This window comes from Xiphophorus maculatus, chromosome 8, assembly GCF_002775205.1.
Source record: "Xiphophorus maculatus strain JP 163 A chromosome 8, X_maculatus-5.0-male, whole genome shotgun sequence".
NCBI classification, from domain to species: domain Eukaryota; kingdom Metazoa; phylum Chordata; class Actinopteri; order Cyprinodontiformes; family Poeciliidae; genus Xiphophorus; species Xiphophorus maculatus.
In genome coordinates this window covers 11223736-11295824 of record NC_036450.1, presented here as the reverse complement: position 1 = coordinate 11295824, position 72089 = coordinate 11223736, and the positions used below count along the sequence as shown (strand labels likewise).

General features: G+C 36.0%; 1 protein-coding gene and 1 long non-coding RNA gene across 4 annotated transcripts; both read right to left on the bottom strand.

Moving 5' to 3' along the window:
* Positions 1 to 22549: 22549 nt before the first annotated feature.
* LOC111609453 lies at positions 22550 to 52427 on the bottom strand. Its single transcript, XR_002753128.1, has 3 exons — positions 52269 to 52427; positions 52060 to 52138; positions 22550 to 22598 (listed from the first exon to the last, which is right to left on the bottom strand). It is a non-coding gene; the product is annotated as an uncharacterized LOC111609453 (long non-coding RNA).
* A 1191-nt stretch (positions 52428 to 53618) lies between these two features.
* Positions 53619 to 71730, bottom strand: smad2 (SMAD family member 2). Of its 3 annotated transcripts, none has more exons than XM_005803936.2 (11): positions 71586 to 71730; positions 66502 to 67014; positions 62014 to 62103; positions 60580 to 60773; positions 60247 to 60381; positions 59768 to 59842; positions 59363 to 59416; positions 59035 to 59247; positions 58685 to 58822; positions 58014 to 58158; positions 53619 to 57204 (listed from the first exon to the last, which is right to left on the bottom strand). In XM_005803936.2, exons 2-11 carry the CDS (start codon positions 66756 to 66758, stop codon positions 57081 to 57083), a joined length of 1425 nt encoding a protein of 474 aa, XP_005803993.1. In that variant the 5' UTR covers positions 66759 to 67014; positions 71586 to 71730; the 3' UTR covers positions 53619 to 57080. The 3 variants fall into 3 exon arrangements, with proteins under 3 accessions (XP_005803993.1, XP_023194149.1, XP_005803994.1); XM_023338381.1 differs by having other exon boundaries at positions 59780 to 59842; XM_005803937.2 differs by lacking the exon at positions 62014 to 62103.
* Positions 71731 to 72089: the final 359 nt, after the last annotated feature.

Below are 72089 nucleotides of genomic sequence, written 5' to 3'. Positions count from 1 at the left end.
TGCATTCCACGCATGCAGATTTTGATTTGATTTGATTTGAGTGGTCACAGAAGATGTGATTACTCAAAGTTACAGATGTTACAGCTACATCTTCTGATGTAGCTGTAACATAAGAATGTGAAAAGCTTTAAGGGGAATTATTGCTTATTCAGGTCAATGTGGTCGTTTCCTATGTTGTGTTTTCTGCAACTTGCACACCTTACCAGCATGCAGCCACAAATAATGCATACACAAATTTAGCATAGATTTTTTTCCATATCCACAGTAACCCCTGCAACTGTCTGTTTTCACATCTGCCTTGATGCAAATGGCTGTTTTAATTGTTGCCTGATTAGTGCAAAGTGAGTGTGTTAAGTGAAGAACGTCATGATGAAATGCCACTCAAAAACAAGCTGCAGTCAGAATCAATCAGGGTAATTAATTACCAACATGAACAGCACCATCAGCGTTTCAATAATGTTTACAATCAGACTCTGCGGTTCGCCTTACGTCAGTGTCAGAGAGGAGGCCCAGACTTGAACAGCGTCCTCCAATGTTCTTACACAGCATGAGTAAAATTACTGCTATCTCTTTATTAGTTGTTGTCCCAGGGCAAAACATAATTGTTATTTTTATTTATTTATATTTCTAAAGATAAACTATTTTGGAGCACCCTGCCTAAGGAACAAAGAAAGGTAAAGCAGTGATTTAAACTATTTAGAACCAGTGTTTTAATTAGTTTTGATGAATTTTGTACAAGTGTTATTTGATTAATTCCTCTAGTCTTTATTGCTAATTATTCCGATGTTCTTTTTTGCTGTTTATCTTTCTGACATTTTTATTGTTATTTTAACACTTTTTCTAACTCTAATAAAAATACCAACTGGTGCTGAACATTATGGAGTGTCATTAAAGCAACCTCAATCATGTTTGCCTAATAAATGCATATTTACAGGATACTTTATAAATCATTGCTAACTATAACAGAATAAATATAATTCTTTTAAATCCATGATTATTTTGTGAGGAGTTTTGATTAGATTGATGCAATTACCAAAAACACATGAAAACTTTGTTTTCATGCATTTAATGTAGAGGAAATAAATTCTGATTAGTGTGTTAGAGCAAATCAATGAAAACCCATTTAGTTTCAGTTGCACGATTATTTATTTGGAAGTTCTGTCCATGTCATGGTTCACTTTCTTGTTTTTAACGGAGCATGAAAGCATCCGAGACGGGAGCAGTACTTGCTAACTGTCATCAAGTTCTCCACACTGTTTTTTCATTTAAAAATATTGCAAAAATATTTATATTTCAAAAGGTTTTCACATTCAAAGATAGCACTTTTCAATCTTCCATCATCCTGGAATCAAAGTCATAGTGATTTCTCTCTTTTCCTGCCTTCAACCTTCTTTCCTCTACTCGACCTTCCTGCCTAAACAACCCAACTGTTAACCTCTGGTCCTATGTCTCTCCTCCCATCACAGATACAGTAACTAGTAGGTAATTTCAACTCTTTGCTGTTAAATCAAACACACTTTTTTCATCCTGTTATGTTTGAATGAACATACAGTAACAGGATGAATATAAAAAAATTTAGCAAAAAAACAAAAACATAATTTTAGTCATTATGATAGAGTTAAACACAAAAACACTCACCAGGCGATAACTATGATCAGAAATACCATTGTTTTATTGCTTTTGCATGATTAAAAATTTTGTTATCTTGGTCTGGACTTCAGAATTTAATGTTTTATTTCTGTGTTAAGAAAAGGGAAACTAGCCTTATTTTTCAGATTTTTTTTCTGAACGTTAGCAACTATATTAATGTTATGATAAGTACCAGGTTTTTGTGATGTAAAAAAAAATAATTATGAATCATTTTAAAACCTTCCCAAATATAATGTGATAATTATCCTGTGAAGTTCTACAAAAAACAAACAAATCTGTTAAATGAAAAAAAAAAATAATAATAATAAAAATAATAAATGAATAAAATTATTACCTCGCTGCATCACCATGGACTCATTTTGTTGAAGAATATTTTTACTTTATTTCAGATCGCCTGAGTAAATGGCTGACATCATATATAATGGGTCTAATTAAACTCGATATTTCTTTGAACAACAAAGAAAGTCTGCGTTTTTAACATGGGGTTCTAAACTTTATATCTATTTAATATAGAATTTTTATACATATTAAAATTAAAAACGGCTTGTAAATGCAGTAAAAAATGTTATTTCCAAGTGTGTCATTAACTAATCATGTATTTTCTGAATGTGTTCATTTCCACATTAAGTATGTGTTCTCACACACAGACAGATACACGCACACACATGCTCAGGCAGCACAGGGTTGACAGAACTGGGCAATGAGCTGTCAGAACAGTTTCTCTGCATCACACAGGTCATTGCCTGATCCTCGTCTGTCTTTCGGACCGTCTTTATGCTTATTTCTTTTCCCTTTCCCGCTTCCCCTCCTCTTTCATCTCACCCCCTCGGTCTCATTAAACACAAAATACAATTAAAGTGTGTGCATTGGTGTCACACCCTCGCTATTAACACTTCAACCTAAATGGCATTTGGCATAGAGCTGAATCGCAGTTTACTTCCACTATTAGAGGCCTCACACGAGCAATCACTATCAAGGCACATTAACAGCTAGCTAACTTGACGAAGGACAATGCAGCACAGTTACATTGCTTAAGAGAACTGATATTTTATGATCAAAATATTCACAGCTGCTTTTTGGAGATATAAACCAAACTGTGACAGAAAGTTTTAGATTCCCTTGCCCTGATTTGTGAGGCTCTGTCTACTGCTGACAAATATCCTACTTGTAAAAATAATGATTTTTTTTTTACTTTAATCATGGAATTCCAACATATTCTTAGATGTCAGTCCTGAATGTGGCTGCACAGAAAGGTTTCCAATTTCAGAGACTACTGGTTTAAGCCCTTTCGCTCAACTTAATCAATTAATTAAAAGAAAATATTCAAAATAAAATATACAATTAAAAAAGCAAAATTATTTATATGTTATGACTAACAACTACAATTCCTGCACTTAGCTTTGAGATTTCTCCAACCATAACCTCTCTGACACTACAGCAGTAAATATCTGAAATTTAAATCCTCTTCACAACATTACCTAATTACTCCCAACAACATGGTAGCTGATTAACTTGTAATTGCTGCTCTGAACACAGCATGTCCCTCTCTTCTCGTTAGGGTTATTACTGACTATAATTACCGCTAATGTGCAGAGAATAACACACACTCTCACACACAACCCAAGAAGAACACAAACATCAAAGCAGGGGATGGGGATGGGCAGTATACACAAACACCTGAGCTCACACATGCTCACAAACTCAGACACACCTCACCAGGAGGATACTTAGTTTCTTGGAAACTGTGACTAGAGCACAAAGCAATAACAGTGAAATTTAGGAAACCAAATTCATTTTCACCATGTTGCCTCATTTGAGCAACGACATTCACAGCAGCCAAACTGTGTAATGGTCTTCATATGTCACTTTGTTTCTCACTGGAGTCCCTTCAGACATCAGCAGAGCTCCAAACCCGGATTCGTGTCTATTGCTGACTTCAATGAGTAATGTCTGTACCTTCGCACACATTTGTGATTTTACAGTGCCTACATTTATTTTAGGTAAAACCTAACTAAATAGCCCTTTAACCACAGGGATTCAATCCAACTTCTGATGTCATTGGCTCAGTAAAACATAAAAAATGCAATCAAATCCATTTAGTTTTGTGAGTTCTAGGTGCTTGGATGTCATGGCAAATAAGTTGAGCAATATCCAACATAACTTTTGGATCATTAAAAAACATTTAATTTGACAAAATGTTACTTTAGCCTGCCTGTTGCTGTTGTCCATCTATATTAAGATTTCTTTTTACATAATTTTACAAATCCATGATTAGATGCTACATAGTATTGTGTGCCTTGCTTGGCATAATATTTGAGTTCAGAACAGTCCAGAAGTGGGAAGCTCAGATTCAAATATTAGTGTTTATTTCCCCCCCATTCAAAGCAGGAATAGAGCAATGTATGTGAAATACCAACACAAAGTAGGGCAGAGGTGGAGGAAACGAGTTTTCCAAATTACTTTTAAACAACAAACAGAAAACAAGCACTCAATGTTAATTTTTCTTCATTTTTTTAATGCTGGCAAGGTGAACACATTTTAGCTGTCAATTCAAGAAAAAAAGATTAAAAGTGAATGTTGTTTGTTAATTTTAGATATTCTCCTGAGCAATGCCCCCATAACTTTGTTCTGATTCTGGGGTTGTGTGCACTAGCCATCTTTTGAAGAATTACCTTTTATAAAAAATCTGAAAGGTTTTGTGTGCAATTGAGTTGTATTGCAAGTCAATTTGAGTCAATATATAATGATGTCCTTTTGTCACTCTTCTATTAAAGTCATGTTGCTAAAGTGCAGGACAGATTCTTCCACTATTTTATTCAGGAGTATCAGAGTAAGGGTGGGTTAATGCAAAAGTACACCATTTTATTTGGGCTTTATTCATAAAAATATTTTTCTTCCACTTCACATTGATGGTTTTCATGTAAAATACCGATACAATACACTGAAGTTCGCAATAATAAATTCAATATTTGGATGGCAATTGTTGCCACCGCCCTCCAAAAACAAGCACGTTTTAGTTGTGTTTATGACACACGGAGAAAAACACATTCCTTCTTTGAACCATTCACCCCAATAAATCTCCTGTTAAGAAATGATTACAAAAATGTATTTTCAGTGTTTTAAGTATATCCTTTCATCACAGAGATCATGCGCCAAATTGTTTTGATATCCTGCAGGAAATCAGATAAGTAGTGACATATGTTAGCATTTCCATAAAAGCAACATTTGGAGAATTAACTATCTGCTTGCAAAATCACCAACCATAACATGGAATTAAAGAAAAAAAAAAAGTTCATCCATCCGTTGTCATTTCTGCCCTGATTTCTTACAAACAACACAAATAAATAGAAAGGAAAAAAATAAAAATATATACTCATGTACATGTATTAAAGTTCTTTTTGTTCTGGTTACATAGTGATTTTCGATTTGAAATACCTATAAGGACACTCTGGCACGTCAATTAAATGACAAACATTCAGAATGTGGAAACTTGCAGAATAATGTCAAAATTATTTGAATGCGTAGACCCTCTCACAGAGGGTTTCCGCCTTTGCATCTCCTCTGTGTAAAAAGGCTTTTTGCATGAATTTAAATCCGGCTTAATCGTAATTCTCCAACTAAACTTGCTAGGGAGAAAGCTATGAGCACAAAGCTCCTTTTAAGTTCATAATCACTTTCTCCTTTGGACAGAGATAATGGGACTACTTGTGAGAGATTTAGCCTGCGTCTCTCTCTCTTCCTCTCTCTCACCCTACCTCTCTGCCTCTCTCTATTTCCCCCCAAACACACTATCTCTCTTTCTTCGGACCATTAGTGATATTGCCGGGCCGCAGACCTCTGTGTTAAGTCACTTAATCAAAAGCAATGGGTTGAAAATCTTGTTTGGTCTCTTATGTCTGATTCATTCCTGCAGACAGGAGCAAGGGAGAGACAGAGAGAGGCCCGCGGGAAATGAATAGAGTGAGACAGATACACATAGAGAAGAGAGAGAAACTGAGAAAGTGAGTGCTGATAGTAAAGTGAGATGGTGAGGGAGAATGTGTGAAAAGATGGTCCTATGTGTTATCAGCTAAGTAGCAGCAGAAAGCCCTCTGGGCGATGAACAGGACAGTGTTCCTATAACCACTTCTGACTACTGTGGGTTCTCATGTAAGCGCACGCACCCCGACAGACAAACACACACTCTGTCTAGTAAGGATCTGTTATCTCAGCAGTGCAGTTCTGGTCCAAAGTTTGCCTACATTCATCTGCATGAATTTTAAGTTGTTAAAAAAGCATTTGATCTGTTCTTTATCCAGGGTGGAGTGATTCAACTTACAACTCTGTCTGGATATTTGAATCCTCATGCTATTAGAAATAGTAGATTTTATCTTTGCCAAACTGTGGAAAGGCTATCAGGAAGAATTTTCCTGTCTCCAAATTTAAGTCAAACAAACACCAAGGCTCAGTGTTTCTGACAAAAAAATGCAGATGTCCACAAGGACACGGCAAGTCAACAAATTTTACTGAAGGAAAGTTTCATGGCAATGCAAGACCGATATTGGGTCAAAATAACAAGTGTGCATGGAGGAATCAGGGTGAGACGGAACCAGCATGTTAAGGGCTTTTTTGCTCCCATTGAGACTGGTGCATTGCATTTGAAATGCAGAAACGTGACTATGTGGAAGAGAAAATTTCTGAACTTTATGCCAAATTAAGAGCTAGACTGAAACTTGAACTGCTGTCACTTAGGCAAACATCATGGTGGTTTACGTGAATACTATTTTACAAATACTTAAACTTCCAATCTTCATTTTAGATGGGTGTTTGCACAGAAGTCAATGACTGTATGGCCTGTTTTATTTTAAGTACTTTACACAGGGTAAGGCCATTACTGCCACTTACCCTGCTACGTAAAAGTAGTTTTGTTTTTTTATGCTTTTTTTATTGAACACAAGAAGAACTCTCTGTGAAGGAACAGACCACCAAAAATTATTCCCCAAACAAAGAAGTCAATAATCAGGGAGGTAATAAATAATTTGAATTAACATTAGCTGGTAAGAAGTAGCTTTGTTATTTTAATCAAATAGAAGAAATAACACAATCATTTTAATTCCACGGTAGAGTGCTATAAAACTAGGCCACTAAAAAATACCTATAAGAGATTTTTTTTGGCAATAATATGACAAAAAAACAGCTGAAATTAGTGTACTTACTCTAGAAACTCTTAGAAACTGAGCACTGAACCAAACTTAAAAGAAAACATCTTAATATTACCAGATGATAAATGCATCAATAGTAGAAACAAGAATGTCATAAGAGGCTGTCACAAATACACATTGCAAGCACAGTGCATACAGAGAAAATGATGGGTGATGAAGTGATTCTGTGCTCTATAGGGGGTCATAGGAACCATATGGAGCACTAGGCCCCCCGTCCCCCAATCTTCCTACACAACCAAAACACACACACATACACAAAGACTTTATTTTAATTTATTAATTCAAAGCAGGAAAAAAAAAAGTTTGGTTCCTCAGCGCAACTGTCTAAATTATCAATCACATGTCTAGAGGAGGATGTGCAGCAGAAGGAGGAAACAAGAGAAAATCAGTGCAAATCTATATACAAAAGAGAATCTGTGATATGCTGATAACTATATATCTGTTCAAATGAAAGAGCTAGATATTACATTTTACATTTATTGCTGCAGTAGCAGATGGGAAGGAAGGCAGGACTTTGATTCCCTCGTGCAAATCATCATACCATAAATGCACTCTCAAACATTTATAAAGCTTTTAACATTAATATACTCTGGGACTTTGTCTTAGTTGCAGAAGTTATGAGATTTTCTTCCTTCAAAAGTAGACTGCTGCATAAAGCTGAAGATCAATAAGATGGTTTAAAAGTCATGAGTGAATTGAATTTTCTTAATTATAGTAAAAGTCAAAAAGTATTGTATAGTGAATTACATACAGGACATCAGGGTCAGAGAGTAATCTCTCCCCTCTTAAGACGATCTGTAGTTTTCATTTCCTAATTGAGAAAAAGATGGATTGCAGGATGGGGGGGAAATTGGTGTAACTCTCTTATCTTCAGTGTTTTAATAGCATTTCATTTGATGTTCTTTCCCCCCGCTTCCCATTTTTCTTTGCCCCATATGTATGGATGTTCAAAATCTTTTGGATTTAGGACATTGGATTGTGGGATTGCACAGTTAGCAGGCCTACTTAGCGGAATCAACTCTTTTTAAAAACACCCTGAAAATCCCTTTGAGACCAAACATTTTAAAGCCGTCACTCTCCATCTTACTTTGGAAGTACTATTAGAAAGGAAACTCGCAACAAGAAATGAATCTGCTTCAGATTCCTCACATCAAATGATCCAAAGCATCTGCACACAGAATCACTGCCTGTCAAGTGTATACTTCATTGTGTTACACACATCTCTTAAGAGGTCAAGAGCACTTATTTCGATTAAGATGCAAACACAAGTGCCCTTTTATACACATCCAACACCATCTATCCAATCACTAGCCAAACACCTAATACACCTAATAATTCAGAAACTCAGTTTTGCTGCAGATGTTTTTCAATTCAATTAAAATATACTGAAATACGCCTTTTGATCTCAGTATTGGCTATCAGGCAAACACACCTGATCCTGGTAGCACTTGTAGCCTTATTGTCTGCCACACAATGCTGCTAAAAGCTTACATCATCTGGCCAGCAGAAGGTTTTTAATATGTAAAAGTAATATTACAAGAACAAAGAACCTCTTATGGAGCTGTTTGTTTCTTATTTGTAAATTTTAGAATTTATAATTGATTATCAAGCCGGTGTGCTTATTGCCTGAAAAATATAAATCAAATCGACGTCTTGCATACAACAGTGTTTCCTTTCTTGCTCGAATATTAACCCCTCTTTTTCAGATGCCAAATTAGAACGCCAAAATTCAATCTATAAGTAGATGAACCGATACAACACAAAACATAACATGAAGTGGAAGAAAAAGAATTGGTTTATTTTCTGTTACAAATACACTCTATAAAGTGTTGCGCACATTTGTATTTAACCTCTTTTATATCAATAACCCAAAATACATAAGTTTAAGTTTATTATTTACAACATTCTATTATCTTTTAAAACTTTTAACTGGTTCTAGAACATAATATAAATGAAACGCTAATGTATTTTATTTTTATTCAAATCATAATATGTGCCACATGTGCATTTAACTTTCAAACATTAGTAAATCAAGTTTTTACTGAAAAAAGAGGATGCATTTTGTTCTCAGCATTGGCATTAGCAGCAAAATGACACATCTAAATGTAATACCCGTATTGTGGCTCTCTGCATGAATACATAGCACCACATTTTGCATATGTAAGGTTAAAGTGGCAAAGCTCACCATTCTGTATTCAATCCTTTAAAAAAAGACATTTCCTCTTTTCCCCTGAGTCTGTGGGGGTTGAGGTAATAGATGAGGGGCAAAATGGGATATGCATATCTGTGCACGCATACATCCAGACTTGAGTGTGTGCTGGAAAAATCATTTGCGTGCATATGCATGTCTGCTGCACCTTGTTCATATGAATAGCGTTTTATTTGGGAGACATTTGAAAATTAAATGCTTTTGGTCAGGCAGATTGCTCTACGTCTCTGTCATGTTGCTTTGAATGGGATGTGGCCTTTGATGCATATAAAGACTGACAGGAAATCCACCCCACCTTCCAAACAGACACACACACATTTTCCCTCTTTTTCCCTCCATTTTTCTGTCCTGAGGATCCCTCAACTGTTTTATCTCATGCATCCAACTTGATAAGAAGCACTTTTAAGATATTTCAGAAACATTCCCTTTATCACAGTGCTAGCAACAATTAAAAACACAGCAGAAGATCACAACACACTTACATAGACTAACAATTTGCTAGCTACAGGTATTTTCAGACGTTTCGATTATCAGTTGTAATTGTCACAAAACCAACATGCACAAATATGAATTTCTTGACTTGGGATTGCACAAGCTGTCTTTAAAAATAAGAAAACAACCCTTTGGTCTGGACAGAAGGTAGAGTTACCTTTGGTCCAGACCATGAGTCTGCAACTCGCACATGAGTCGTCAAAAGATTTATATTGGGAGCTCTTACTACAAGAAAAAACACCATTAATTGAATTTCAATCAACATAGAATTGAGCATCTCACTGTTAGAACTGGTCTTTCACTTTCTCTGTGTCATGTGCAATTCTGCATTATGAGTCCTGCACATAATTTACCTTATTATTAACTGTTAATAATTATTTGTGCTGATGCATATTTGTCCTATTAGTCAGTAATGTAAATTTTGTGAGAACCATTTTATATACCTGTTTGGTCTGAGCATTTTTGTCACATTTGCCTCATTATTCAAAGACTTATATTTCTTCATGTCAGTTTTGAAAATCAAGTTTTCAGAAAGTTTCACTTTAGTTCTCTCTCCAAAGACCAAAAGTCTGCTCATACAGACATACACTAAGCAGTTAGGAGTCCTCAAATATCCGGCACACATTTCCTTTACCAAAACCAATTTGTACCGAGTTGGTTTAAGAGCAATATGCAAAACTTCCAGAGTTCCATTAGTGTTTATTTCTGTGTGTGTACATCAGTTATTACTAAACACAATCAGTAATGTCTGGATTTCCTGCTCTGTGACAGTCTGCATCTGCCATACTGGTACATGTCATCTGTCTGCCACATGCCACACAAGCCTTAATTTCCTACCACAAATATCATTCTGAACAGTGGGAAAACATATCTTGGTTACATTAAGAATCTTCACTGATTATGTGTGAACTTTTTTTATATAGCAACTAGTTTGAAGTAGCAAAGTATTGTTTTTTTGAAACTCAACTACATTTTTACTGGATACCTGTAAAAGGCAGAAGAATTTTACCAACTTTGGGATTATTCAAGGGAGTGCAATATTGGATTTCTCTCCATTTTTATAAAAAAGAACTAAGTTGGTATTGATAATGCTAAATTTTATTTATATATTTAATATATTCAAGAATATTTCAAGCATCAAAAGTGTACCTGTGTGAGATTTTAAGAATGATACAGCAGGACTCCGTAATTGCTTGTCTTCATATTTTGTGTTGTATTAGAACATGTACACATTAGGATTGTACTGTCCATGTTTTTAGTAGTATGTGTTTTTCCAAAAAGGTCAGACTATGTTCTTTTTGCTTCAGATGTAAGGACTTTCTGTCTATGACCAGATGAAAGCCACTGAGCAGTAATGGAACCTCTCAGACTAGCCAACCAATTTACAAAGAGCACAAATACACTTTACACAATCACAGGTGCACACTTATACTACATGCATACACACATACGTCCTACAAATATATTTGCATCTAGAGTGCCACAGCAGCTTGCTATGTAAAGTGAGACAATTTGAGTTACAATTTAAATAAGTTCAGTGTTTGTGAGCCCTTGAGAGAGACAAAGGCAGAAAGAATGGCTTAAAGAAAATGCAAATACTGCTACAAATGCAAAAGCAATTTTGCAATCATGAAATGTTTTTCATTTTGGGAGTTTAAATCAAGAATTACTTTGGCACACTGATGTGAACGGAATAAGTTTTGCTTTTGCTAACATATTGAAAATAGCCAGCCTGACTGGAAGAACAAGAAAAGAAACACATTAACCTACAAGATAATGTGTTAAGTAATTTTTAGCCTTTAAAGTATGTCGACTGAACTAAGTAATTTTAAACCCTTTAAATTGAACTCACGATCACCTAACGTGTCACAGACTACTGTCCATGTGGGGTAACTGAGAGAGAGTCAATTTAATGTTCAGAGGAAAGTAATAAGCTGATTAAGAGGAAAAAGCCTTTTTTGATATGTTTCACCTATAAATTAAAACTGCACTGTGTCACTTCAGAAAATTGCATGTAAGCAGCAGCAAGGGTTTAAAAAAACAATGACTCAGAAACAAATGACATATGAATGCATATGGTGACTGTCAAAGCTTACTATAGCTTTCTTAGCCACAGAGTTAGAGAGGCTGGCCTGTAGAAACCTAAGTTATTTTCCTGGCAGTATAATAAATGCCATTGGCGCTACACAGTCACAATACTAATGTAGACCATGTAATAATGATAAAATAAATATACAGTGGGCCGCAGGTGTTCACAGAGGTTGGGGACCAAAACTGCCAGAAAATATCTAAAATCCACAAATACTTCAGAACCCTCTAAACATGATAAAAGCTGACCATTTTAATAATTTAAACCAATATATATATACTTTATTATACATTAATACATACAAAGGAAACTGCAGTGTCTCCACAAGCCATTACGAATGAATTGCAGAGATGTAGATTAAGTTGCTTTGGTCAGGTGAGATCAAATTCTAACTGTTTGATGTCATGCTGTGCATATCGTCCCAACTGAGAAACATGGTGGCGGTGGCACCATGCTGTGAATGTTTTTTAGAAGGGACAAGAAAATTGGTCAGAGTTAAAGAAGATGAAATACAGGCAGGCCTGGATGAAACACTCTCTACTCAGTTTAACTTAATTTAAGTTTTATTGAAAAGAAGAATAAAAACTATCTCCTGGTGTGCAAAACTGGTAGAGACAAAAGTGAAAAGATTTTCAGCTGCAGCTATACAGAAATAAGGTTGAGTAGTATAAATACAAATGGATACCATGCTTTTTAACTTTTTTTAAATTAAATTTTAATATTTATCTTATTTTCACTTCACAAATATCATATAAAATCTTCATGAAATACATAAATGTTTCTGTTGAACACAAAAAGATTTAGTCTTTTGCAAGCCACTGTGAAACTAAAGCGAACTAACCACCATAATTCACAAAAACTGAAGCAAAACGAAAAAGAAAACATCAGGGACTCGCATGAGCAGATGTGCTGATTGAAAATGTTTCAGTAGTTTATTTTCTTACTTTACACGTCATTGCAATCGTACTGATATACATTCAAGGAAACGTTTATGCCGATATAATGTAACAGGTTTATGAGAGACCAGGGAGGGATGAGTAGTCCTGCTCTAAGCAACCTCATGTGCACACACATTATGAATTTAAAACATACTTAATATGTCATCAGTGTTCAAATCTTGAAATATTTGGAAATCTCACTAAAGCTTATTCTGAATCATTATAAAACTTACTGCTATAATTCTGTTATATTGCTCTTTTTCCGGAGAGAACGTTCTTCAAATGATTTAAGGCAAAGTATGGCATGGCTTGTGTTCTTGCTTAGTATTGATTGCTATGTCTGTACACAAGCCAAACAACTCCAACAGTCAGCAGACAGATACCACAGTAGCCGGTGTGAAATTTATATTTAGATGAACTAAATGTCAAAGCTCAAAATCAGAGAAAACCCAGTAGATCATACATCATTTATGGGAAAGGAATGAATGGCTGAATTAGACATTTTCTTAATTTAGGCTGGTTGAACTGTAAAACAGATATTTTGATATTTTAAGGAACAAAGTTTCCTACTGAAATGTGCTCCTTTCCTGTTAGCACAGTTTTTGTCCAATGCATTATAAAGCTGATCTAACTAAGAAAAATCAGTAATTTGTGTGAATGAAGTTATCAGCTGGCTGAAGGCATATTGTTCAAAATAACAACTACAAAGAAAACAGAAGTTACATTTTTAGGACAAAACAATTCCTTTGTAGATTTAGAAATATGTTTCTTATAATTATCATCCTGGAAGACCTGGCGACCATTTTCAGTTTTCTGGCAGAGGCCACTAGATATTTTTTTTCAAAATCTCTTGGCATTTCAAAGGGCTCAAACAGTCAAATACTGTAAAGCTCCAAGGGCTTTTAGAAGACAAATAGCCCCACAGCATCACAGATCCTCCACCAAACCTAAAAGTAGACATCAGATGAATTCATATGTATTTATCATTTATGTCACACTAAACCCATCTTCAGTGTTGTTGTCAAAAGCTTAATCTCATTTAGCCCGTGGTTTATTTAGGGTTAGGGTTAGGTTTATCAAATTAATGCATTCAAAGTGAATTCTAGTTTTCTTTTTTTTTTTATTTATTTGACTTTGAAATTATGTTACTGCAGGCTTTTCGCACCTTAGGTGCGAGTAGGTCTAAAACAGGATGAATATATTCCTATATTCATAAGTAAGAATATATAGTTCAACTTTCTTCTTTTGTACCATTATCTACATGTGTAAGTTCACGCCTATTATTTTGTAAAAGCCAGGGAAAGCATTGGAACAATCACAAAAAGAGTATGAAAAGAACCAAAAGTAAAAAAAAAAAAAATTAATACAAGCTTCCTATTTGGACCATACAAATGCATTCCCATTCTCTAACAATCCAAAGCCATATCTATCCATCCTTCTATCCATCTATCCATCCCCCTGCTATTCAGTGCTGAAGCAATCTTGTAGCAGTCACAACCTTCGTTCTCTGCAAAATTAATTTGACAGGTTTGCATTAAGGCACCTGATCAATACCCACTTAGAGCCGTGAGGGCTAAAGCCAAGAAAAATAACACACCGTCCTCCCTTGTTCTCCCTCTACAGAAGATGAGAAAAAATGAATCTTGGGCATTTTTTTCTCCCCCAACTCGCCCCAAACCCCTACGCACTTGGCTGTCCTAAGCCTTGCTCTCCATCAGGCATAGAACAACACAGTAAACACTCACTCAGACACACAAAAGTACACAAATGAACACAGAGGACAATATACAAACATGCAGCTCTAAGTTTCACAATCACCAGGCTGACCTACTGCCATTGATCGTCTAACGTTAAGTTGACAGAGAGCCTTGAAGGCGTGTGTGTGTGAGTGTGGGGGTGTGTTTTTGTGGGTGCTCCTGTCTGGTTCATGTGATTTTAACCTGGCACTTAAACTGCAAACAGCAACATTGATAGAGTCAAGAGTATGTGCTTGTCAAATTTCAAAATGAGATAGGAGAGAAGTACTATGGGGAGAAAACTGAGTCAAAAACCTAAAATGGCATACATACTAAATACAAACGAAGGGCCAACAAATAAATGTGACAACTTAGAAGTTATTAAAGTCTGAGTGTCATGATCTGACTTCATTAAAATCTAGAATTATCTACTTAACTGTTCAGTCAGTAAGGAGTACCTAGATGAGCTGATATTTGTTCCTTGATAGTGCAAGCTAATGAATTGAACAATTAAGTTGTCCTTTGGTGCTTCTGGGAGAAAAACATCCAAATTAATGCCATTGTTATCTTATTACCATCGGTTAAATTGGCAGCAGAGGGGAGGGGAAAAACATGCAGTTTTATTCACAAATTATAAGTGAGGGTCAAGGGAAAGCACAAGAACTACACCTCCACTTAGTCTTTTCTTTTCCTCTCATCCATCCGTCATGGAGTCTTCCAGTGCTATCCCATCTTATCCAGGCAAAAATCAATATCTGGCCCCTGAGACAGGCCCTCAATAAAAAGCAGAGAGAGAAACATGGGTCGGCCCACAGAGCTAAAGCTTCGACACTCACATCCCGCTTTCAACACAATACAAAGTAAATGAGCTCACTACTTTTTCCTGAACTTCATCTAACCAAACAGCAGAGACCTCCATCCAATGCTTCAGTCCTCAAGGTTGTGTCAGTGCTTAAGCCCTGGCCATCTTTCATTGACATGCACTTTTATACTTGGAAAAATTTGTAAGGCTGCCACTGAGGGGGCAGGTATGACTGTGTGAATGATAACACAGAGTGACAAGAACATCGCATTTCATCATCCAGGGCCTTACAGAGGTGTTCATATCCCTTAAAAGTTTATGGTTTCACATTTTGTTATGTGAAACTACAAATTTAAACTATTTTGAAACATTTTTCCTTATTTGATTGACCCAGAACTTAAAAACTAAATCTCTGCTTACATCAAGAAGGCTCACATGGTTTGAACATCAACAAGTAATGCAAGTGTCAGCACTCTCCCATTTCTAAAGTTCCTTGGAGATATTTAAGATTCAGAGCTTATTTACTAGAATTTCTATAACTTTACCACTTTTCTACCAATACTTTATTCTACCTTGCACTTTGGAACACATGTCTCCAAATAACTTAGTATTAAATCAGACATGTAAATTTCTTTTTCCACTAACTGTGAACTCAAGGGAAAAAAAGAAAGAAAAGAAATCAGAAGCCTTTTTCCTTTACCACTGAACTTTAAAAAGATTCTTGAGCTACTTTCCCGGGATATTAACCAATTTCTTCTTACTTGCTTGTCTCTGTATTTTACTAGAACACTTACAAGTCTGTATGCGCTTCCTTGAGTCCTTCCTGGATAGTTTGTTCATTGGTGATTTACAGTATATGCACCTGCAAACCCGTCTTGTTTTTCTCCTCCTAAAGGTAAAAGCCTGAGTTGGAAAAGAAAAGACAGCAAAGGGATTTTACTCGTGCGAACTGAGGACAGCACACGCTGAGCTGCTGCGGTGCAATTTCGTTGTAGCTCTGCTACTTTCAAGCCTATTCATCCCTCCCTGCTGAGCTCCATTAGAGAAGATGGGCAGGTGAACAAGTGCACATGGAAAAAGAGTTCCTCTAGGCGTTGCTGAGCCAACCCCCCCGCCACCGCTGAGAGCTGTTCTCCTTCACCCTCACATGGTGCACCGGCCTCCTTAGCCAGATGCAGATTGGAACAGACATCAATAAATAATTTAGAGGTCCTGAGACTTTTAAGTAGGAATCTATGCAGTGTGAAGCACTGTTTAATCGAGTAACCTCTGACGCCATATCAATCAAAGTGAGATAAAGCTGCAAACGTTGGCACAAAGAGATGAGAGCAAGATTTTGTCTTCTGCTTTCATTCCACCTTTCTTGCTCTAACATCTTAGCCTACAACTTTTTAGTCATGTTGATAAGACATTTAGTGACAACTGTATTCATCAATTGACCTAGACTTACTGTCTCAACAGAAAAGAAAGAGAAAGTGAGGAAAAAGATAAAAGCTGGATAGAACCTGATTTTGGAAAGATGCAGTCAACAGCGCAAGGCAAATATGGAACTTCATTTAATAGTGCAAGCATTTGAACAAAGCCGAAACTGTGTCAAAGAAATGTCAAATAAAACATTTTACTGATAATTTGCAGGCCCAAGAATGTACTGATAAGATAAAATACAAAAGCGCCCGGTTTACAAAATATGCTGAATCAAAGTTGGCCACAGTTGGAGTGATTTGATCAGCATTTCCTCTTCTCATACAGTATTTGCAGTTGAATTCATGATTCCCAAAATGAAATGTTTTACATTTTGATAGCAATAAGTCCCTTGACAGATCAAACTATGCAACATAAAGTGAAAAAAAAGGTGGAAACAATGTGTTTCTATTATTTGTATGTTTTTTTCATCAGTTGTTTTTCCACACCTGAGCAATTTCCCCGCAAGAGCATACTTGTTAAATTATGACAATATTGGAGGCTTACATGGACAAGCGAATTTAAACATCATGTATACAGACACAAAGAGGAAAGAAAATGGTGTGCCTTCGATCAAACAAACACACACTGCTCAATCCTCTGGTGTCATCAGCAGATGTGTACATACCCTCGTCTCAATACAATACAGATGAGCTAATAGCCTCAGAGGCTCCCAGCCTGCCTCTGATCTCCATAATATCTCCGCACACACACTCTAAGACAGCGAGAAGGGAGTGTGCCTGCACAAATCCCATAATATCTCCATATCTGCCTGTCTGCGGGGAGTCGGCTAGACCTGGTTTACATTCAGCTACATTCAGAAGACAAATATGATCACTTAGAGACACATTCAGAGAGACTTTCATTCGTGTTGGGTGATTACACAAACGGGCACAAACGAGCATCTATATTCAAACGTGTGCACACAGAAATATGTAATATCAATTAGTTCCGAATGTTTTAAAGATTTGAAGAGCTCATTATTATAGATGCATTCCAAAACTTGTGGACTTTTTAATGTACCATATATGACAGAGACTTTATTGTGACTTTTGTCTTGTTGACTTGGGAAAATGTTTGTACCAAATAAAATTTTATATAATTTTTGCTAGGCGATAAGCTAAGAGTTCTCAGATAGATGAAAGGGTTGCAAAGGAGTTAGGTAGAATACCAACTCTGAATACACACTTAAGACCAAATCAGGAGCCCAATCAGGTGTCAGCTAAGAACAGGAATTTGGGAAACAATTCTCCCAGGTTCATCAAAATGGGACAACAGAACTAAAACGGCAATCTTTTTTTGGTCTAATGAGTTTCCATTTCAGGTTAATTTTCAAGATGGCAGGGTAAGAATATGCCGCAAATAACAAGAAAGCATCCATCCGGTGTGTATCACTGGTGATGGTGGTGTAGTACTTTTCTGGTATTTTTCTGGTGCACTTGGATTCATTTATAGTTAGGATTTATATTCTTGCTGAACATGTCCATCTCTTCACGTGCTTCTCTTCTGAGTGTTGATATTGTCTACATTGTGAGTGAAAAATAATACTCAACATGATACAAGAAAGGTGTACCTTTTAAAGTGACTATTGAGTGTATTTTTCATTAAAGTAGCAGGTTTTGTGTGTGTGTGTGTGTGTGTGGGCGTGGGGTTTGTGGGCGTGTGTGTTCATGCATTTGGTCTCTATGTAGCTGCAGTTCAGCATTACACAGCAAGTAAATAACAAACAAAGTGGCTTCCAATTCAGTCTGGGGCTTTGAAAGGATCTGAGGAGATCTGATAATCACCACAGGGATTTGTGTGGGGTGCTTCAGGACTATATTGTATGATCTCTCGTGTTGAGTGGAGGCACCAGAGGGATAGTACGGAGAAGCTTTAGGCAAACCAATTTCTCCCCCACATGGGAAATGCTTGTACACATTTAAACAACAGGGTAATACATATCAACAAACTCATAGTGCTATACAAACAAGGGAGCTACTGCCAAGTGGTAATTTAGTTATACCTAGTAATCTAAAATAAAATTTTTTCTATTCAAATAAAACTGGGAACTTGCGACCTTCCATTACTATGAAACAACAAGGACAATTTATCGAGGTACAAATGTATCCGGTGCAAAGTAATGACATATACATTAAGTATAAATAGCTGAAAAATCACATCCATCCTGACTATGGAGGAAAGCAAATAAGCTGATGCTGAGAGTGCTTGATTGAGGCTAAATAAGACTTCATCTACATTTATATTCAGAAAAGTTTAGCCTCGATTCCGGCGGTCTACTGAGACCAGCTGTTAATGCTAGCACTAATGTTGGATGACATTTTTCCCATAAAACCGTCAAGATTAAACACATTTGAGAAAAACAAACCCAAATATATACTGTTAAGCACCTACTGATGTAAAAAAAACAAACAAAAAAAAAACGTTCCTTTGAGCTATAGAAAATAAATAACACCAATAATAAGCAATGAATGAACATGATTAAAATAGTACAGTTGTCATGGCTTGCTTGATCAAAGCTTGTTCCTTCATTTCCTCCTGACTGATGTGTAAGAGCAAACATTTGTCAGTTAACACACAAAGACAGACAGACCCACCAACAAGCCAAAGGGCATTAACCTCCTATGAAGCACTGTGGTTTGGATCAGGAGTATTGACAGCTTTCACATTAGACACATTGAAATGCATTGCTGCCTCTGTAACAGCACAACGCACACACATCCATAGACCCTGCAGGTCTCAGGCATGCAGCACTAATCAATCTAACGCCACAATCACATTCTTTCCACCTGCTTAAACGTAGAAGAACAGCCAGCAGGGTGGTGCGACTCCTTAGTGCTACCAATCTAATCCTCAGCCTTGATCTTTGACCTTCAGAGATGGTGGTCAAAAGTTCAATAGGATTGGGAAAGAAGAGGGCAAGTGATTTGTTCAGATGGCCAAACAGTCTTCAAAAGAGGGCACTGATGATCAATTAAATACGACTGCAGCTTAGTTAAATGAACATTACATTTTTAGCTTATCAGATAGTTCATTATCCATAAGATATCATCTGAAACAAAAAGCAGAGCTGTAGTAATTGTCATGTGGAAATGAAATAACTCAGTTTTCAATGTTTTTACAAATACAATATTGGTTTAAATAAATTCTAACGTGAAAAGTCAAAAATAGTAAACAGTCCATTTTTCTTGAATTGTGTCACTCGAGGTGAAACCATGTTGAAATAGCTCTGTTATTCTGCTTTTTGGTCATAATGTTTTTGCTTTTTTGATACTGTGCAGCAGGAAGGAGTTTTGCTCTTACTTTTGGACAGTTGCTATGATGCATAATCTTGGAAAGAGATATTTTTTTTACAACTGGGAACAGCTAATTACCATCTCCAAAAATAGAAAAATTGTAACATGACTGAAAAACATATGATGTCAAGGTTGATGGTGAGGATTTTCGTGAGTTAATAAATTTCACGGAGCCAAATTTTAGCATTTCTTTGAGAACAACCATAGCCACCTGATTGAATGAAGTGTCCTACAATAAGCAGACAGCTGATCTGAAAGCAGGACTAACAGCATGATCTGTTGCTCTTACCACTGCTTGTAGAGTGACAACAATCTTAAGGTAATCCTTAACCTAAATGTTGGCATGTCTGTAATTCACAATTTTACATCTTTTCATACATGGGAAATTAAGTATTTCACATACTTTATTTAGAAGATTGTTAAAGAACATTTGTCAACAAACAGAATAATCAACATAGAGAAACAGGTCCGGAAAAAAGTTCTGGCTTTACAAAAGAAAGTATAAAAATATTTAGAATGCTATAAATGTAGCTCTCAAAAGAAAAGATTGGAAATCAGCTCTGATCCCTACATTTGCGATTGTTAATTATACTGAAAGACAAACGGGAGGAAAAATTTGATTATTTTCATGTATTATTATTTTTTTTCTATTCCATTAAAGATTATGTTTTATTCTTTAGCCTATTTCTCCTGGAAGCATGCTTTGATGAAGGACCCCTGCAGACTGTGTTTTCCAGCCACTTACCAGCAGACACGCACATCAACTAGAACATACTCCCTTCAATGAGGGGTGTCTTATGCCATGATAAAAACATCAAAAATCCTCTCCCTTGTCTCTCCTTTTATTGTGTTGTATTAAATCCAGTTCCCAGAGGACCACAGCACAGCATTTCACTCCTCCATGTCCTCCACTGGTACCTCCACACTTCTATGCCTGTGTGACCTGATGTCAGATGGGTAAATGGGGAATTTAAGCAGATCTGTCTAAAAAAGTGTAAAATCTAAAAGTGGTCCCTGGAGTGGGGCTTGTTTGAAATTGAGTACTTATCAACTAGGAGTGTAGGGAAGAAACAAGAAACAACAAAGTAGTGGAGAAAGAAATTGCTAATTTACGTTTATCACTCAAACTGTACATAAACAGCCTTTTCAAACGCAAGCTGCCCTCCCCAAAAAGATGGGTTTTTTTCTCCCATGTTTTCCTCTGATCTTTCACACATATTGTTGCCAAACTTTCTGCAGAACAATTTTTACAACTAGTAAAAACATCATACAGGGTTCGTACACATTTTTATGCAAAACGTCCATCCGTTTCTAAAAGTAGAATTCTTTTTTCTTTTTTTATTTTATAAAAACACAACACTGAAAGAAGGTGCATGTATATTAAAGTATAATGAACTCTTTACTATGAATGCATGGCATATATTGATGTAGACGTTAGGTTTTAAGCATGGAACCTGGACAAACCACACACTGGAAGTGGATGAAACATTTAGGCAATAAGATGGAAATAAATGCAGAAATACAAAGATTTTCTATACCTCCCCATTTCACTTTTCTTACTCATGCCAGACCTGGTAATACTTAAATCAAATTGTACTCTACGCCATATTGTAGAAACTCTGTTTTATATATGGTCCATGCTGGATGATGAGTAAGTTTGTATTTGCTATCATTTACAATATCACTTTAAGTTGATTTCACACAAAAACAGTAAGACAGGATCGGCAAAACAGTGAGTTTAGTATTGAAAACTTGGATATGCAGCCATGAGGAAGGTATGCACACTGAGATGCACACACACAGCCAGCCGTGTGCTACTCAGTGTAATGCTCTACTTGATTATCTCATTGTTGTCTGTAAATACAAGCCCAGATTGAATCAGTCTGTGCTCCATTGTCTCTGAAGCTGGTATGCATTTGCCTGTGCGTAGTGGGGGTGTTGGTAATGAATGGCCAATCTAGTCCATCTAAAGAAAACCTTTTCATCACAGCGCTTCCATAATTACCAGCTCTCTCTGTGAAAACTACGTCGTGCTTCATTACTTTACAGCGCAGTTCAGTCAAGACAGCAGACTGAAAAGATTGGATAAACTGTGCTCTTTGTGCAACTCTTCATTCTATATTGGTGTCATTTATAACAACTGAAAACTAATTTACAAGTACACAGGGCAAAAGACTACATGGCCAAGTGCATTACACATTGCCCAAGTTCATTTTAAACATATCATATATATTGTGCTGTTGATCACAGTCACTTAAAAGGAAACAAAGGGGACTACAAGAATGTAACATTGTACAAGATGTTGATTTTATTTCACTGCATTAAAGTTTGGATTTAACAACCATTTAGTTAATTTCTTTTTAAAATATGAATAAACATTTTGGATAATCAAACATAATTAGGATAGGAAGAACCATGCTTTTATCTAATCACTTTGCTGATCCAAACAACCAGATTATTTTTTATTTTAATACAGTTTTACTAAATGTAAGAGTGAGTCATTTTCCAATTGATGAATATTTAAAGCATAAAAACTAAAATAAATTTTCGGAAAAATGTCAGGAGTCACACACCTCCTTATATGTTAACAATTTCTTCTTGGCTATTGTATGCAATCATCATAATATTCAGCATGCCGAATGTGCCAAGAAGAATTTCATCTTGAATTCACATACCTGCTGGGAGCCATCGGACCAAAGAGACCAGCCTGAGGCACAACGAGTCCTAAAAAAAGAAGGTTGAATGAAATTATAAAAAGGTTGAAGAAATGAACACAGAGCCAAAACTGTAGAAGTTACTAAGCGGCAGGAAAAGAATTTGACGGTGTTCTCCTCGCCAACTCTGTTACATGTATATTGAGTGTGGAATAATAAACACTTCATTACAAAAATATTCAAACCACTGTGACTTATTCATGTGCTGCCACAACCACAAAATGCAGTGTAGTTTACTGAGATTTTATGTAATGGACCACCACATGATGCCCTACTTTGTAGGGCAAGAAAAAGGATACATGGTTGTCAGAATTTTATGCAATTAAAAAGTGTGGTATGCATCTAAATATTACTACCTTTAATCTATAAAATCCAGATTAACCAATTGCCATCAGATGTCAGCTAATGATTAAACAAAGTCCACCTACATGCTATAGACGCAGTGACACATGGCGGTGGCAGCATCATGCTTTCTTTCAGAAGGGCCAGGGAAGCTGGTTAGAGTTTATGTAAAAATTGATAGAGCTAAATGATGGACAATCCTAGATGAAACTCTTAGAGGCTGCTGAAGATGCTAGACTAGACTGAGGGAGAGGGAAACAAATGAAATGGTTTCGCTGAGTCTCATAAGAGACAACAACATAACAATATACAGAGCTTTGAAGGTTTTTAAAGGGCACTGTTCAAAGAATGGTTGTTGTAAACTTGTAAACATAGTAAGACATGGCCTTTCACCTATACTCAATAGCTGGGAAAGGAGAACATTGTTTGGAAAAGCAGCCATAAGATACATGGAGATTTGTAGAGATAAGTTGTTGACATGACAACTATTAGTTGTACACTAAAAATCTGGCCTCTATAAGACATACAGTATGTAGTCATAATTTACAGAAACTCAAAAGACGTTCTGATATTGGTTTGCTACAACTCATGAAGCGGAGTGGTGCTCTGGAAAGATGAGACCAAAACTAAGTCTACTAGCATGAAAAGAGCTCCAGAAGGCAGAAAACTAACACCTAGAGATACAATCCCAATTGTAACAGCATCATGCTGTGGTGATCCTCTTCTTCAGCAGGGATGGGGTAGCTAGTATCTTAAAGAAAAGATAGATTGAGATGGAGGAAAACTCTTAAGACACTGCAAAGGACTTGAGACTGGGGGATTGTTATTCTGGCCCAGTGATACCTGAATCCTTTTCAGAATCTGTTTCAAGACTTAGAAGTTGCTGTTTAGGGAATCTGCAGCTAAAATTGGTATTAATTTTAGGGAGAGTGCATATTTTTATTTGCAAAACATTTTGAAAAGCATGTATCATTTTCATTTCCATTCACAATGGCATTCAAGGTTTTTGTCATACAAAAGTTCAAGGGGTGTGAATAGTTGTTCGAAGGTATTGTATGTTGGTCAGATTTAAAAGTTTGCTCCCTCATTCAAGTGAAAAAATGTTGCAAATCCCATTTCTTTAATAGGCAATGCTTTCAGTTTTATGTCACACAGGGATGCCCATATTTAAATCCACTGTAACATCAGGTATTTTACATTTATTATGATTCCACCTTTGGATGCCATTCAAAAGGCTCAATTTTTATGTTTTTTCATTGGATGAATAAATAAAAAAACCCAGAAAGCACAGTAGTATGAAAGTCAATATTTATTATTTACTTTGCAGTATCAAGGTCAAACTCAAATCTCAGTCTACTAACATATATTCCAGTGTGAGGCCAATAGGGGCTGCGTTGGTGTATTAATATGACTGTAATAGCAGTGATAAGCACATACACAGCCAGCAAGAGGATGACAAATAGCATCCGATACAGAGTGTAATTATGAGTGTTTATATGGGCAGAGACAGTGTCAAAGTGAGTATGATGGATGAAGCCTGGAGCACAGTTAGAGCTGGCTCATAATTAGGCCTTGATGGCATTAGTTGTGTTTCCTGGTGGGCATGTCACAGTCAACATGCCAGAGTTGTTAAAAAGGGACACTTTGACATTTTAGAGCTGGATAATTTGTTTATTCCCTCTAGGTATTCCCATTAGAATAGAAATAAAACAAAGGTTAACACAAAAACCTCAACGTATGTGGTGTAATTTAATCTAAACAAATAGTTTCCTTTTCTGGTCTAAGTAACTTACTTCCAAATAAGCTGGATGTAATTGGGATGCATTTAAAGTATCCCAAAACATCATATTACAGTAAATCACCAACAATCTCTTTGCTAACCTTTTAGAGTATTGTTGTATATGTTCTCCTGCACAGATAATCGTTATCTGAGCTCCCAGCATTTCTCTGAGCTAAGGTAATTATTAAGAAATGTTACACTGTGATGGTAAGGTAACAGAGTGGAAGGCATCAGCTTGTATCAGCGGCTCAGGTGATATGATGGTGGTGTGAGTTTCACCTGTCTGGCCATGTACCTGAGAAGCAAGTGAAAGTCAGTCCCTGTATGTGTCAGCATGTGTAAGGGGAAAGGCTTAAATATTTTCTGTGGAAGACACTTAAATGTTAAAAAAGAGAAATCCATTTAAATAAACGTAAAGTCAATTTAAACAGGAAATATCTTTAATACTTGTTTAAACCAAAGAAGTGTTTTAATTAAAAAGTTAATGCAGATTTTAAGTGCTCAGTGTTTTGTGATTTTATACATCAAACAGTTTTTTTTGTTTTTGTTTTTACTAATTTAAACAAATTTTGTGTTTCCCTGCCTTTATTCATGTATTATAAAATCATTTTGACTTCTGAATCACCTTTTGCTGCAACTATAACTGTGGAAAGAGTCTCTGCTGGATTTGCATCTATAATGAAAATAGTTATCTTCCAATTAACTCCAGGAAGCCACCCCAGTAAAGAAAATCATCCCCAAAGCATGATACTGCCACCACTTTGTTTTATGCTATGCATAGAGGGATTAAGGTGCAGTGCAGTTTAAGTTATCAGCTCCACACAAATCTTCACATAATCAATACTTCTGAAGGTAGGCGGTTTCACTGAAAATTGTTTCATTTCATTGATAACAAATGTCAAAAAGTGCATTAGGAGATAGTCGTGCCATAGTAGCTTGAAAAGTGACAGCAAAACTAGGGTTAAAGCTGCAGAAAGAACATTACAATACTGAGGAAGAACAAGAGCATCACTGTGTGTGAAAGTGATACTGAGGGAAAAGGTGGCGTTGTCTCTCTCCACATACAGAGAGGAGTCAGCTTCTTCTATCCTTGTGAGTCTGGCTGCTAAATTAGTCAGTCATCACATATCATGTTGCCAGTCTAGTCATTACACAGTCAGGGCAGACAGGTCAAATACCTGTTCAGATAACACACTGTGACCTGTTACTGTTATTTTACATGAGCTTACCAAGAAAGGTAACACAAGCTGCCCACTGCCTGCTGTATCTAAAAGCCTCCTTGTTTCTATAATACTTTTAAGCAGTAGTCCATCATTTAAAATTGCCCCGACCAGACTAGTTAAGTGCAAATATGATTGCATAGATGCATCAATAGGATCAACTAAAATGTAACATCTGCTGAGTTTATCACAATCAGATAAAGGTTTTTGCTTCAGATTTGTTTAGCCTTTTTGATTCTCCCCACAATTATTAAATTGCAGAAGCCAAAGGATCAGCAACATTTGACATAAACACAAACTGTATATGAATTACTCTAAAAGGCTCAAAAAAAGAAAATTATATACAGAATGCTAGTAAATTTTACCACTTCTGTTCAATTTATCAGAATAATAATACATTTTATGTCTGCTTGAAATGAGTGTTTAGCTTAAAAATAATATAACATTCAAGTATAATGAACCTGATGGAATCTTTTAGCAATTCCATTAAATTATTAACAAAATTATTAGCCAACCTATGACATTTCACATGATTTTTTTTAATTCCCCAAGTGCTGTTAGACAGGTCAATGTTTTTTTTTAATTTTTCCAGTCTTTCCTACTTTTATTTTGGATGCTTACATTCATTTTATTCGCACACTGAAACCAAATTATTTCACAAAAACCAAGATTAGTACTTTGCTGTGGACACACCTGAAAATTTCCAACTTGATTATGTTTCTGAATGTATAGTATTTATTGTATTCTTCATTTGATGTATTTCCACCTTTAACTGGACATCTACACAGAAAACCTCTGTTCTATAGGTTAGTTGTTTGTGTAGATTTGTTCACTTTACAAATTCTGTACTTCAGCTGCATATGCGTGATATTGTGTCTCATTGACATTGGTTTTGTTGTTTTGACTTGAGGTCAAACCCATTGACAGTATTATGTGTAGAAAAATGATGCTGGATTGTATCTAAATGTAGTTATGTTTGGTTGATTTTTTTAAATTATTATTTAAAATTTTTCCACAGATTTATAGCTTATTTTCCAATAAAGTTTCTTTTTGACATGATACTGCTTAACTTGTCACTATTACAAAAAAAGCTTAACATTGATGTAGTTCTCACAGACAAGCTCTAAGATTATGTTAAAGCGGAGTTTTATGTTTTTCTGCGAACACCTGTCTAAGGATTAGTTTTAAATCGGACACACAGATCATCCTGTTTGACTCCAGAAATCTAGAATTTGCAATGGAGTTGAGTTTGAATGTGTGTGTGTAACTTTCACACAGTAATTAATTTGGTGGCTTCTGATTGCCAGGGTTGTTTACTGGTTGCAGACTCAAGATCGGGGGTGTCACATGCCAGATTGACTTCACAAGGCTCGCATAAGACCATGCAACACCAGAAATACAAATTTTAAAAGAGAAAATAGGAAGTAAATTAGAAAGAGAATGGAAAAACCAACACTAAGAAAAAACGATGATAGACAAAAAAAGAAAGAGAAAAAGCAAGACAAAAGTAAATCCTCTTGCATGCATTTCATTCTCTGTTAAGAGTCATACACGCACAAATGCCGACTGAGTGACAGAGTCTTATTGCAGGTGCAAATTGAAGCTGTGAGGTGTGTATGCTGTTCATTAAAGCGGGGTGAATCTCTATTGGTTTTCATTAAGGCACCTGACCACACAGACTAAATGGTTAATCTAGACAGCTTCGCTCCTCTACTTGCCCCATCTCTATTTCTCTCACACTAGTACACACACATGCCCACATTCAAATAATCCTTAAATCTGTCACCAACAGCACATACACACACACACAAACCACATTCTTATTTATTAAGCAGAGGTGACAGGTACTGAATAAGTTGTTTTCTGGTAACTGTGTGTGTGTGCATGGGGGCGTGTGCGTGTTTATGTGTATCTTTAAGGCCTTGAGTTTTCATTCCCCTGCATGTGTTTCTGTTTAATATTGCCTCTACTGCAAATGCTTGTATTTCAAAACTTTCTTCATATAGGTTTCAGTTTTTGTGTGAGTCTGTGTTGAAAGAAGGACAATTGGCGCCTGTGGTTATGAGTTAGGTCTAATTTCCAGGAGGCCTGTCCTGGGTAAACAGAGCTGACACACTGCTCCTCCAACCAGTTATCTGTCACTGAGAATTAGACACTAACACACACCATGAGATATACACAGCACACCCACACACACAATATCACAAAGATGTGTCTCTTTCCCTCCACCTTATATAGAGTGCCTTTAAAAAACATTAATGTAGTTTGAATTTGTTCACGTTTTGTCAAGTGACGACAGACTTCATTATATTTTTGGGGGGATTTTAAGTGATAAACCCTTATAATATAAAATTGTGAAGTGGATGGAAAATATTACAGTTGCAAGTATTTACAACTAAAGAATCTAAAAAGGGTATTATACCCTCTTTACTCCAACACACCCCAAAAATCAAGATCAATTGTCAAAAATCCAAAGATCAATTGTCACATAATTAGTAAATGTTAGTAAAGCAAGGTTAGGCTGTAAAATGTGATCCCAATGTTTGGACAATCTCATAGGGTCCCATTGATTCAAACATGTGAAAATGGAACATTATCATTACTGTAAAGAAGGTCAAGGTCTATGAATTTTTGCAAAGTTACTATTAGCCAAACGTCTTACTGACATTTACTATTAAGAAACTTGCCTTATGTGTCTTGTAAATAACATTTTAAGTGTTCATCGTCATAAATCATACAAATATTTAGAATTCTGTCCAAGAGGATGGAGGATAAAATACAAGAAAGGCATAAATGCAACTGATCAGCTTTGCAACTTATGTATTTGGAAAAAACACAACCCGTTCATTTCAGTAATGACCAAAGCAATTTTCTGAGCTGCGCCCAAATAGTCTGGGAGCCTCAATCAAGCCAATGTTTTGATAATCAGGGCAGGTTATTTACTAAAGACTTGGACATGAAAGATGGATTCTTCCAGTGTGATAATAGGCTATGAGAAAAAAATTGTGAGAATATCTCAGGTATAGCATTAGCTTCAGAAAATATTTATGTTATTTTCATCATTAAAAACTGAATAGGTGGATCAAAACTGCAGTGGATGATAGGTCTTGAATAATGTGTGGTTGGAAGTAAAGTGCTGTGTTTAACAGACTTCTACAGGGCAGCACTGAAATGACAGCTAAATTGTTTAATAGAATACTAAAATCTTGTTTAAAATAAAAGACCATAATTTTTAAACACCTGGATCCTGTGATTTTCTTTTACTTATTTTATTCAATTAGCTTGATCACATGATTTTATTTTTGGAGCAAATCAACAATATATTTACAAATTTGAGCATGTCTAGGAAAGACAAAAATACAAAATGTTTATCTTGTGAATCCAAATATCTAAATTTCCAATTCAGAGAAGTGTGTTGTATAATCTTTACATCCTGGAAAAAAGATTTAAATACAATATTTAAGGTATAAATTGCGGCTGGTTTTCAAGTATGTACATTTTTCAATGGTTCCTGTCACACACAGCTTGTAGCAGCTTGTCAGCAAGTTTGAATCAACATGGAAATCTCTAAAGCAAAAAAGGAAAGTGATTCAGGCCTGTGAGAACAAACATATATGCAGCAGAAAATAAGAAATCTTTCACATGTGTCTGTTAAAGACATGATTTGATATGCATTATTGACAGATCTTATGATTGTATTGTATTATATTATAATTTCATATTACGACATATTGGAATAGATCGCGTGAATTAGGTACTTTAAATATTCTACTGCTGTAAAAAGCTCAATCAAATAGTCACCGGAGATCATTAAACATGTGAAAAGCAATATATGTGAACTGCAGAATATTTACAAGTGTCCAGCAGCCCAGTTTGGTGTCCTGAAATACAGCTCTTCTTCGCATCTTTCCATCTTATTATTCTCTCGCGTTTGAGCTCTCATTCTCACAGGGGACCTTTTAACAGTGTGTAAGAAAGACGGTTTACAGAGTGATCAGAAGTATCTGGTATTGCAGATGGGCTCATGGTAACAGCGTCTGATCTCAGCTTCCCATTATTCCAGTTCAGACACGCTGCCTCTTCAAGTAGTCTTGCAGCACTTTAAAGCCAAGCCTTGATGCAATCATATCAATCTTTTGTGCACTCTCGGGGGCCATCTTGTCACTCTTTCAAGCTTTGAACATGCAGCACCATCCACACACACACATAGACACTAATGGAGAATATAAAATTACATCTGCTGAAGAATCCTTTGTGGTGGCTGAACCAGTATGTCACTAAAGAAGTTTCAGAATGACTATTAGATGTTTTCTATGTACTGATAAAGACAGCAAGAAAAGCAAGTGAAGCATCCTAAACACAAAAGGATTTTTTTTTGTCTAGCGGGAAAACATGACAATATGAACCTTATTATAAAAACCACTCTATTCACAAGCTTTCATCTTTAGATTAATTTGAAAACCAAGTTCTGCCCAGCAGAGCTGCAATTTGAAAGAGTGTACTTCTCAGTAAGAATAAATTATAGTGCATCTTTTAAAGTTTTCTAAATATATTTAGAATTTTGAACTCTCCATGCTATGTTGTCTCACAGAAAGAAAGATGTCAACTTATCATTGTCCTTGCTGGAAAGACAATTTTTATAACTATGTTTTGTTTTGCTAAATAATTGTATTAAATAGCAGCTTTAGATACATGGTAGCTTATTCATTACTGTACAGGCGACTGTAATACTCAAAACATTTTCAGCGTTTCTCTTTGTGTCACCTGGCCTCCAGTATTTATGCTTGGAGAGAATGCTATAGAAAGGCATCCAGCTGAAAGCTTAAAGCTTAAAAGTCTTTTGGATTTTCTATGTTTATTTGTAGCTTTACTAATTCGTGTTACAAACGAATGAATGGGCATGGTTGCAATCCTAGTTTTCATACTTATGGTATTTTTAGAGCACTGTTTTGATGGATTTAAAGAAACTAAGGTTTTCTGTGGTTTTGTTACTCCCTGATTAGTTAATGGTTGTCACTCAATGGTAAAACATCCTCTGCTATCACATCATTCTTAATGTCTTTTGATCTCCTAGATCTCCTACTTACTAGAGCACCAATTCATATATACCAGTAACATCCAGTATAGGGCGATGGCAGTTTGGTGCCCATTTCCAGAGGTCATTGGCGAACCCTGGATAGGTTGTCCATCCATAAAGCAATACAGAGACACACAGGGCAATCAATCATGCAAGCAAACACTCTAAGGGCAATTTCAGAGCAACTAAGAGTGGACCCCGACTATTTTGCAGTTTAATATTTGTGAAGTCACCTAATCATGAATTTTCTATTAACCATAACTCTAAATTATTTGAGAAAAAATTTGCATATTCACTTTTTTTAATCAAATACTGAAAAGAAAATATGGCGGGAGACACTGAAATATCTAGGCACAATGCTGCTTGTGACATTGTGAAGATAATGAAGACTTTAGCTTCTGTATTGCTAAGAGGGATTTCACTGTATTAATGCATATTGTGGTCTATTTGGTGCTTAAGCTATTAAAAAGAATAGGTGTTATTTCAGGGGATTTCAAGGATTCTTGGAGGTTGGCCAGTTATGGATGCCTGTGGTTCCCAATTCTCACAAATATTGAGGAGTTCACCATTGGCAAGTTTTTTAGAGTGTAAAACACATTTGAAAACATCAGGCTCCAGAGCAAGGGTCTGTAATTCTAATCCCCCAAGGGTGGTGTCCTGCAACTTTTAGATGTGTCCCTGGTCCAACACACCAGAATCAAATAGTTGCCTTACCTCTTTAGCGTACAGTCAAGTTCTCCGGTCCTGCTAATAAACTAATTGCTTGGTGAGTTGAAGCAGAGAGGCATCTAAAAATTAAAGGACACCAGCCCTCAAAGACTGGAGATGCAGACCCCTGCTCTACAGGGATATAATGTTTCTTCAACAAGAAGCTCAAAAGAAATATGTCTAAACACCTACATTGAGGCGTTGCCTTTTATCTGTTTTGTCAAATATTGCAATGGCAGATTTTCAATTACGAGCCTGTTTCCAACTGTAGCCACTGAAGTCCTGTGAAGTGATTTTATTTTTTGCCTTTAGAAGGGTTTTTTCACCACTAATAAAATAAACTTTCAATTTCAGAAACATCTATGGACTTTTATGAGCTCTTGATTTTGCACACCGTACAGAAAAATGGAATATAAAATTGCATTTCATTTGTTTTAAAGCTGGGATGGAGCAAAAATAAAACGCACAAAAAAAACTGCTTTTCCTTTCTGAATCAAAGTAACAGGGACAGAGTATTGGGCTGTGGCTGCTTGAATGTGTGTGTTGGTTTGTGTGCAGGCGTGTGGGTGTGTGTGTGTGTGTGTGTATCTATTCCCAGGACCTGGGCAGCCTATCAAGCAGCTATCCATCCTTTGTGACGATCAATATTTATGAATCCCTGAGGACCTGTGGTATGAAGCATATAAACAAGCAATGGAATAGACCAAGACAGACCACCAAACAAACACACAATAGCGGCAATATATTAAGGTGCACATCAGTTACACAAATACTGAGGAATGAACAACACACCACTGAAGGTACAGATCTGGCAGACTTTCAACATAAGTCTTAAAAGTTTAGAATCAGAAAGAATATTGTAATTAGTCTCTAAATAATGTTCTTTAGAGTAATATGCTTATAGACTTTCAAATAGATTAGATGACCACTGACCCCTATAATCCCAGTAGAGTTATAATAAATAAATACATTTAAAAACCCATGTTTTTTGAATTAATGAAAGTCAATAACTTTATATTTCCAAAATTAAAAATCAAAATCAAACATCAAATTCAACCTGGATCATTGATATTTGTATTTCTGGTCCATTTAGTAATGTAAGGCTAAAGATTTCACATTAAAAAATATTTATCAATTCAACTGACATACTATACCATAAGCCTTTTTATTAAGCAGGTGAATAAATTTGAGCAAAAATATTCATTGATTTTTTTTTTATATAAAAATGCAACATACACAGCAAAACAGAGAGCATTTTTTTACTTAGAAAACCCAATTCTTTAATAGATTTTATCTCTCACCCAAAAGTTTTCTTCAGTTCTGAACATGATTGAAGCTAACAGACTTTAATGCCGCAGTAAAACCAGTCAGATTAATAAGGCCATTAAGGTCACTTACAGGGCAATTAGGAAATGTGAGTCACTGATTCTACCTTTGATTCAAATCATTCTTTAGTAAGATTGAATGGATAGTGACTGTCACACTCAACTAGATTTAGGTCTGCACTTTAACTAGGTAGCTCTATTTGTATGGTTCAGGTTATTGGACCCCAAGAACATGAACCAGAGCAACTACATTTCTGGGGGTATAGTTTAATAATCTAAACCTACTTTAAAACTTCCCCATGACTTAATCTCTGTTATGTGTTCATGATTATCACAAATTTCCTCTACCAAAACTTTGAGCCCTTCACATAACTTTATTAATATTCCAAATGAATTAAGACGTAAATTCTATTCAATGTTCATCTAAGTCACTTGGGTGCACTGGGCTTTTTTTAGGGCGTCACAGTAAAGGGGGGGAGAATACAAAGGCATTCATAACTTTATAGAGTTTTTTTAGTAAAAACAAAATGTGAAAACCATGCAAATTCTCCCCTTCACAATTATGTAAATGGCTTATCACATAAAGTAACAGTAAAATATGGTTAGTGTTGATTTAAATGGGACAAAATGTGGCGAAGTTTTTATAGGCACTATCCTGTACTTATTTTAATGTATGTGTTATCAAAGCAGGTGGAAACATAACATGTAATTAACATTTCATAATCAATGTGGCAGAGTTTGACACCTTGTAATCACTGTATGAAGATTAGCACCCACAGCCCCAGGAGACACACATGCATAGACAAACAGCTGTAAAAAGACAACAGCTTGTCCACACATATAAGCAGCCAAGTAAGGCAACACACGAACAAACTTTGTGTACACAAACAAATGTGTCTACATGCGGCAACTTGCTCAGCTGATCAGGAATACACACTACAGAATCTCACACATATGCACACACAGTGAGCCTGTTTAATATCATTTACATAATGAGAGAGCAGCCATGGTAATAGCTTTTCCTTTCTCTTATTATCATAATTTCACCCTGGGCGCCAAATGACAGAAAAGGAGAAAGAGAAACGGAGAGCATGATGAGGGAGAGACAGAAACATAGAAGTGTCTTGTCCTTGTTACCCTGAAACAAGTCTTTGTCAAAGTCAAGGCCAATCGCCCCCATTTTAATTCTTCTGTCTTTGTTTTTACTTACAAGTTTGGGCATTTCCAATTATCTTTGTGTTTATCATATACTAGTAGGTATTGCTGTTCTGATGTAAAAGACACAAAAAAATGTAAGAACAAAAAAAAAATAACTTAAAATAATCACCTCCATTGTACAGAAGAAGATAATCTGCTGCCTTACAGATTTGTTTTGTCTACCATTTTTGCTTTTATGTGATAAATTTTCAGCAATTCCAAATATCAGAAAAACATAACTTGACATAACAGATGAGCACCAAACTCTCAAACCCATCTATATTTCTATAAGACTGAGAGTTTAGCAATTTTCTACAACCCTCCCACAGTCTAAAGAGACAAGGTAATTTTGTCTTCACAAGTTTTTTTTATTCTGTGTACATTCCAGCGGGGTCGCACTGACTCTGCGCGTTTTTACGAAACTGACGATCTGACCGAGTAACACCCCCACTGACATTTCCCGCACTCCTCCTGGAGGAACAGTGGTAATCCTCATTTGCCTCAGTTAAGGTCAGTGTTTGTGATTCAACAATAAGAAAAACTGGGCAAGCTGAGTTTTGGGAAGATACTCTGAACTGACAAAAGTTGAACGTCTTAGAAGGTGTTTGTTCTCTAACAGCTGGTGTAAAATTATTTCAGTATACTAAAAAAAACATTGAAAACAACAAAAACATCAGCTCTCTACAAGAAAATCCTCAAGGTAAATATCAGTTGTCAGTTTTTAATCATAAGCCTTTGACATAAGCAGCAGGACAATGATCAGAAGCACAACAAATACCTCCAATTAAAGTTTAGACTTGATTACATCTCTAATGCTGTAACATAATGCTAACGCTATTTTAGATTGCCATAATGCTTAATTTAATGCAATTTTCATAAACACAGCCAAAAGTTTTCAAAATTTAAATAAAAAATGTCAAGCAACCCAGGGGGGTATAAGCCAAGAAAAGTGGTTACTGACATTTTATGCTTACTACGATCATGCAAATTCCTTCCTCCCTATTTGGTTTCATTCTTTTTCATATCTTATGTAACAGTACACCACAAAAACCACAGCAATCTCAAAACACAGGGACAATTTTCAAAATCAATGTGTAAATGTTCATGAACTTCTGCAAAGCCCCTGGAGGGGAGCAGGGTCATGTTCTACTGAAATCTAAAGAGTAAAAGACATATTGGACTCCTGTGTCTGTATGTCTGCTGAATGTCATTGATTTCGGACAAAAATAAAATAAAAAAGACCATGTTTCATTCGTAAAAGAGGGATCAAGTGTTGGAAACACTGAAAAGCCTTAGTCATCTTTTCTTCTTTTTCCCCTTCTTTTGTCCAAATTTTCTTGTCCACTCTCTTCATCATTATTTCAGTTACTTATCTCTTATTTCACATTTCTTTCCTGTCTTCTTCGCCTCTAATCTCCATTACTTCAACTGTCTCCCCTGTCCTCTTGCCATTCAAACCCTCCCATCCCTGCTCCCCCCACTCTACTCTGTATCGACAAAGGAGGTATGCATTTTGCTAAAACATTGGCTAATGAATCATTGATGTTGGTGTTGAGGTTTCAGATGTGCGGGGGCAGCCGGATGTAAATAAGTGAGGACTAGACATGGGGTATAGCTAGCTGATATGCAGCCCTGTGTCTGAAACATTGATGAGATATGTTGGGGTGTGTGTGAATGTGTGTGTGTGTGTGTGCTAACAAAACTCTGAAGGCTATTTAAGAGGGCCAGATATGACAGTTGTTTACAAAATGATAAAGACACCAAAGAACCAGGGGAGGAATCCAAGGCCAAAGAGGAAAGAGAGTGACAAGAGGAAAGATTTGCATGGAGAAAGGTTGGGATAGTGTTACTTGTGTAGGGGACAAATATTAGAGTATGCATAGGCTACAATGAAACAAGACAGACACGCAGGCAAAATCTGGTTTTAAAATAATGATACATTTCCATTAACATGGCCATCATCACTACTAAGTCTATCTACAGAGCCTTGTAAAAAAATTAAAAAAAAAAAACTTTTTAAAAATATTTTTTTCCTGTTACAACCAGAAACTTTTTTGTATTTTTTGAGAATACAAAAACACTGCAATTAAGACTGAAAGTCTTAAATGCAAACACTGAAGTGCGTCTTCCATGTACTTGGCAAAACACATTGATGGCTCCCTCATGTAAAGGAAATTATTTTCCTCTGTAGGGAAAGAAAAGCTGTGTTGGATATGAGGACAAGAGTTAGAAAAGATTTGAGATTGGGATAGAGTTGTAACTTCCTGAAAGACAACAACCATAAACATATAACATAAAATGAATGGTTCAGTGTGACAGATCAACAATTTTGTTGATCCGTCACCTAATATTTGAATTAAATACAATGACGTTTGTGGTTGAAATGTGTTAAAAATTTGTTAAAATGTTGAAAGTCTTAAAAGATTCTCAAAGAACATTGTTCTCACAGAACATTGCTAACCCTGAGATTATGTATTGATCTTCCAAAATAAATAAGCAACTTTTAAAATGGAAAATATTACTGCAAACTATACAGATTTTCAACAATATTATCTTAGTGGGAAATCTTTGTAGTTCCTGGCTTACTTTTCATAGTCACTCCAATTTGAAGTTTACCGCATGTCATACCATTCATTAATGGAAGTTAGTTGTTTATTTCATATTTGGTGAGTTAGAACCATGTCTGATTTATTTTTGTCAACAAAAGTTTTTTTTTTATGAATATAGTTTTTGTTTGATTTGCATTTCATGTCTCATAATCACTGTAGAAAACCTTGGTGTTTTAGCCCCCTTGTAGCACAATGTTGCCCTGAGGCAACAAACCCAAATCTGGTTCCAGGAGGCGTCAGGGTCCGATTTTATGATTGATATGTAATTGGGGACCACTAAGCTCCCAAAGAATGCAGGAAAATATTTTTTCCCCCAAAAAATAAAAAGTCATGCCATAAAGGGTTTCCCACAAACACTTCAACTTGAGAGTTTAAACTGATATATATGCTCATTTATTGATTCAATTGTCAAGCAAATTATTTGAATTGAAAAACATCCTCATACTGCAATTTAAGACTTGACTGTAATTCATGCATGCAAACCTCAAATTAATAAAATTACATATTTAAGATCTAAAGCATTACAAGTATGTAATGAAAAAGTTTTAACATATCTGAAATGACAACTTTTATATGGTGGAATAGACTCAGATATTCCAGCTTGGAGATCTTCAGTTTTGTTCTTGTTGTGCAGAATGGTCTATGATAGTACAATACAAGAATTGTAAACATTTTTTTCATGTAGTTGGCCTCTGAAAGTTTCATATTGGAAAAAAAAAGTTAGCTCAAGCATTGTATCTTTATTTAAATAAAAATATCAATAAAGGTCTTAACTTGAGGGGAATTCCCTCGTCTTTCTGGACGTTTCAGACTCTAGCACGTTTACATGCACACCCATGCACTCTAGCCAACCTCTGTTCCACACCTTCACTTAAAGCATTTCTCGGGCCTCTTAGCCTCTTCCTCCCTGCATTAAACACCATTAATACAGTCATTTAGTCCACTAATACATCAGTGCGGTCAGTGCTCTTACATTATGCATCAGTTGAGGTCAGGGCACAGTGAACTGTGCTGGTCTTGAGTCTAACCACACATTGTAAAGACATTATCTATTTTCCACTGAAAACAAAACTAATAGAGTAATGGGTGTGGATGTCCTGATCAACATTTTATCCTCTCCATATCAATCAGAGTCATGTAAAGTGGATTACACGACATGCTCGAGACTTAATCTGATGTTTGAATTTTCTTAGAGTACACAGTCGCCCAGCAGTCTCCATAAACACAGAACAATTATTAAAATGTATTACACCCACTAAGTGATTTGGTGAAGTAAGTTTCTTTTTTTCAGAAAAATCATGTAAAATTTGAAAATGTCTTTATTGATTTATTTTGCCAATTTCAAAATTTGAATAAATATTTTTAACCAAGTACTTTCAGATATTTTTATTTTTATTTTTACCATCTTTACTCAGTTGAAAAAAGAATTTCATAAGTAACATATGTTCAGCTAACAGAAAACTTTTACATTTTGTCACATTACAATCACACCTTTTTTCACACCTAGTTTTTTTTAGGATTGTATGTGACAAACATAAAAAAGCAAATGACTGAAATGGAAGGAACAAAAATTATTTTTACTCATTCTTCTTAGCTGAAGATTACTTCCCAGTTTCAGGTCGTTTACTGCTTCCAACAGATTTTTAGGTCTGTCCATCTTCCCATCAAATCTGGCCAAAGTTCCTGTCCCTATTGAAGAAAATCATCTAAAGTCCTCCTCTCTATCTCTCTGATAAATGTCTAATTTTTGACATGTTCCTTGTCTCCATTTGAGTTCATTAAGCTATTTGTTTCCAGTGCACCCTACTTATCTTCTAAGGCCTGAAATTACATCGTACAGTTAATTTCAGTCCACTTCTATAGACAAATACTATTTGGGGTTTCAGATTAAATGGAGCTGAAAACATATTGAGATTTTTAGATTTTTAGTCAAACACTTTGAAAACCTTGGGTCCCCAAAACACAGACGTTTTTGCTTGAAATATGAAAATGTAAAAAAGCAAACAAAAAAGTCAAGCCAAAAACATTAACAATGTTACGAGAGGTTGCCATAAAGAACTCCTTCTCTTTTGCCAGAATATAAACATATATTTAACAGAAACTTCAATCCTCATTGTAACAAGTCTTAGTGATAATATTGCATTTCTTATAATATGGCACTTTACCAATTAACTGCACTTACACTCCTGTTAACAATATGCTCCTTTCTTAGCATGTGAAGAACATGCATGCATAGGCACACACACAATGATACACACAGCTCTTAACCACACAGTAAAACCCCATTATCTTCTAACCACAAAAAACATCCGCGTCATAACATTAAAAAAAAACTAACTCTTTGAAGCCTGTTAGCTTTTCACCGCAGGACAGAGCACTTTAGATGGTGCTTTACTGTTAACCACAGTTGCTCAAGCAATTTACCTTCTTACTGCAGTTTGTGGGTGTGCAGGCGTGTTCGAGCAATGTCTGTGTCTCAAACTACCCATGTACATGCTCACATGACTGAGATGGTGTTTTATCATTTCCTGGCTCAGTGCTTATGTGTGTGTAAATGCAACATGATACTTTAATGAAAGGAAAAGAAAGATAAGGAATATGAGAGTGAGAGAATGAGAAAGTAAAAAAGTAAGAAGAGTGGAAAAGCTACAGAGAAGAATGTATTGAGTGAAAGGATAAAAAACTATATAATATAGAGAGAATTCATAGTTTAGCTTGACATTCCCAGCAGCAGAGAACCATGTTGTTGCCTTAAATAATAGAACAGAAACATAGAAAGGCTAGGAAAACAAGTGCAATCCTAAATGTTAAAATTGTGAGTGAAGAAAGAAAAAAATGAGACACACAGTTGGGTCACAATGAAAAAGAAAGAAAAGTGAAACTGAGTTAACAGTGAAATTCAGACAGAGAAAGTGCGACAGGGCGGCAGCATTACATCTTGATCAACAGATGACTGATCATGTCAGTGCTGGCCATCTTTCACCAGCCGCTGCTTGATGACACTGCATGACCCCCCTGTACACACACGCACACACACACACACGAGAACACGCCCGCGCACATTATTTCCCCCGACGTACCCCGAGGCGAGAGCATCAATAACAAATGCCCTGGCCAGGGGCCCCCACTCACTCACACACACATACGCAGACCCCCATATGTCACACTTTCACATATTCATGCATGCATTCAAACACACACAAGACCAGACACACACAAGATGGTAAGGTTAGTGGTGAATAACAGAGGAATACATTGGACTCACACACGCACACATGAACACAATATGGTTCCCTGCCCTCAGGCCGGAGGTCTTACCCCCTACACAGTACCCCGTGTTTTTTGCTGTGCTACTACAGCTCCTCTGTGTTTACTGATACAAAATATATAAAAGGAATAGATTAGTGCTTGCTAATGTTGAATCTGCACAAGTACAAAAAAAAACACAACATATGGGGATGAAGTAAAACAAATAAGAAATGAGTTTAATAAGATTTTTCTTATTTTTAGGGTAACAAACTAGTTCCCCTAAATAAAATAAATAAAATGCTTAAAAAGCCTTAAAACTGGTTGTTTCAAATGGTTATCCATAAAACAAACAAAAAAATATTAAGACCAAACTAAAGAATAATTATGTTACTCATCTGTCAAAATATACTTTTACATTGACACAGTTCAACATACCAACTCTCACTTTTTGTAAATAGGATAACATTTAAAAAAAATGTATAATACTGGAGAGCTAACGTAATATATATAAATATGATTTCTTACATGCTCACAAGTTTGGAAGTTTGGCAGGATATTCAGTTTAACTGAATTTTTGCTTTACAGATCTGGACCTGTATCTAAACAAAATGTGAACTGTGAAGTAAATGATTAAATGTTGTAGTTTGCAAAGACCACACTAACAAATGTCCAACAATTCATTGTTGCAGCCCTCTCATCTTTCTATTATGGCTGCTAAGAGAAAGGATGTTTTTTTTTATATTTTCTGCTGAGACAAGGATGAGAAAAAAAATTGTTAGACTTGTAACTATTTATGCTGTTATCTATTTATCAAACATTTAAAGACATGCAGCTATTGTACAGATGGCCTTTTTCTTCCCATAAGCAGCATAAGTAGTAACTAGAAAATTTCGGAAGAAATTTAGACGGGGCCTGCCGAGGCGCGCCCGTGGGGTTCGGGCCCGGCGTCGTCACGCCACAAATCGGCGTCGACGCCAAAGAACGCCGCGACGTAACCAGTGGCACGCGGAGAACCGCAAGAACGTTAAGCGAGGCGGACGTGCACCGTTCGGTACGATTTAAAATGTTGTCGAGGCTTTTATTTTGGAAGTTTTGTTAAACTTCATTTCAAAGGGCCAAACTAATCCCATGCGTAATAGTCCTTGGGTTAAAATAGTTATATAATGCTCAAAACACAAGTAGCTGATGTAAAAATATTCAAGGCTTTTATTTTGAAATTTTCAGTATGCTTCATTTCAAAGGGCCAAACTAATACCACGTGTAACAGTGCTTTGGATGAAAAAGTCAAATAAAGCCAAAAAGAGCAATTACGTCATGTAAAATTATTCAAGGCTTTTATTTTGAAATTTTCAGTATGCTTCATTTCAAAGGGCCAAACTAATACCACGTGTAACAGTGCTTTGGATGAAAAAGTCAAATAAAGCCAAAAAGAGCAATTACCTGATGTAAAAATATTCAAGGCTTTTATTTTGAAATTATTATTATGCTCCATTTTAAAGTTCCAAACTAATCCCATGTGTAACAGTGCTTTGGATGAAAAAGTCATATAAAGCCAAAAACAGCAATTACTGATGTAAAAATATTCAAGGCTTTTATTTTGAAATTATTATTATTCTCCATTTTAAAGTTCCAAAGTAATCCCATGTGTAACAGTGCTTTGGATGAAAACGTCAAATAAAGCCAAAAACAGCAATTACCTGATGTAAAAATATTCAAGGCTTTTATTTTGAAATTATTATTCTCCATTTTAAAGTTCCAAACTAATCCCATGTGTAACATTGCTTTGGATGAAAAAGTCATATACGGCCAAAAAAAGCAATTACCTGATGTAAAAATATTCAAGGCTTTTATTTTGAAATTATTATTATTCTCCATTTTAAAGTTCCAAAGTAATCCCATGTGTAACAGTGATTTGGATGAAAACGTCAAATAAAGCCAAAAACAGCAATTACCTGATGTAAAAATATTCAAGGCTTTTATTTTGAAATTATTATTATTCTCCATTTTAAAGTTCCAAAGTAATCCCATGTGTAACAGTGCTTTGGATGAAAACGTCAAATAAAGCCAAAAACAGCAATTACCTGATGTAAAAATATTCAAGGCTTTTATTTTGAAATTATTATTATGCTCCATTTTAAAGTTCCAAACTAATCCCATGTGTAACAGTGCTTTGGATGAAAAAGTCATATAAAGCCAAAAACAGCAATTACCTGATGTAAAAATATTCAAGGCTTTTATTTTGAAATTATTATTATTCTCCATTTTAAAGTTCCAAAGTAATCCCATGTGTAACAGTGCTTTGGATGAAAACGTCAAATAAAGCCAAAAACAGCAATTACCTGATGTAAAAATATTCAAGGCTTTTATTTTGAAATTATTATTCTCCATTTTAAAGTTCCAAACTAATCCCATGTGTAACATTGCTTTGGATGAAAAAGTCATATACGGCCAAAAAAAGCAATTACCTGATGTAAAAATATTCAAGGCTTTTATTTTGAAATTATTATTATTCTCCATTTTAAAGTTCCAAAGTAATCCCATGTGTAACAGTGATTTGGATGAAAACGTCAAATAAAGCCAAAAACAGCAATTACCTGATGTAAAAATATTCAAGGCTTTTATTTTGAAATTATTATTATTCTCCATTTTAAAGTTCCAAAGTAATCCCATGTGTAACAGTGCTTTGGATGAAAACGTCAAATAAAGCCAAAAACAGCAATTACCTGATGTAAAAATATTCAAGGCTTTTATTTTGAAATTATTATTATGCTCCATTTTAAAGTTCCAAACTAATCCCATGTGTAACAGTGCTTTGGATGAAAAAGTCATATAAAGCCAAAAACAGCAATTACCTGATGTAAAAATATTCAAGGCTTTTATTTTGAAATTATTATTATTCTCCATTTTAAAGTTCCAAAGTAATCCCATGTGTAACAGTGCTTTGGATGAAAACGTCAAATAAAGCCAAAAACAGCAATTACCTGATGTAAAAATATTCAAGGCTTTTATTTTGAAATTATTATTATGCTCCATTTTAAAGTTCCGAACTAATCCCATGTGTAACATTGCTTTGGATGAAAAAGTCATATACGGCCAAAAAGAGCAATTACTTCATGTAAAATATTCAAGGCTTTTATTTTGAAATTTTCAGTATGCTTCATTTTAAAGTTCTGAACTAATACCACGTGTAAGAGTGCTTTGGATGAAAAAGTCAAATAAAGCCAAAAAGAGCAATTACGTCATGTAAAAATATTCAAGGCTTTTATTTTGAAATTTTTGTTAATATTCATTTCAAAGGGCCAAACTAATACCATGTGTAACAGTGCTTTGGATGAAAAAGTCAAATAAAGCCAAAAAGAGCAATTACGTCATGTAAAAATATTCAAGGCTTTTATTTTGAAATTTGCAGGATGCTTCATTTCAAAGGGCCAAACTAATCCCATGCGTAATAGTCCTTCGGTTAAAATAGTTATATAATGCTCAAAACACAAGTAGCTGATGTAAAAATATTCAAGGCTTTTATTTTGAAATTTTTGTTAAGCTTCATTTTAAAGGGCCAAACTAATACCATGTGTAACAGTGCTTTGGATGAAAAAGTCAAATAAAGCCAAAAAAGAGCAATTACGTCATGTAAAAATATTCAGGGCTTTTATTGTGAAATTTTCAATATGCTTAATTTTAAAGTGTAAAACTAATCCCATGTGTAACAGTTACTGAGTTAAATCAGTTATATACAGCCCAAAGCAGCAAGTAGTTGTAAAGGCCAGTTCTCAGTCCTGATCTGTTTCAACTGAGGATAGATAGAACTACAACGATGCGTATTCGTAGTCCTAACCAGCAGCCAATAGCCTCTTGAGTTCCGTTGCTATGGCAAATAATGGTCTCAGCAGGTGTGAGCTCTGAGCTGTGAGCTCTCAAACACACAAGTGTGTTTGAGCAAACACACTTTACTGAAAAAAAGCATTGGAAACAAATCCTTCTTGTTCGGGAACCGTAATACATATTCGAAAAGCATTTTAAGCGTATGACAGTTCAATGTGTCTTCTGCGATAGTCCCGAGATTCATATCTGTACCTCACTCAGAGCATTTACAGTGATGAGAGAAAGAAATGTTGTGCCCAGATATGAACCGAGGTCGGCTGTCACTCTAATATGAGCAAAAATGAGAAACTTTGGGTCGCTTAGAGGCAAATTGTGGACAAACCATAACTGGTATCGACGAGCCGTCTTCACTTTCGAAGAGATCACAGACGTATCTACAAAATGAAATTTGAATGGCATTTCTAGGTGAATTTGTGACGACACAGCAAATCCTCAAAAATAGGGTATTTCTAGGATTTTTCCCATTGAGTTATAATGGGGTTTTTTTCGTAGTTTTTTGCGAATTATGTCGCCACGTTAAGCCCAAATCCCACCACAAGTAATAGCTCCAATGGCGTGAATTTTCTGCACGTTTTGATACCTCATTTGTAGGTGTGCACCCAGCGGTACGAGCCGCATTAACGGTTACGGAAGAATAAAGAATATTAAAGAGACGCTTGTCGCTTCTCTCCGACAATAGTAATAGGTTCCTGCCATTGCTTTGCATGGCAGGCCCCAATGACATTTTATACTGGAAGATTTATTTTTGGGACCAAATTCCTCTTTGCATTGTGGAGTATTTAAACAGATATTGGTTTCTGTTTCTTTATGTTAAATTGTGGTTCTGAGATACTTTCTTAATAGTACCTTAAAAATATAACCATATTTGCAGTTCCAGATGCTTTTAGTATCATGTAAGTATATATACTGCTCAAAAAAATAAAGGGAACACTTAAACAACACAATATAACTCCAAGTAAATCAAACTTCTGTGAAATCAAACTGTCCACTTAGGAAGCAACACTGATTGACAATCAATTTCACCTGCTGTTGTGCAAATGGAATTTTGTACAGAACAAAGTATTCAATGAGAATATTTCTTTCATTCAGATCTAGGATGTGTTATTTGAGTGTTCCCTTTATTTTTTTGAGCAGCACATATAAGTTAACCACAGAATCCATCCATCTTTTATATGTCCTTTCTAACATTTGTCCATACATTTGCCCATGAATCAATTAATTCATCATTCTGTCTATTCATTCATTGGTATGGTCATCTATTTGTCCATGCATCTATCTCCTCAATAGTTTGTTTGTCCATACATTTCATTTGTCCATCCATCTGTCTTTACATCCATCCATGGTTTTCCATCCATTCACATGTCCATTTGTCCCTCCATCCATGCACTTGTCTGTCCATCCAGTCGTCATAGAAATATTTTCCAGTGACATTGTATCTTACTCATACTATCATAAAGGGTTAAATATGATTAAGAATGTTAGAAATTTGAGAATGAGTATATAATTTGGATATAAAAAATGTGTAAAGGCCTTGATTGATGCAGAACTTATTAAAATGACACGCTCCGCATTAGGTGCACAATTATCAATGCCGGACAGAAGAAAGACTCTGCAACATAGGAATTGAATGTGGGATTAAACCCAGAACAAAGGAACTTATTGTGAGGACATAAAATGAGAAGAGGTCACAAGGTGGAAAGACGGTGGCGTTGTGTTTCCACCCTTCTGTTCTGACAAATCCTAAGTGTAATGGGGATGTACTTTAACACCTGAGTCCACCACAAGCAAGAACACACACGTCCACATGACATCTTTGTTTTTATGGCCCTCTTTGATCTTTCAGTATCAGACTTTGTCCCTTTAGCTTGGTCCTGTTCGTTTGATATTATTAAACAAACACACCTGGTGTCCAATTACTTGAGGCAATGCATGGCTTCTCCTCACTCTTGAGCTTGAAGAGCAGAGCAAGATTCATTCTTCACAGCACACATCCAATGATCTTACATCTCCAACTTATTGCTTCTTTTTCAGTAGAGGCTGGAGCCCACTTTAACTATAGTCACTAACTGTGAGGCTTAGAGCAATGAATGAGATGAAACAGTGTTTATAAATCAGGGAGATTTAGAGATCTAAAAAGGACAGTTCCAACTTCACATTTATTAGCACCCATGCTGAAAATGTGCAAAAAACTGAAAAATTTGTTTTTATTGTAATTTCACAGTAAAATATATGAGAAATCCAAATTTTGGCTCAAGTACATTCATTTTTTGAAAAGGAGAAAACTGTTTTTAAACCATCATCGATGAAACTAAAACATTATAAATTTATTAAATGTAAATTCTACAATTTTATAAAGTAAATATAAATATGTTGTATTTCGTCAGTCTCTATAAACTTAATCAATAGATTAAACCTTTCCTCAAGTATAAATATGACATGACTAACTGAATCTTCAACATTTGAAAGTATGAAAATCTTTCATTCCAGTAGGCAGATGTGGTTTTCACTAGTCAGGAAATGACTACAAGAAAATATTTATTCTTTTAAATCTCCCCAGTTTTATAGTCAGAGCAATATTTAAAATGAATAAAACAAATTTAACTGCTACACACAAAGCTGCCCCAGGACTAATATCTTTCTTGAAAAACTTAATGTTTTCTTTTTTCACTTTGCAAATTACTTTGATCATGTTTCCTTCCCGCTGGCTAAAAACAACATCACTCCCAAACCAGGTTGAATGCTTTTTGGGGGCGTATGGTGCGGATGCCACAAGAAGGCTCAATAATTGTGGCCAAAAATGTCCATTTTTGTTTAATCAAACTACAAAATAGAAGACCAGAAATCTTCCTTGGGCAGATGGGCTTTTGCAAAGGGGCGAGAGGTTTTTAGTCTGCTTTCTTTGAGAAGTGACTTCCTCCTTGGTCTGTACCACTGGAATCCAGAGCAGAGTCTAGCAGACTCTGCCTTTTAATACTGCCACAGGCATCATTTTTAAGTATGGCCTTTGTGGTCAGCTAGAGATTGTTTAAACTTCTTACAAAACCAGCAATGCAGGTCTTACGTTTGACTTCTTAGCACATCTTCCAAGATTTATCACAGTGTGGAACATCTTGAGTTTTCAAGTCATTATTCTGTGGGTTCTGCAACTAGAACACCTTTAGTTTTGGCTTTGTACTCTTTTTCCTGAGTTGGTAGCAGCCACAGGTCCTCACTGAGCTCTTTTGTTTTAGGTATGACTTGCCACAAACCAACAGCAGAGAGCAGCCGTTTTTCACCTGAAAAGGTTGACAAGAGCAGCTGTTTTGAATTAATCAGGGTAAATACAATGTTCTTGAACAGCATGGATTTATTTTAATGTTGTAGATTGTTGAATTTCAATATGTATTTAATATAATCAGCAGCTCACATTCTGTGATTATTTAAGTGTTCTGGATTAAAGGTTTATAAAGTAATGTCAAAAGAAAAGGAAAGGATCAAAACACAAAAAATAAAAATGGCTTAAAAAATATGAGGCAAACGTTTATGGTTTATCTGGAAATAGAGGAGAAAAAAAACATTTTAAATAATTAAATACTAGTCATCTAACTGGTTTTCAGTAGCCAGCTTTCTAATGTGTGGCCCACTGTTGCTTATGTAATGAGAGCAACTACTTCACAGCACATAAAGCTGTCTTTGCTTCTTAATTGGACTTTTTAGTTATTCCTGTTAATGTTAAATACTGTCACAGAGGGTTTAAAGACTCATTAACGAACACGCAATCACACTTACACACACCTTGAGGTATCTGGGTGAACGACACACTACAGGGATTGAAGTATAAAAAAATGTTAGTGAGCGAAGGCACACAATAAATAAATATTTACTTTACATGTATGAGCAAGTTCTGTCTGTCTGGGAGTTCTTTAAGGGTACTTTTTGCATTTAATTAATTAAACCAACTGTCAATGAACTTTAAATTAGTCCAATATAAAATAATCACTTCCGTTTTGTGTGTGTGCAGGAAAGTGCAGGAAGTGTTTTGAGTGTGTGTGTGTGTGTTAATAATTAGCAGGCAGTAAAGCAGCTGTGTTAATTGCATTTAGTATCCTGCCTGGGGAGAGAAAGATGGGGGAGAGCGAGGACGAGAGCAAGAAAGAGAGAATGAGGGAAAGGGAGGAAGAGAAACAGTCAGTGAGAGATCCTCTCTCATCTCTTGTTCCTGAAATAGAGAATTCCCAAGTATTTTGGGATATAAAATGGAACGTGGAGCCCCAGGAGCAGGGAAACGAACACACACCAGCTACTGCACACACACAGTTTTATTCACACTCTCTTACATGGACAGCCCCTGGGAGGATGGCGCTAACCTTAATTAGCCTAACACTGTGTTGAAATTGATTGAAATGCAGAACATCAATTATTAAGCCTAACTGTTTTCATAACCCCACACACACCCCAGCATGTAGCACATGTAGGGGAGGGAGAAGAGGGATGTTAGGGGTGATAAGAAATGAAAGGTCTGAACACATCTCGCTGCTATAGTGTAATGTGATACGATGAAAACAAGGTGTAGGTAGTCGCTATGCAATCAAAAAGCGCAATGGAAATACTGAGAAGAAAAAACAATAGATAAACTAAAGCAAAACAAAAAATCAAAGTATTATATACTAGAAAATAATTAAGGATTAACTTGAAGTACCATAAAACAATATCCACACCCTTTGAATATTACTGTATGTCATCACGTTACAGCAGTGTATAACTGTAAAGCATAAGGTATAAACATGATTTTCAACAATTTTTGCAAAGCAAGCATTTCAAAAGAAAGACAAATACTATTCAGTTCATTTTACCTACAGTTACTTACAGTGCAATCAAGAGCAAAATATTATTCCCCTCAGAAGTCCTAAAAATAGCAAATCATAATAGCCTACCTTTGTGTGACTTAACCTCTGTATGAATACTGCCGTCCTGTGAAGGCCTCAGAGGTTTGTTATAAAATCACAGCTTGGTTAATAAAAAGTGTTCTATGCTTTGAACAACTCACTGACAATTGTTTCATTTATCCAATTCATCATCTGGTCTTGCAAAGACTGACACAACTGCAACCCTACTAAAAGATGTCTGTTCACCTAAACTGACAAGCTAAGAAAGAAAAAGCAATCAAAGAAGTAGAGAAGTAGTCCAGATGTCGTGGTGATGCTGGAGTGAATTTTTTGATCCACAAGTGTCATTTCAACCACAATATGTCTTGCTCGTTCATTTTTATGATCAATTGTTTGTCATTCATGTTTATGCAGTGTTTTATTTCATGTCACACATATATATAACATGTTTTCTGCATGTTCTACATGCCATGCAGTAAACCTTATATAGAATGCCTTTAGCAATTTTTCTTGCCATTTTTGTTAAAGATAGCAAAGAATTGTCAGCAGATTTTTTACTTCCATCAGATTTTCTTACTTGTGCTGTGAATTTCTGCAGTGAGTTGTACATAACATCAATGATTCAGCAAACAATTGATCATAAAAATGAACGAGCAAGACATGTTGTGGTTGAAATTACATCACAGCCACATACCTGTGACTGCAATTAAGCTCAGTTCAAAAGGTCACAGATGACCAATAGGAGTAAAAAGTTTTAAATTATTTGGGCACACAAAACCAAGATAGCTTTGCAATTGGTCTTGTGTGTATGAGGACAATGGGCTTAGCTGTTTTTTTTTCTTTTTTTTTTTTTTAAGATTAAATGCTCCACATAACTAGCATAAAAATAACATGATCAACTTCAACCACAGATGTTGCTCTTAGAGACAGCACACAGAAAATATGTACATTTTGCAGCAACCATTATGAGTAGCAAAATATAGATATTTTTTAACAGTTAGCTAAAGAAGTTTAGTCATCCTTTTGCTTTCCATTGTGTACCGGTAGTTTAAACACCTAGCAACATATGTAGCAATATATTGTTTCAGTTTCCGAAAGAGCTGCCTTAATTTAAATTCACTATAAAAAAAAATAAATTATTGGATTTTCACTTAACACTGCTCTCATATGGACCATCCCTTCTTTTTGCCAATGGAAAACAGTGTTCCATCTACTTATGTAGCCATGGCTTCCCCACATAACCCACATTTTGAAGCTGTTGTACCAATTCCAGTTAACAAATTTTAACCCAATGGATAACAGAGTTTCAAGAAAGTCTTAGTGATATAAAAACTTTTTATATATTTAAAGTGCTCTGCTCGCTGGAAACATTTGCCACGAGGCCTGTGACTTTCTTTAACCGAGTCATGCTCGATTCGACTCGATGACTGCCTGACCTTCAGCACGTCTTTGTCCCAGTGCTACCATGACCCACTGAGTCAGTGGAAAACTCATTTAAACCTAATTACATGGGCCAGGCTTCTACTTCTCTTACTTTCTTTCACAGAAGAGCCACTTTCTTTCTTACACCCCTTCTCTATTCTCCTTTGCTTTCTCGCTGCCCTTTTCTCTTTGCTCTCTCGTTTCTTGTCTCCTTGTGCTCCAATTACTGGATCAAGGCAGCCCTGCACCACCAGTCAGCCAAAACACACACACAGGACATCCAACACTCTAGTGTGATCAAGAGGCCTGAAGTACAAAAGCTTTTACATGGTGCATTGTTATACCACTGGGGTCAGCAATAGGTTAGGAACCAGTCTTAATTAGTTTACATAACTTATATGCTTCTGCAGTTCTTATGGCCATAAATATTTCTTTGGGATATAAAGGCAAACTCTAAATACACATCTATATGGCACAATGCACTGATGACAACAAATGCACATTTTCATATTCTTCTACTGGTTTAAGGTTTAAAACTATGTGGTCAAGTTAGTAAAAATGTAAAGAAGCCAACAAAAAGTCAGCAAAAGAAGTCAGAAACAAAAGTCATATTAAAGATAGATGACAGTATGGGTTCAGCACACACTGTCCTGCCTTGCAGTGTCAACAGGAAGTAACAGATAGCAAACCAAGAGAAAACCTCAGTCTCTTTGTTGTAAATGTAAAAAGTTTCCACAAATAAGTGTGGGTCCTAGTACTTAAATATAACATGACAGAATGAGACAATAAGCAGCATAAATACCTGTAAGTTCTAACTTCGCACTTACACTGAGTGAGGTGTTTACTGTAATTCATCAACCTCAATAACTAAATAACTGAAAGTTATGAGGAACAATTTAGCATCTGCAGCCACTGTGTGAAAGCTCATGCTAATTGTGCATCTGGAAAAATTTTAGTCCATTAAGAGGCTGCTAAAATTACAAGCATTAACTGGATCATGTTTACAAAGAATCTATTTGAAATCAGTTCTAAGACATCAGCAGCAACAACAACAACAACCACCACCACAGAAAAATGGCCTCTGCCATTACCAGTCTATATTACTCTTCCAGAAAGTTTAGGTACACTCAGGATCTGTATTAATTTGTTTGGGAAATCCTCACTGCTCTCTACATGGCAATAGGACTCACGAGAATGGAGAGAATCCAAGGCCAAACCATATGGAAGGAGGCTGAGGATCAACTAATGCCTGATGATACTCTGGTAATGGAGTGGGTCAAGTTGAACTATTCACTCTGGCGCATTAAAAATAAATAAATGCATAAATTCCTGGCTATGTATGTACAAAACCATACATATGTAAACAGAATAAAAGCAAGAAATAGTCATCCTCTTAATACAGTCAGAACATTTATGTTTTAGCAATTGCTAGAACTTTTGCAACAGCAAAAAGACAGACTGAAATACTTCTGACAGTCCAGACGTGTTTGATGCTCAAATTGTTTTGCAAATCCACTTTAGTAGAAATGCTTTACAAATGGAAACTAGAATTGCTGCAACTAATAATAATTCTCATTGATCACAACATAATAAATATTTCAGATTTGATTTCATGCTACATTCTGCTTCAGGGTTGGGAGTGCATGTACTTCTGAATAAAGTTATACAATTAAGGAAAAAGGAAACAATGTAGCAGAATGAGCAAAACCTTGCAGACCTCAGCTATTCTGAGCGTGTCAGAACCACAGTGTTTATTCAGACGGATCTATATGAGTATCAGGAATTTCAGACTTACATTGATTCTTCAGAATTATTAGTGTGCTTCTGGCGCCCTCTTCCGACAATTTCAGGCTTTGGGGGAAAAACTTGTAAGACTGAAAAACAACAAAAAACAAATTATATCCTAAATGTCAGCACTGATAGATTAGTTTTAATAAACTGTGTGTAAAATAGGATGCGTTTAAAATTAGAACATCGAAAAACAATGTGCTATTTTATACTTACCTTTTCTAGTCGGTGATACAAAACCTCAACAAGTGGATAAAACAAATGGCATGTGTACTTCCTGTAATTGGACGATTCAATTCTAACTTTAGCAGCGTCAGTCATCATTTTAGCTCAAAAACTAGCGGAAAACCAGAAAACAAAACAAAAAAAACACGTAACCTCGCGCAGCTGCCTCTTCTGATTTAATTAATACGCCTTCGCGGTAGTTGGTTCACGCAGAAACGGAGACTCGAGCCTTCCTGTTGCTCCAACTTACTACCGCGATTCCTATTAAGGGGACTCTGCCGCCGCAATGTTTGCAGCTGGGTATAAAAAGAGACCGCATAATTTTCTGTCCACTTTGCTATTTAGTGCTTCAGTCTAAAATCTGAGAAAAAGTTATAACTATTATATATTTTCTTCAAGTAGGTGACACCACAATAACTACTAAAATGAAGCTGTCAGTAGTAGGCTAGGCAAATAATAGTAAATAAAGGCCAACTTTGTCATGGGATGCCCCCTCAAGTGCAGGTGGTGGAAGACAGAATAACACTCCTGTTGGACAATGTCTCCATTGTCTCCGGCCCCATGCATGAAGCTGTTGCTGAACTGGAGAGCACCTTCAGTGACAGACCGGTGCACCCTAGATACATAAAGGAGCCTTAGGCCTTTCCTCCAGCATCTCTTTGTCTTTATAAATATCACTGCTCTAAACTAAAGCTAGCTGATTGTTTACATGCCTATTGGTATTTGTAAAGTTTTTCTCATTTCAAATGCTTTCCCTGCAGTTATTTGCAAAGTTTTTCCCACTTCTTGTAAAGAATCTGTTGTTTCTTGGTGCCAATATACATTAACATTCTGTAAATTTTTTAAAATTATACTACTTAGTACCACATGCCTTTCAGTCTGTGTGACATTTTAAATCAATACCGTATTTTCTTAACACTGTACTTACATTTACCTTTATTGGAGAGTACCATAAAGTTTGTTTCTATTTTATTAAGAGACAGATTTAAATTTGGATTCTGAAGCATTTTGACTAACTTGAGCTTCCAACCCTTACTGAGCTATAATTTTGGTCGTTCGGTGCTTGCAGAAATCTCTTCCTACTTCCCCCTATAGTGTTCACTGGAATGGTAGAGACAGATGGACTGAATTGCATTTGTTAAAACAAACTTTAAAATTATTTTTGAACTCTACGAAGTGTGTAAATATATGGCTCAAATGTATTGGTAAAAAAAACAAAAAACACCAAAATAAGGAGAAACAAAACCAACAACAACAAAAAAAACACTGATCAGCCAGAGATGTGTTTGAAGTTTGTTTCTAGGTCTGTAGGTGTGACATAATGAAAAATTCTGAAAATTATTCATTGAAGTAAAACAGCTTTATTAGTGTACACTGTAAGAAGTCGTAAATGTTGGATAGCTGGAAAGCCTATGGAGATCATCGCTTGAAGAACATCAATTCTAACAGGCTGCGTTTTAGTGGATATGCTCCGTTTATAGCAAGCAGAGGGAACAACATGTATGGAAAAATAAAAAGTAACAACTATATAACATTATACAACATCACAAGTGACATGTAGGAACTTCACTTTACCCAAAAAGCTTCTTTCATAGGACATTTGCTGGAAAGATGCTCATTTTGGAATACACAATTGTCATCACAATAAGAAGAAAATACAATATGATCTGTATGTAGGAATGCAGACATCAGAATGTGTTAAAGTGTCCTTTACAACCGCATTTGATTCCAGCTTGCCTCTAAAAGGGAGAACAGCTGGTTGGTCTGACAGTACAATCTATTGCAAAGGCTCTTAATGGATCATGCCAATATGCAAGTAAAAGGTATAGCCATTAAGAAGATTTCCTGGGCATACAGTTCGAACACTTTTAGGTCAATGCATAGAACTAACACTTGTATCATCTGTGAAATAGAAGTAAACATATCTTAGTTTCAGCTTGTAAGACATTGCTGAGCCAGCAAAATTATGAGACAGGTGGGAAAGTTGCAGAACAGAGATATAATAAAATTGGCTTCAGGTCATGAGTAACTTCAATCCAATTTAAAGAAAGAAAAAAAAAAATAACTATTAACAGTTCTCCATGACAAGGTGTCATTGTGGGTTAAATAAACATCCAGACAAAGCTACTCTGCAGAACTAGCATTTGTTTTTTTTATGCACTTTTGCTTCAAATTTGTGCAGACAAATGCTTTAAATCTAGTCTCTGCAAAGACATTACAGGAAAAACAAACAAACAAACAAAAAAAACTAAACCTTCTGTGATTTGTCTTACCAAACATATTTGTAATGTGCAGTTTCCCTTCGGTCTTAGCATGCAAACCAAATACTTCAGTTTTATTTGGAGAAAATACACAGATTGAAATCATGAGTCAAAATGACATTTAGATGTTTGACCGAATTTTCAAATTTCTTTCTTTCTTTTTTTAAGACATTCTGTTTAATATCCACTTAAACAGAATACAGCTTGGAGTGAATATGAGCATGTAAACAAAAATCTACAGTGTGTAAGCACAGAGTTTTGAAACTGTTGTTTCACTAATGCTGGTGAAAGCTTTCATATGCATAACAGGCATGGGCCACTTACCTTGACCAAAGTTTAAAAATCGCCCTGTGGTACATCCTACATGATCTAATAAAAAGCAGGATGATAAAAATGCAATATGCACACTTATATGAACTTAGACACATGATATGAATAGAAATGTCAGATTATATAACTGTAATACCCACAGTGTTCATCCAAATGTGGTCAGGATATTCATTTTTGACTTAAGTCTTTACGTTAATCTTTAACTGTCAAACTGTGAAAATTCTATAGTGACCCATGTCTATTGCATAAAGGAATGTTCTGGGTTATAAGACATTTCAACAAACAGTTTCCTCAGTTGTAAAATAGGTCAAATTACACCAAAATTCTGCTATTTCATTATTTAATTCTCTCAAAAAAGGTGATATGACTGATCGAGCAGAGTCCTGAAATTCTATGCGCACACTTAGTCTTTGGTTACACCCCAGCTTTTGTGCTGCTGAAAAGTTGGTAATAACAATGAAATAATTTATAAAAAAAAAAAAACAACAACAAAAAACATTGAGAGTAGCTAATTATAATAATCAAAGATCTTGTCACTTTGATTCCGGTAGTCAAATTCGGAGTTTGAGGGTGCACATTTCAACATGTTTTTAATGGTAAGTTACTGGAAATTGTAAATCCTTATAATACACCAAAATCACAAGTCATCATCAAGCTGTAACTATTCAAAACAAAGGGTATTTCCTAAAGAACAAAAATACCATCTAAGAAAAAGAGAACATTTTAAATATATTTATATATATATAAAAAAAGTACAAAATAAATGTAGCTAAAACCATTTGTAAAGAAAACGATAAATGTGTATTATAACTAGCTTGTTGAACACTTAAAGCTTGAACACCTTACTGTAAAATACCAAAAGAGATTGCTGGTTTTCAGATCAACGAATGCATTAGACGACTGAAGAACAAAATTCTTTACAATGGCAATGGAGGGAGAGGAGAAAAATGTATGTTTACTTTTAATGGACAATTCAGAGCATATTGTATTTGACATCGAAGGCAACTTTCTTAGGGGTGCATAATTTGGGGCAGTGCAAGTACAGTATAGAAGCTATTTTATAGATTTATAGATTAAAGTCCTGCCTTTGAGGACTTTTTCTCTTGATAATTTGTTAGAATTTGAAAACTGCATCAGTTCAAAATATTAGACTTGTGCATTTTTTTTATATTTGGAAATCTCAGAGATAATCCTCTTATTGCATGTCAGACAGAAAGAAGCAAAGATGAAGCTCTAAACAAAGCTACTGGTATATCGTGTAACAGAAGGAGTAAGAGCATGCAAAGTGGGTTAAATACTGTGATATCAAAGATTTTTTTTAAAAAACACTTGATTGGTTTCCTGCAGATGCAGAGGTGGGATGTTGTATGCTCTTCTTCTTGCTCTATGAATTTCTTAATTTATCCATTATTTATTTGTGCTGAGCAATCACTGATACTGCTCTAAATATATTTATATATAGGAGTTTTAATTTGCCACTATCCAATGAACAAACATCTTTAAACTTACATCAAGTTTGCAGAGGACAATTTGTGTTAAAAACGGAGTGTTTGGGTACGTGTGATGACACAAACACCAACAAATTGTTTTCTTCAAGAGCTGAAGAGCACACTCCAAGATAACCAGGTCAATGATCACAACAACTTGAATAAAACAGGATGGATGACAGGGGAAAAGTCATGGTAAGTAGTGAGTCTGACTTTGGTTAAATAGAAGCTGGAGTGGCAGTTGGTTAACATTGTGTAAACTGAACTATTCACACTAAATCAAAGAGTTGAGCTGAGCTAGTGGGTAGGACAGACGGTTTCAAAAAATTACTAGGTGTCGTGCTTGATCCCCAAAACTGCTGTGTCGTCCCTGAGGACAGTAAGGCTCAGTCCTGCTTCAGGTTTCTTGATCAGAGCCCAGATGTTGACGTCGTCGTTGTCCATAATGAAAATCACTCTTTCTACACCGAGTTCTCATACGGATTTGCAGGCCAATTTCAACTATAAGGTTGACAAATATTCAGCTCCACAAACAAACTTCCAGGGTAATCCTTTACAGATGCTGTTCTTCTATCTTCTTGTCCACTGTATGACATTTTGCTCTTCGCTTTATTTTTATTTTTTTTAAAACGCTATTAGTACATTATTTAAGACTGCATGGTAGTCTCCTTTAAGACAAACTGTTTTGAGGTGAAATGTCAGTCTGACTTTGCATGGATCTCGTTTTAGGACATACTAGAGCAGCGCGCTGTTGGGGTACCCATCTGGGTCAGCACTTTATCCAACCACTGGAGGGGGCCATTGAGATGCAGTTCGATCCAACAAGGAGTGCTGGTTACAGTCTGGCGTCTGTGTGAAGAGGACATTCCAAATGATAAGGGAAAATATATTTATACACAAAATTTAGCCAACTATTTTCCCAATTACACATTTGGTTGTGTAATTGGGAAATTAATTTAATTGTCCTTTTTTTTTTTCAATGAAACACTAATCTGATAGGAATATTAACAGCCTATAGTTGTTCATGTACCAATTATAAATATTCCCTACCCTTGAACCGTTTAAGAATTTGTCACGTTAACATAAAAAGATATATTTTATTTTATTACACATATGGGCTTCGAAAGAAAAAAAGTTTTAGCCCCTTGCATTCTGAACTACAATGTGGTGCAACCACTTGCCTTCATAAGTCACCTAAACCAGTTAATAGAGCTCACCGGTGTGAAATTTGATCTCAGTATAAATAGAGCTGATCACAGAGTTTTGTTGGTGAACATCAGCAAACAAATGACCATCCGCCTAATCAACAGGCCAAATGAGGACAGTATTAATCAAAGCAGTCAAGAGCCCTATGTTACCCTTAAAGGAACTACTTTGATCTATAGGTCATGTGGTAGAATCTGTGGACAGGATAACATACTCCAAAAAAAAAAAAGAGCTAGCATTTAAGGAAGAAAAAAAATCCATTAGTCCTGTTTACACATTGATACAAGCCATGTAAAACTATCCATAAAAAGGCTGAAAGCACCAGGAATGAGATCTTGTTACACTCTGAAACACTAAGACATTTTTATAACTGATCTTATAGGAAACGTAAAAGGCTATAGTTGTTCTGGAAGACAGAATGATTGAGTAATAAGTTTAAGAGCATAACCTACCTGTACTCTGCTCCCCAACCCTTGACGAAGCTCATTCTGATTGTGCACATTCTGGTTAGTTGGTACACTGCCTCAAAGCCCTGGTTGACCGACTGGGCTAGCAGGGCTGCAAACTCCTGGTTGTTAAAAATCTTCAGATTGCAGCCTAAGCAGAGAAGAAACAAAGACAAGTTAACACACACCAGGATTTTCAGACTAAGTGATGACTATTATACCAATGCACCCAATAATTCTTCTTCAAATTTTGACATCATAAGACTCTTCTAAAAACAGGAACAAATATTGTGAAATTATGACAATCAGAACTGTTGAATTCATTTTATGTAGCTACAATTAGAGAAACAAGCAATGTCATGTGTCTGCGTTGTCTACAAAAGGCCCTTAACATCTGCAAAATCCCCATGTTCATTTTGCACGATTCTCTGTAAAGCCTCCTGTGCCTCAGTAGTAATATTGCTCACCCAGTCCATTTGGCCATGAATTAAATGTTCAAAGTTACATGGGTACAGATGAGTCAGTGTGTGGGTGAGTGTGTGACAAATCCTGTTACATTTTGGAGGCTCTTGTGGCTTTCGTTCATTTGTATAAGTTTACTTGGTGAATTTTTGTACAAACTAAGACACAAAGGAAGTAAAATAAAATAAAAAATGAATATTTTAATGTGTATAAACCTGGTGGTATCTTGCAGACAGTAGCTGGGTGCCACCCATATCGCTGGTTGCAGTTGGGACTCTGAACAAAGATGGCACTGTCACTGAGGCACTCGGCAAATACCTCCCCTCCGATGTAATACAACCTGACACCACGACCTGCAGAGGTTCAGACAAAACGTGAGGACAAAAGAGAGGGGAAAAAAATCCCTAGGTGGTAACTTATAGGGGAACAATCTTAAAAGTACACAGCTTTTCAAATTAGCATTATTATAATTCAGTGTGGACAAATAATAAATCAGCACCCTTTTTGTAATCGTAAGTAGTTATAATTACAACCTGTTGGCTCTCCAATATGTGTGTGTCTATACCTATATGCCTCCTTGTCATCTCCACAGTGGCATTTCTGTTGACATTGCTGAGAAGGCCTAAACAAAAGCGTTCTGAGTTGGAGGGATCCGTGAAGCCGTCGACGGTCAGAGATGGCTGCGAGGCGTGGAAGGTCTCACCGACCCGCTGGTTCAACTCGTAGTAAGCTATAGAGCACCAGAAAGCTGGTTCACTGTAGGTGACTGGCTGAAGGTCTGAGAGGAGAACAACAAAGAAGGATTTGTTGAATTTGTATTTTAAAACCCTAAACTGCGTCAGTGATCCATTCATTTCCACGGCTAGAAATTTTTTTTATAGAAGTTAACTTACCTAGGCCATGACTGACCGGTGACAGAGCGCTTGGTGACATTTCTGCTGGTGAGCCTGGTGGGAAAACAATCATTTCTACTTATTTCATTCCATTACAATCTTCAGTGAACAACAATATTACTGTGAAAATCTATATTTTGTTCTGTCATTTTGGGGCCAGTTTTATTTAGTGTGATGATGATGTTGTTTCTGCTACTAATTCAAATAATTAATAATTGTTCATGTCAGGAAGGCTTGAAAAATATATTTAGAACTTTGTTTTCTACCATAAATTAAACACAGTGGGATACTGAGAGACAAAAATTGTATGCACATTACATGGTCTGAAATGGTCGTCCTGGTAATTTTTGTATGTTTCAGAGAAGTGAGTTTAACAGAAGCCCGAATTACAACAATCAAATCTACCTGATTCCATACTTTGATTCATTTGCTGGTCGCTGGTTTCTCCATCTTCACTCATATATCCCGGAGGAGGAGTGTCTGTAAACAGGAAATTATTTAATGCAATTAGTGAAGAGATGAAATCTATCTATTTTCCAAGCGCTTTCACTTGTATATAGTAAAAAACAGACTGAATACACAAACCTATTTTGTGTATTCATACTTCTAATATGTTTTATTAAAGTTTTCATGCCTAACAATTAAGGCAGCTTTATGGCAGAAATGTAATTATTGCTGAAGTGAAATCACTTAAAAATAAAATAATTGTATTTTAATTAAGTGATTATTATCCAAATGTTTTCCAAGGATTTTATAAGAGGAAAAAACTATTTAAAACAATGATGTCATTCAACTCTACAGTCAGACACTGAATTGTATATGTTGGGCTTGTTTGACAGATTATGTGTGAAGGTGGTAAAAGTACCCTAGTGCCCAATACAAACCTGGTATATAGTTGTTAGGAGGTTCTATGCCTGCAGGAAAGTTGGTATTTTCAGGGATAGAGTTTGTGAAGTCGTCTAGAGGTGGAAGCTCGGTCAGAATCTCTGCATGGCGTGGCACCAACACAGGAGGCAGCACTAAGAAGAAAAGTCAGACAATTTATTTTTTCTCCTATGCAAGTTAAATTTGAGGAGATAGAAACAACATATTTGAAAAACGTCATGAAGATGGTGTACAATGACAAGGAAGATACACTTAAACTGCATGAACTCAATTCACCCCTGCTAGTGCACATGTATTGGAAAGAAAATAAATATTTTTCCAATTATCATTACCAGGCGTCTCCACTCTCTGGTAGTGGTAAGGATTGACACAAACTTCATCCTTCTTGAGGTTGAATGCATATTGGCAAGTGTCAATGGCCCTAAGCTCGTGGTGACTGTGAAGGTCAGGCCATCTCCACAGGCGGCAGTAGATGACATGAGGCAGGCCTTTACGATGAGAAACCTGAAGGCGGCCATCGAGTGACCTGATGCAACCGGGAAGGAAACAGGCAGATAGCTCAACTCAGAAAACTGGAAGAACAGTAGACAGACACTCAATGTGTTTGTGCTGCACTGACTTTCAAGTTTGGTGGTATTTATTGAGGTAATACACAAATAAGCAATAAACTATTGAGGTAAAATACAAAAAAAAATCATTTTGAGAAGACACTATTTATACCTTAAAACTCGGCTTTTAACTGCAACTATGAGTTCAATATCAAATCACTGTTCTGACTGTAATAAAAAATGATTTTAAAAAGATTAAGCTGTTATAACTAAGCCACACTGCTCATCTAGGAAAAATGTAGTACAATGTTAATGTATTATATGTAATTTTTTATACCTACAAATAGTAGAACCAGATTGTGAAGTGGAAGGAAAATAAAAACTACAAGTGTACTAAGCACCCTAAATAAAGTATAGCACAGCCAATTGCCCTCAGAACTCAAATAAGTTGATAGGAAAAAGATGTGGTTCAATGGAGGAGGTTCGGTTCAATGATGAACAACAGGGTGCTGTGCGGGCATATTTGTTCAGTCAGTAAAGGGAACGTTGGTAAAAGTTGGTAGATGTAAGGAAACACAGGAGAGCAGTTCTAAAACAAACCACAATCCGAGAAATACAAGACACTTCCAGGAAAACACTACACAAACAGCACACAAACAGAATCACTGACAATCCAAAGTTAGAATGGCCTAATTAAAGTCTTGGCTGAGGACCAACTGAGAATATCCGACTGAATGTGAGCTATTTGGCACAAAATAGGGAAAACAATCAGTCTCTTGATTTGAAGACCTTAGCAAAATGCCCATAGGCTCAAACTATTTTCCTTTTCTAAAGTCTTGTCACTGAACTCTTCAGGACATTCCAGACATTCTTTGTCAATACCCAACTCATCAGAGGGGTTTGGTAACAGAAAATGGACCATAATATTTTTATACTGCCATAATGGTATGGCTGATTGGTACAAAAAAGTATTTAAGAATAAAAATAAACACCTACAGGCTCTTCTCATCACTTACTCTGCAAATTGTTAAATGGTTAAAGCATCTCTATAATTGCAGCAGTAAAGCCAACAAACAATAAGGAAACCATGGAAATGAGCACAAAATGCAATTTACAATGGTAGTGTATGTTTTAAAGAAACAAGTGAGCATTATTATGCTCCATGATGTGTGTGTGGATCAGAAGATGCATATTGACAGTGCATGCGAGTGTATTCACCTGCTATGGTCAGGGTATCCGTACATGCCTGTAGAGTCCCACTGCTCTATCGTGTGGCCTGAACCCAGACCCCACAGTTCTGAGCAATTGCTACAGACACACATACACAGGACAAGTGGAAAACATGATCAAAATAAAAGCATACAGATGGTAAACATGAGGTGTTTCAACTTAAAAGAATGGAATCACAAATGTGTATAGTTGAACACTTGACATACACACACACACACACACACACACACATAAAAGTATTCGCTCACCCAATTCCAAAGTAATGGAATTCAGCTGTTTCAATCACTTTTATTCTCCCACGTCTTTTGTTATTAAAAACAACAAAAGACAACTCAAGCACCCAGGAACCCAGGCTTCTTTTGTAAACATTTGTGAAAAAATACAAATTAATCCTAACCTGAAGGTTGAAATCCAACAACCTTGAAGGAGTTTTGGTTCGATAGCTTCCAAGAGAAAGGCACTGTCTGACAGAACTGTTACAAATACAAGGTTATCTTCGTATTTTTGTAAAAGCCCCCAATCAGAAAATGTTTGCTGCACTGTAAGAAGATAGGTTGAACAACTTTGAAATAATTCAGAACGAGAAGATTGGAAGACAGGCCTCCTCGTCCAACATTAATGTTGATGAGGACATTTTTAATCCATTGGCTGTAATAAAGCCGATGGACTAAAAATGGATGTCTCTTAACTTCATATGTATTTGAAGGCAGCAGAGCGAATACTTTTGGCAACATTTTCTTACTTTCCACTAAGACCAAGCAGATGAACAATGATTATGTGACCATTTCAAATGAGACGAAAAGTGATGTGATGCAATCAAATGGTGCAAGGAGCTGGAAAAGACCTAACATTTATCTAGGAACACATTTAGTTAACTGGAAAAAAAAACCTCAATAAATATATCTTTATAAACTGAGTAAACCTTTTGGTGATATTAAAAAATTCAACCAACACAAGATATTGGTGATAATCTTTAAAGTGTAGAAATTTGTCAATTTCTAGTCTCAACAATTAGAAAAAGTCTCAACCCTTATTTGAGTTGTTCATGTATAAAAAAAGTTACATTCATGCATATTCCCAAGATAAAAGAAGTGAAATGGAAAGAAAGATAAATTACAAATAAATTTTAATGAGGACAAAGACATTCAAAAACAAGCCTAGATGATTTAAATTGGAAAAAGAAAATCTGAATCTAAACATATTTATGCGAATGACCCAAATGTTGGTTGGTTTGTTGCAATGTTTCTCACTGTGTTCAGCAGAGAAAGGGAGATTTTTCAATCTGATCAAAATAATTGTCTTGCCTGTCTGTAAAGGACTTTCTACCTCAAAACACATCGACACACTCAAAATTTTGCAGGTACAAGCAGAAAAAGAATTTCATCTAATGTAAAAAATGTTTTTCCAAGTTCTTGCTCACTTGAAAGCTAAAAACAAACACTATTTACAGGCTTGCACATGAATTATGATAGAAGTACATATGAGAAATGTTATTCAGATGCCTTACTGACTGTCAAGCCCCAGCTACTACAGAAGAAAACTACAAGACAATAACCAGAGCAAATCACCTCAGCTTCTATCAGACTTACTTTCTCACATTAAAAGGAAAGAATGATATGCATCAAAAGCCTGGATTCCTATCTGCAGTAAACGTTTGTGTTCTTGTGGGTATTACATCCTGACATTTCAGAAAAGGTGAAATGCTAAAATTAATTCTGTCATTTGAGCAAGCAATGGACAAATGTAGGAGCCTTCTTTTTGTCAAGAACATAAAGGAGTAAATAATATTTTGTAAATAATGACACTTTAATGCAAAGTTGGCACTTTTAATGGACTTTCATGGCACCTTTTAGAGCAACTTTGCCTTAAAAGTGTCATTATTTACCGAATGACACTTCATAACAACAGTCAGACATTCATAAAGGCTCGTTCATGTTCATGACAGGTGTTATGTCATGTTCATGACACCGTCATGTCAGTCTTATGCACACCCCGTCAAATAAAGTGTTATCATATTTTGCTGTAGTAAAAGCGCAAAAGTAGGAACATACTGTAAAGCTCATTTGAGAAGATAACATTTTCATAGAATCTCTATACATTTTCAGGCTACTAAAACTGCTATTTCCTGTGAGTAAGATTATGATCAGCTCCAGCTTAGGGTCACATTGTTCTGTTCACAGAGAAAGCCATGATGTAGATAAAAACACATTGTTTCTTTATCTTTTCTAGTGCAACCTGGCTCCAAAGCAATAACTCTCGACTGATAAGAATGTTTTTCTTAACAATACAAGTGCCACACCACGTAAATCACCCCTTTTCTTTAGAGGTTTCAGATTCAAAGGCAATATGTCACATCAACTTTGAAAACTTCTAAGTTCTGATACGCATAGCAACTTCCTCTCTTGTGCTTTTATCTCTTGCTGGATTGTTTCATTTCAATGTATCTTCACTTAAATGCGTTCTCAAACCTATCAGCTTTAGTGGCTGAGTATGCTTTACTTACAAAGAACATTGCGCTGAAACTTTCTTTGTAAGGCATCAACAATTACCGGTAATTAGGGCTGCGATATTTAGTGATGGTAATTAACAACATTGAGCCAAAATTCGACTGAAGATGCTTTTCATAAAACCACATACATGTTTTCAATGCAAAACAGGAAGTTGCTGAAACAATATTATATATACTTTCTGCTAAATTAATATTATATATAAATACAATATGCTTAATTATACATTATTCCAATTTGAGACTGTGGCTTTCTATGAAGTCTGACACCTTATGAACAAACATCCTGCAGGTAGACATTAATGGGAGTCCTAACAAAAACTCTTTATAATCTTTATTTATAAATTAAGTTACGAAGCATAGAGAAATGCAGCACTTCCTCTTACCCATCTGTTAATGTACACTGGAGGTCAGCTGGCCTCTGGTCAGCTGGAAAAGTAAGCCTTTCCCTTACTTATAAAAAAAGCTATTTTAGATGTTTGGATGTATTTCTGGTGGCAACACACACAATTATAGTTTAAGAACTATTGGGAGTCCCACTTATTAGTCAAAGTAATGCAATTTAACACTTAAAGTCAACTATGAGTCTGTCTATTATTTTGACATCAGTAAGAATACTTGTAAGTTCTCTCTTAAGTATAAAATAAAGAAGACCATATTTTGGTTTTTAATTTCTGTGTAAATGCTTCAATCCTGAGGTGTTTTCACTCAAACTCTTCATACTGAAAATCTCTTACAGGCTGATTGAATAGTTAAATAAGACAAAGCTGGATTTTGGGTCCAATTGGGCAGTTCAGTAAAGAGCTTTTCTAATAGTTTGAAGAAATCTGAATTACCTTTCAAGCCTAGTTCAAACTCAAAATAAAATAAAAAATAAGTACAGAAACACCTGGACTGAATCATTCTATACTAAACAGATATTTTAAAGAGTTTGATTAGTGCTTGAAAATATAAAATGTTTCTGCTCAGTGTGGAATAATACAGTTTTTGCTGTACACTACCATGGACGTACACCATCCAGTTTTTGACTGGATGGTACAATTCATCCTTCATGATTCATTTTGATTTATTGTGATAACTTATACAACAGAGTGAGAACAGAAGGTGTGCCAACAGAAAGCAGAGAGGGATTAAAATACCTTTTAACAAATTAGAAAAAAATGCAGACATATTAGTCATCAGAATCATCATTAGTTGCAGCCATAATAAAAAATATTCAATACAATCTAATGCCACCATGATGTCATCATAAAGAGCAGGGGCTACAAATATGTTTCCACTATTGTACAGGGACGCAATCACACACACACACACAATAGCGAGTGTGAAGAGAAGGGGATGAGTGGAGATGTGTGCGGCACACTGCTTTAACCAAACTCGTTTTATTATTCTGCTTCTCTGAGGGGAAGTACACTTAAAGGCAGCCCAACTTAATGTGCTGGGTCTGTGTGAAGGAATATTTTTAAAATCAAATGATGTGAAAGTATCCAGTGGAAGAAGAAACACCATTTTTAAATAGCTTAATTGATGTCCATCAAGTCAAATCTAGAACCGGTTCTGTTGGTGATAGGTGCAGGACATCTGTTTCCTCAAGTTGGGTTTCACTTCTGCAGCCTTCTTAACCTATGGCACCACACAACAGGGAAGTGAACCCACTGTTGCTCAACAAAAACTCCACTTCCGATGACCGTGTGGGTGCCAATCACCCTCTTCTTTACATTTTTGTTTCTTCATACACCGCTGCTATGCTTATCAAAAATCTGTGGTGCTGGCGTGTGTGTGTGTGGGCGTGTGTTGAATTAGCAAGTGGCAGGTTCTAAAAAGAAAATGCTCTCGGTGACGAAAAATTTTTTTGGTGTGTGTTTGTTCAAGGATTCTCACAATAACACATATGTAGCTGAATTTAGGCTTCTACAACATAGGTTGGATATGGTGTGTTTGCATCTAAAAATGTTGTCACCTGCCCTTACCTGGGTATTGTTACACATTTTGTGTTGCTGTTTTGTGCGCTGATGGCTTTCTCCAGCTCATCCAGCTGGCCGGTCTTCTTCAGCTTCTTCACCAGGCTTTTCACTGCTTTCTCGCACCATTTTTCCTCCTGCCCTCCTCCATTCTGCTCCCCGACTCCACCTATTCCTCCGCCCGCTCCTCCACTCCCGGCCGGAGTCTTCTTCCATCCCAAGAGGCGCTTCACCACCGGGGGTGTGAAGGGAAGAATGGAGGACATGGTGGCTCTTGTTTTCTGTCACGTACGCGTGAGGGTTCAGACGTTCCTTTTAACTTGATATTAGGTGAAGATTTGTGAGGATTATTAAGATGAAGATGAGGTCTAACTTCTACTGAAACAAAAAATTGCAACAATATAAATGGATTGTGTGCGGGTTCTGGAAAGAAATTTAAAAACTAAGGCATTGGTCTAAAGAGGTCCTGGGGAATCTCTGAGGAATAAAATGTATGGAGTAGAATAGAGCATCCAAGAAAACCTATGAAAAGAGAGAAAACACCAATCAGTGGAAGATAGATTTTGATGAGATTGTGCACATTTCTTTTAGATAGAACAATAGACATTTTCCAAGAAACCACACAGCCTAAAGATCCAAGAATCTTCATAAGACAATAAACCAGGGTGGTAGTCAAAACACTACACACCCTCTTCTTAGAGGTGGTCTTAGACCATTAATTAGCTGCACTTTGTGCACAGAACTATAATCTGGTGTGTTCTAACCTCTAATAATCATGCCTGTTCTGTTTCTCAATTGAAATAAGAAAATAAAATCAAACCGTGTGCACAACAGCTTACTTCAATGACAGAGGAAAGCTGCAAATATATTTATATTTCAATTTAAAACTCCTTTAAGAATGTTCAGCTAGTAACCACTAATGGCTTAATGCAAACAACTCTAGTTATGTAATCTGTGAAAATGTATAAAACTGCCTGCATAACTTTAAGTGGTGCTTCCTGACCTAGAAAAATTGCATAATGTCAAAATCAATAAAGTATGACATCACAGTCGCTCATATGCAGCTCTGTAAAAATCAATGTTAACATCTGAAGTATGCTGGTCCATTTGTGAACTCATTGATTTCACTCTTAATGTTGGAAGACGTCCATCCACCAGCAACACGCATGCTTATGCTCATCTTTGCCTTGTGTGAAGGGGAAACATTTAAGTTGGAGAATCAAAAATCAAAGCCAATTTGATCCACATAAAAATATTTTCATCCCCCTTAAACTCTCTCCTTTTTAGTCTCATGACAACATCAAACTTTAATGTGTCTTTCAGGAATTTTAGATCATGGAAAAACATAAAGCAGTACATAATGGGGAAAACAAAACTAAATGTTTTGGGGGTTTTTTTCTTAAATGATCAGAAATCTGAAAAATAAGACATACATTTGTATTATAGGCCACTTCACCCCAATGCCCCTAAATAAAAACTTGCATCAATAATAAAATTTGCTGCATTTTGGTCAGACATTCTACTGCCAATCGGCTGTTTCCTCTACTGTACATTGTTTGTGTCAAGCTTCAAACATTATTTCTTCTGAACAAAATCCTCCATCTAGCTCTTCCACGTGGATTGTAAAAGCATCTCCATCAACAGATTCTCTGCAGCTCCTCAAAAGTTACCACAGGCCTCCTCTGGTTAATGCTCTCCTCATGTGACCTGTCAGGTTGCTTAGTTGAGCTGTATTGTTTTTTTCCAATTTTAGATAATAGATTAAACTGTGTTAAATGACAGTTTCTAAACTTCAAATATCTTCACAAATACACCTGCATTCATTACCAAGAATAAATTACACAAAGGCAGAGCTCTGCTGGGAGCTGAAACTCCCCCGATGGCAGCAGGACTTTTCTCATAAGCTCATACAAAGCAAATTAAGACAGGACCTAATGAAAACGTTGGAGATACACAATCTCCCCCAGCCTTTAGATTTCTGGAGCAACAACACTGATCAATAGGGCTTGAGGGATTCCTCTGTGAAAAAGAGCAAAGCAGAATTTCTCAACCTAGGTGAGAGGGAAGACGGGATAACTCTCATCTGTGTGTTACTCTCTCCTAGGATGAAATCCACATGCTTAACCTCTGGACTTCTTCCCAACTGCGCAGTACACACAGGTTCAACCATTCCAGAAAATAGTTAACTGCAAGTGAGGCAGCAATGTTCATATGGTCAAAATATTCAATAGGTATGTTACTATCAGCGAGTCTGCAGCTTTTGTTTCAGCCCTGGTGCATTAAAAGGAACATTTTTGATTTACCTGAAATGAGTATATTGTTATAGAATGCATTCCCACCGGCCCTGTTTGGTCGGACTTAATCAAACTCGACCTCGTTTGTCAAGAAAGTTCAGAATCATTTGGAGAGGTGTTAAACTTTGATGCAGACCTAAAACGCAAACTGTGGTCCAACTATGTCTTGGTACGGTTGAAGTGAAATCTAGTTTGGTAAAAATTTATATGTGAATGTGAAGCTGACTAGAGAAGGTTCCTAAAGCAGAGAGTGGTCTATATTTACCTTACTTTATGGACTGTATTTACCCAGGGTAAACAACCAAAACATAAGTGTGAGCCCTGCATCAGCAGGAGAAATGTCTTGTGGTCTTTTACCAAATACAGAAGAGAAATCCTGCAACCGCTAAAATCTAAAGTCACTTCATTTTTGTTTACATTTTGTGAAGAAGGAACTTGCACTCTGTTTTGTATTCAGAGGGTTTTGTGTTGTTTCCTTCAGTAGTTCTTGGTGCAGCGCCACCACTGGCAAGGGAGGGGAACAGATTTTTCAAAAGGTTTGATTTGTTTGACAGTGCAGAGCTCAAATGAATCAAATCAGCTGAAAATGCAGCAAATGTTGCAATTTTGGTTCAAATTCAAACTGAAATTGATTGCTTTTCACACCTGACTCAGAACTATCAGGTGTGAAAACATTATTAAACCAACTAAGTAGTCTGTTAGTTAAGACAATAAAAAATAAATTAAAAAAAAAGTCTTCTTTCCATCAACAATTGAAAAAAAGGTCTTAATTCCAGAATTCTACTATAATGTTTATAAAGAATAAGCAGAATACTATTTTGTTTCCAAGCAGCAGCATTTCTATAGTAGTTTTTAATAGTGTAAAAATGAAATCTACAGTAATGAGCATGAAAGAATTTTGTGATTTTGGGTCATCAGTACTTTACAGGCTTAACAAAGGGTCATCAATGTTTGATGATTTTCCACTTTTAACACACTATTGCATTCAATTTTAAATGAAATCCTTATTTTAACCACACAAAAGGTGTTTGTTGCTGGCAGGCGTCTACATTAATAAATGTACCAGCAACATCAGATGTGAAGAATACAATACTGAGTGCTTCAGAAAGAGGGGCTTTCATGCTGTTGTAATAATTACTCCATCTAAAGGTTAATACACAACCGAGAGGGAATAATTTAGTGAAACAACAGAAGCCTTTGTTGTTTGTTAGAAATACCACAAAACGCAGTGCTAAGAGCCCTCATACTAGGTATAGTACCTTCAGTTTATGTTCCAGTAACTAGACCTGTAATCACACTACTGCCTCAAAAACAAGTTATTTTTCTGGAGCTTTAGCTTAGAATTCAATTTATTATCCATTTATTTACTTCCTGTTTGTGACATAGCTGTAGCATTAAGTCAAGTTTTAGGTCTGACCAAATCTGCATTTGATTTACCTGGAGTTGATATTTTTTTTCTCACGTTTTTTAAATGCATCCCTTTATGTTTTCACATACCTACAAGTATCTTTCAACACTTTATAATACAATACACAGTTATGAAGGACACAGTTAGTTTCTGCAAAAAAGAAAGAAAAACCAAGAATTGAAATATGCAACTCTACATAATGAAGCAAAATAGTAAAGCAGTTTCTTTTACTGTGCTAAATTTCTGAAATTAATTGGGGTTTATTAATTTCTAATTTATCTACATACGAAAAATAAAATGATGGAATAAATCTTCTAATGGAAATGTTGCAAGAACTAAAATAGCAATAAAAACGATTTTGTCATTCACATTTGTCACAAATTGCCAAAGCGGTTCCTTTAAATATTACTAGCTTTATGTTGGAATTTATTTTTAAAATTGGCATTTCCGCTTGGGCCCCAACTTTTTAAATGTTTCAATTAATGTAAACGGAGGAACATAAATCCCCCCAGAATTCAGATTTTATAAGCTAAAACTTTGTCCATTTTAAACCAGCACATGATACTAATATTATCTAAAACGGGACTTCGATTTTCTATAAACCCAAACCACTTGTTTTGACAAGCAAGCCTATTGAAAATGTGGCAAGCATACCTAACTACACCTTTAATAAATGTGCCAGCACCATTAGATGTTGCAAGAATGCATTACTGAGAGCTTGAGGGAGAGGGCTTTGATGTCGCTGTGGTAATTACTCCAGCTAAAGGTTAATACACAAATGAGAGGAAATAATTTCCTGAAACAACAGACGCCTTTGTTGTTGGGAATACCACAGGAACAAAACGCACTAGGAGCCCTCAAAGTAAGAGGGAAAAGTCTCTACGTTAGCTGATTAACTAAGAGAGGAGAGAAAAGGTGATGATATGGCTACAACGTATCTCAGCTCCAGCTATCAGGGTCTTGTAGGAAATATTAGCTCCGTTGTTTTGTAAGCAGCGTCTGGTTTTGTGTGAGAAACTGCGTGTTTGGGTTACTTCTACTGCGAGGAGAAGATACACACGATCCGAAGAATAAGCTAACGCTAACGGCGATTCAAAACAACCCCATGGTTGGCGACTTTGGCTAAAGTCAGACAAAAGCGAGTCTAATTAAATGCTGGATGTACATCCATTAAGTACAAATAAAGAGAAAAGCATAGGTTTCTTCACTTTAAAAATGACCGATAACCCATTGTGCTTGGCACTATAAAGAGAACGAAAAAAAAAAATCTGCTAGCAAGCTTGCTACTTAGTGCCACAGACAAATAAACAGGACTGTTGCATGTTTAGTCACCGCAAAAAAACAAAAAAAAAAAAAAAAACGACTTCAAACCTACTTTGAAATACACTTACCCGGCAAAGAGATGGAATGTGGTTGACTGGTCATTCAAGTACCTGATAGAAAAACCTGGCCGTTCATTTTAAATACACGTAGCGAGAGTAGAAAACTGTGTTTTCCTCCTCGGAGCCACCGGAATGATGGCCCTTCATTCATAGCTCAACCAAACTTGCATCGCTACACGCAAAAAAAAAAAACACTCAAAGTAGCCTCCTTAAGTCCCACCTCCTCCTAATTCCGATTGGCTAAATCTTGGGTATTAGCGAATAACAAATTAAGAGACGTTCATTCTATTGGTCCAAACATGCGTCTGTCAGGCTTTAACGCCAACAACGGTGTTTTTGCAGTTTTGATTTTGATCAGTGAGAATTTGGTGGATACTTTGGTGCAGCCATTCATATTTTTTCAATATAGTTGAGTAAGATACAAATTTTATCATATATTTGCTTATTTCTCAGAAATCCAATTAAAAAAAGAAAACTCAAAAGTTAACGGTTTGACAAATGTAGCAAATAAAG

Excerpts from the sequence above, each read along its gene's own strand:
- smad2 (XM_005803936.2), bottom strand. The coding sequence starts at position 66,758 with ATGTCCTCCATTCTTCCCTTCACACCCCCGGTGGTGAAGCGCCTCTTG. Across the intron at positions 62,104-66,501 it reads AAATGTGTAACAATACCCAG|CAATTGCTCAGAACTGTGGG; the intron begins GTAAGGGCAGGT and ends GTGTGTCTGTAG. Across the intron at positions 60,774-62,013 it reads GGATACCCTGACCATAGCAG|GTCACTCGATGGCCGCCTTC; the intron begins GTGAATACACTC and ends CGGTTGCATCAG.